The 72,089-nt window shown below is 33.0% G+C and overlaps 3 long non-coding RNA genes across 15 annotated transcripts; all 3 read right to left on the reverse strand.

The window, feature by feature from the left end:
- Window positions 1–8,219: 8,219 nt before the first annotated feature.
- Window positions 8,220–10,275, reverse strand: LOC141724593 (uncharacterized). 6 transcript variants are annotated; one of them, XR_012576774.1, is made up of 4 exons: window positions 9,850–10,275; window positions 9,078–9,198; window positions 8,868–8,990; window positions 8,220–8,729 (listed from the first exon to the last, which is right to left on the reverse strand). It is a non-coding gene; the product is annotated as an uncharacterized LOC141724593 (long non-coding RNA). The 6 variants fall into 6 exon arrangements; XR_012576782.1 differs by having other exon boundaries at window positions 9,126–9,247; XR_012576780.1 differs by having other exon boundaries at window positions 9,107–9,247.
- A 25,588-nt stretch (window positions 10,276–35,863) lies between these two features.
- Window positions 35,864–37,438, reverse strand: LOC141724606 (uncharacterized). Of its 5 annotated transcripts, XR_012576793.1 has the most exons (4): window positions 37,302–37,432; window positions 37,077–37,123; window positions 36,322–36,444; window positions 35,864–36,183 (listed from the first exon to the last, which is right to left on the reverse strand). It is a non-coding gene; the product is annotated as an uncharacterized LOC141724606 (long non-coding RNA). The 5 variants fall into 5 exon arrangements; XR_012576785.1 differs by lacking the exon at window positions 37,077–37,123 and having other exon boundaries at window positions 35,865–36,183; window positions 37,302–37,438; XR_012576790.1 differs by lacking the exons at window positions 37,077–37,123; window positions 37,302–37,432 and adding an exon at window positions 36,561–36,646 and having other exon boundaries at window positions 35,865–36,183.
- A 25,675-nt stretch (window positions 37,439–63,113) lies between these two features.
- Window positions 63,114–65,179, reverse strand: LOC141724617 (uncharacterized). Of its 4 annotated transcripts, XR_012576810.1 has the most exons (5): window positions 64,744–65,179; window positions 64,518–64,564; window positions 63,972–64,219; window positions 63,762–63,884; window positions 63,114–63,623 (listed from the first exon to the last, which is right to left on the reverse strand). It is a non-coding gene; the product is annotated as an uncharacterized LOC141724617 (long non-coding RNA). The 4 variants fall into 4 exon arrangements; XR_012576817.1 differs by lacking the exon at window positions 64,518–64,564 and having other exon boundaries at window positions 64,020–64,219; XR_012576805.1 differs by lacking the exon at window positions 64,518–64,564 and having other exon boundaries at window positions 64,001–64,219.
- Window positions 65,180–72,089: the final 6,910 nt, after the last annotated feature.

Below are 72,089 nucleotides of genomic sequence, written 5' to 3' on the forward strand. Positions count from 1 at the left end.
CTGTAGGGGGTGCAATTTGTTGTGTGCCTTGCCATCTTTTCATTAAGAGCCTCACAAATTGAACGATCATGGGTAAAACTTTGACGCCTGCTATAAGTAATTATTTAATCTTTAAATAACATTCTTTGTATAAGTAAATATTAATTAAGATACATACTTGAAAAAAAAAACTTTTTGTAGGTATAAATACATGAAGAAAACTATATTTAAAACAAGCTCTTTATGGTCAAATGTGCACTGTTTCTAATTCTCTTTAATTCCAAGTCTTAGAGTACGAAATTATAATTAATATGTTGTAAAGAAGAAAAGAAATGGAGTGTAAGATAAAAGGAATAATAATAGAAAAATGTTTGGTGCATAAAATTGTATACAAAATTGTGTACAAAATGATATGTGTTTGGTTTTAACTGGAATGGTACATGTATTCACAAATCAATTTTCATGTCATTTTGTGCAAATTTTTGTACACAATTTTGTGCAAGTAGCACTACTCATAATAATATCGAGAATATAATAGCCTCGCTAAGATAATAATTTTTTGCATGGCTTATTTCAACTCATAAGAAATAAAAATAAGGACTTATTTCAACTCATAAGAAATAAAAATAAAATCGCTAAAGCAAATTTTTTTTGGTCTAAAATAGCCTGCCATTTTGGCAAGACTAAATTCGACCGCTAGCGGTGGAATTTAGGAGCGCTAAATAATTCAGTTGGCAGGAAAATTCAAACCATTTTTTGATGGAGTCAAATTCAACCGCACAAAAAATCCGGTATATTACTAAATTCAACTGCAGGCGGTTGTATTTAGCCTTGCCCAATGAAACAAGCGAAATCGGTCGAATTTAAATCAGTTGAATTTAGGCTTACTTTTTTATAGTGTATTTTAAGAGAATTTTTCAAACTCTTTTCGTATTCAATTTTCAAACACATATTATATTGAGAAAGAGATTCCATAAAATAATTCTAGATCAATTCACAATTTCAAGCACAAACTCGGTTAATTACACCTAGAGCACAACTAAAAGATAAACCAAATATACTCAATCACCTCGAGAAGGTAGTTCCACATTCACAAATATACTCCTTTGTAGCACAGATCTTATTATGAGCCTTCCAGTCACCGTGCACAGCAAACTTCTTCTTACATTTATCAGAGCCGGATTTTTTTTTGCCACTATGTTTTCGAGAGAAATGCTTCTTGATAGCAGTCAGATCTCCTAGTGCTCTTGAGGGATCATGATGAACACAACTTCAGGGAAAATGTAAACCCTTTTCTTGACTTCATCGTTTGTCTTTTGCTTCAGCTTCCCTGGCAAATTATGTCCTCTTCTGTGGAGCTGCAAGTTCTGCTCCCTTTGAAAACTTCTATTGCACACCTCATACCAAAATCGATTTGTTTCCATTAGACTCTGCGGGGAAAGTGCTACAAACTCTGCATCAGGACGTGTCATTTACATATATACACATATCCCAACATCAAATGAACAAATTAAACCATCGAAAAACAATTCAAAAACCATATATGTCTGACTCATCCCCTTTAAATTTCCAAGTAACGGTAAAAGAAAAAATTATATAAACTGACAGTTAATACATACACACACATGCACCCACAATATATACAGCAGATCTTACTTGGATTTCCCCAAAGATACCTCCCTCTTCTTTTAGACGTAGCTGATGGAGAAGAAGCCATGGCAGGACTAGATTTTTTGGAAACTCAAATTGATTTTTATTTTTTTACTAGAAAAACATACAAAAGCTCAAATCTGTAGGTACATACTCTCATATTTATAACAATTTTTCAACCATGAAACCCCCACATTAGATAATTATTTCTTATATATTTGTTTTTTTCTTATATATTTGTTTTGCAAATTATTGAAGGTTGGAGGTACACATGAATTTACAAACCATTTATTTTATAAGTAAATATATTTAGAAAATATCTCAAAAAAGTCACATTTAATGAAAATTTAGGTGCAAGGAAGCGATAAAGAGGAAGGTACTGTGAATGTTGGATGTTACACTTACCTTTTGGCCATATATGCATGGTGAGGGACTGGTCTCCTTGTCTTTGTATATTGTATTTTTTTATTTCATGACATTTATTATATAAGTAGATTATATATATATATCATGATAACTCCAACTAAAAGAAACAGGCTAAACGCCAAATCTGTCATTCTAGATTAAAAACATGAGTCGAGTAACACATGTCCTTATACGTCAATTAAATCCAACTGAACTATCGATCAATAATTGGGTCATTTTATATCCATAACAATTGAATATTACAAGAAAAATGCCTATGAGCTCTTGAATTGGTTGATATCGTGTCAACATTTTTTTAGTGTTAAACTCAAAAACGACCAACTTATACCTACCGTTCATAAGGAGACGGTCATTTTTTGTATGAATCCACTCATTATGTTATTAATTCGGTCGGTTTTTCATGCCCACAAATGATTAATTTTGATTGTTATTTCTGCAGATAAGCCGGTATTAGCTCTAGAATAACTTTTTTGGGTTCTACAATTGACATTCCTCCTACGCAAACACGTACAATATCAACTCCAAACACACCACAATTATAACCAACTAACATTAATGTCAACAACCAAAAATAATAAAAACGATATACATTAACCAACCAATTGTTAAAGTAACTACATTTGCTTATTGTACTGCATTAAGCAAGCAATCAAATTAATAGACAAATGTTCGAAGCACACAGAAAACTAAATGTATACATGAAAATTCAAATAATAGCTCAAAGCATTGTTAAACCAAAAACTAAATAAAATTGAATAGCGCTCTTCGCACCACGGTTTCTTTTCGCGCCACTCTCTTCGTCTTCGCCAAGCTCGACATCCTCTTCATCTCCGTCCTCGTTGCTGCTCATGGTGGTGTCATCCATAGTCGACCTAGAGATATTTAAAGCTCCAAGCCATTTTTTTGGTGGGATAATAAATTGAAAGAATGATAAAAAGTAAGATATCAATAATATTTATGTCGGTTCAACTAAGTACTAAAAATATCTTATTTTTTAAGTGATCTTTTCAAAAAAAATTAAAAATTAGGCCCCTAACATTTATTTTATGCCTATATTTTTTAATATTTTTCTTTTGATCATTCATGTATATAACAAAAAATTCGTCCCTCAAAGTTCAATTTTTTCGATACCCACATTCGTTAGCACAAAGAGTTTGGTCCCAGGGTTGGCTTTGATGTCTTCATCGCCACTTTCTTGAACCTTTCTTATAGCCTAATATATATATGATGTTAAAACGCTTTAAAATAACACTACTAAATCTAAATTGAGAACTTTTAAGATTTTACCTCTTGACAAATTAATATTATATTGTGAATTTTTTGACTTTGGTAAAGTAAATGGTTGTACATTATATTCTAAAAAAGTCTGAATTTTCTGACATAATACATTGTATTGTTACGATAAATTTACAAACTAATTTTAGATAAAAAAATACTTAAATGTCATTTGGGTATGAGTTAAAAGATAAAAAAAAAAATATTATCACTATTTATAATTTTATACTTAAAACATAGAAAGCAATTAATTAAAGTGACATAATATTATATATGTGAAGCCAAAAAAAGGTTGCTAGGGTATGGAATATTTTTATGCCGGGTCATAATTTGATTTTTCATATCAACCCTATTTAACAAGCGTTATCCATTTTATCAAATATGTTGTGGATTGTACGTTAACTACCCACCTAAACAAGTTGTCTATTTCATATATTATTAATATCAATTGTACCCTTGTATTACAAACATGAACAAGTTGTCTATTTCATGAGCACTATCCTAAAATTGTCTTACAAACTTAAAGAGATGATGTGAAATATTACTTATGAAGTTCAAATATGCGATTAAACAATTTAGATATGGAATATTAAGAATTTAATATACAACCAAAATTTTATATGTAAAAAATAACTTTTTTAATGAAACTTTATTCAAGTTAAGTGTGTACATGAGTTTAATTTTACAAGTGTTTAGTGTAAATTCAATAACGAAAGTGGCTTAATTCTAAATTTCAAACCAAAAATGTAACTTTCAAAACAATATATATATAGGGTCTTACTCCAATGAGAACTCTAGTATTGTGAGATAAGAGATCTAATCATATCCACTCATTCAAATACAACATATTCATATCTCGCCGTTAATTTAATATTTAATATTTATAAATTTTAATATTCTTCCATCTTCTATCAAATTCTACCACCCATCAACCACCACCACCTCCGGTGACAACCATTCAAATGACGAAGGAATAAATTTTGACTAAATCATCGTAAAACGAGGACACTCCGGTCGGTACGGAGAGGCACGATTGTTTGGCCGAAAAAGCGATTAAGGTTGACCATGCAGATGGATGGATGGAGGGAGGGAGAGGGAGAGAGAGAGGGAGGGAGGGAATCTGATATGCGGGGACCGAATGATGGGGTCGGAGCAGCGGCTGGTACGTGGTAGTGATGGGTAGTGATTGTGGGTGGTTGGTGGGTGTAGTGGGCAGAGAGGTGGATGAAAGAGATGAAGTGTAAAATTAAAATGTATGGTTGTAATTATATTTAGGGATAAAAATGTATGGGTGAGATTTATAAAATTATAAAACAAAGCAAAATTTATAAAATTAGCCTTTGACTTTCGAAGCATGAATGCAAATTTCAAAACAAAATTATAAAATTATAAAATTAGCCTTTGATTTATAACGAACAGCTTTTTATTTCAAAGCATAGCATAATAAAAAAACAAAAATATCTCAAAACACCTTTATTTGATAGAAGATTAATGATTAGTTTGATTACTTCTTGGATGTTCTGGTTCTAATTAAGGTCATGGAAATCAACTCCATACACCTGCCTTGATCACCAACTAGCTAAGATCTCGTGCACAAAAAGCTAATAGTTAGCCACTTTAAACAAATATAGAGCAAATATTTGTACAAAATATTAAGTATATTTGCTTGCACATGAAAAATAAATACTAATGCAATTATTTTTTGTTCTATAAAATTGTGCATTCTCCTAACCTTAGAATAGCTACTTACAATGTATACAAATAATTTTTTAGTATGATAAAAAGTAATTCAAAAGGAGAGGTGATTATTTCATAATCTACCCCCTTGGCCCTAATGTACATCAAATCTGTTAGTGGATATATATTTAAACATGAAAATAACAACACTAAGCACCTTTTTATATGTGAAAGTTGGTATATGTATGGTAAAATAATCTGCCATATTTTTTGGCTATTGGCTACATAGACCTTACCTTATACAAAATTATACAGTCATGCAAACACATATCATACATATTGCTAAAAAAAACAACACAGAGTGTATAAACATTGAGATAGAGAGGGACACAGGGGCCTGAAGCATGGGTGGCTTGAAAAGCCAGGGCTACAGTGGTGAATGAAAGGCCTGGCCTCAGCTGATATGGTAGCTTCCCTGTCCCATGAGTTGGTCGTCTTATTACCACTGTGATCATCATCCCCCCTCCACCTCCACTCACGCTGTTCATCCCAGTTCCCAAGCCAAGAAAATCCATGGTAAGCCTATTAGGATACTCACTCTCAACATTCATCTGTGGATCCCCCAAAACGTTGTTATTTACTTCATGACCAACCAACATTCTACCAGCATTTTGTTAAAATTTGCAATTGATAACAAAGTATAGCCGTAAATTGTGAAATCTACCAAAACAAACTCACATAGTTATCGTAAATGAAGCTTACCGTATAAACTTTCATTAGAGAGATGAACCCATGTTTTGATACAATACTGTGATGAATTAGAGAGAGAGAGAGAGTTTACTGATTGAGAGAGTGAGAGAGAGATCAATCTACATTCCTAAAACTCATTTCTGCAAAACTTAGTTACTAAGCAACTAGCACTGGTCTTTGTTTATACATGAAAGAAGTTTGTTATTTTGCTGAGCTGTCATAATTAACTCCATGCTGAGTTGTTTATGTGCTGATGTCATGGGATGATTTGTCGAGCAGCTGCTTCTCTTTATCATACTGGAATGGCATTAGAACATTACTAGTTTGGAGAGTAACTCTTGAAAATATCCGGAATAAAGAACTTTAGGGAAAAACTCTGCAAGTTGTGAAGCGGTAGGAACATAAGATAGCTGCACCAATCCTTCTAACACCTTATCCCTTGTAAAATGCACATCAATTTCTATATTCTTTGTGGGCTCATGATGCACTGGATTTTTAGCAATGTGTATGGCACTCTGGTTGTTGCAATGCACAGTAACTGGCTTAAGATTTGTAACACCTAGTTCTTCCAATAATCTGACCAACCAAGTGATCTCTGAAGTCGCAGATGATATTGAACGATATTCAGCTTCATAGGAACTTCAAGAGAAAACACTTTATTCCTTTAATTTCCAACTTACTGGTGAGTTTCCTAACAACAGCACATAGCCAGAAATTGACCTCCTAGAATCCTGACAAGCTCCCCAGTATGAATCAAAGTATGCTTTTAGTGTTAACTGCTCACCTCCTTTCAAGGGAATCCCTAGTACTCCAGATGTGGAATCCACATATTCAACACATGCATAAGTGCATCAAAATGTGGGACTTTAGGGGACTACAGATATTGACTTAAATGTTGGACAGTGTAGGCAAGATATGGCCTTGTGTGAGTAAGAAAATTAAGTTTTCCTACTAAGCACCTGTAAGACCTAGGATCAGTATATAATTCTCCTTTATCAGCTGAAAGCTTTAAGTTCAAAGGCAGTGGAGTAGCTTTAGTCTTGAAATCTGTTATATTAGCTTCCTTCAGCAATTCTTGTGTAAACTTTCTTTGGGTTAATGTGAGACCTGAAGCAGTATAAGCAATTTCTATACCCAGAAAAAAAAACCTAGTTCCCCTAAATCTTTGATGTTGAATGTCTTGTATAAATGTACCTTGAGATCAAGAATACCTTGTGCGTCATTACTAGTGAGAATTATGTTATCAACATATACTGCAACAATGATAATGCTATCATTGGTTTTTCTAGATGAACAATGAATAATCATTCTTAGATTGCAGAAAATCTTTATTGCATGAATTAGATAATCCCTCCGGAACCAGCATATATACCACTTCAAGTAAATCTCCATGCAGATATGCATTGTTAACATCTAATTGATGTAACTTCCAACCTTTATGAGATGCTAATACAATGATACACGTGACTGTGGTCATCTTCACCACGGTAGAAAATGGTTCTTCTAAATCTATTCCCCGTTTCTGATTATAACCCTTAGAAACCAAACGTTCTTTGAAACCTATCAACAGTGCCATCAGCTTTTATGTAGTTGGTTCTGTTAAAGAACTTGTTTGGCTAATCAAAGGATGAAAAGGTGATGGTAAAGCAGAATATGTTTCTAGGTTACACCAAAGCATGAAAAGGTGATGGTAAAGCAGAATATGTTTCCAGGTTACATCAATCACTACAAGGAAAACCGACTCACACAACGGTTTTTGCCCGTTATCTGATACCCTGAAAAACGGTTGACTATTGAGCCGCCGTCTCTTACATGGATCAGACAACGGGAAAAAACTGTTGTGTGAATGAGCACAGACAACGACCAGAGTAGTAAACCTGTTGTGTTACATCCAGAATAGACAACGCATTCTTGTAACTTATATTGTAAACATCTGTATTAGTCAAGTGTTCTGGAAACGGTTGTGTAGTGTGTCCATAATAATATAAGAACAAAACAAGTAATACAACTCTTATTGTCCTCAAATGGTTGTTCTACAGATCAACACACAACACAAATGAATTAAATAGCTCTTGTAGTAAAATTCTACAGACAACACTTGCATTTTGTTTTGTGTTGTAGGAACTCTTCTCATACAAGATTTGTCCTGTTTCTTGTGTTGTGTGATTTAGTTTCACACTTGTCTTTTAGTTTACAATGTGTTGAGTTAGTGTTTAAGACATGATTCTTTTTATAACAAATGGTGTTGTCTGAACATAATTAGTTTTATAGAGAAGGGTTTTTTATTGAGTTTGGTATTGTGCGGAAATCAATATAACAAGCTTTTAGTTTTTGAAATTATTGTGCGAAACAAACTATAAGAATGTTTTAACTGGATAACTTACGGGTTAAAATCCCCTCAGACAATGGTTTCCAAATGCAAAGCAAATAAAGCAACATTGTAAAATTAATATGCCATCAAATTTAAAATCCAAAGAAAAACCATCGAGATTACAACTAAGTCATCACCATTACACTAGCAAACAACCAACCCTCCATTACTCCAGCAATCAACCAACCATCCATTACACCATTTCAACTAAAAACCAACTAAGTATAACCAAGTTCTATCTTAAGAAAAATAAGACCATTCGAGTACATGTACTTCGGGACTCTATATTGCTTGTTAAAACATATAAAAATGAAAAATCTGAATTAACTTTCTTTAGAAATTCAGGTGACATTTACATGTGCAAACACACATGACGCTTTCTCTAGTATACGCACTAATATGCCAACTATAAATACCTTTTTTGCTCAACTATATCCAACTATATTTTCCAATGAATTTTTAGCTTTTGAATCCCCTGTAATAGGTTCATATCATCCATAAATTTAGATTCCCAGGGCTTGAAGATTAATAATTGATTTTCCTGTGGTTGGCAGTTGTCCAAGACATTCTCGTGGTCTTTGCTCTCGGGTCTTGTTTTGTCCTGCAAATTCCAATAGAGAAACAAAAATATTAAGCTCCTCGTGACTAAAACTTCCTCTCTTCATAAATTCAATTCCATGTATCAATTTATGCAAATAATAAAATACTTCAGGTTTAATTTAAAACAAAAAGTTCAAACCTAATGATCACTTTTACAAACTCCATTTTCTTCTAGCAGTTATCTTTGTACAGTTCACACAAGAATCTTCAATACACTCTTCAACGATACCAACTTGGCAATCTTTGGTTAGTCAAGTTCAACCTGCAAAAAAAGTATATGTTGTTGATACACGAGAGTTGTGTAAGCTTCTATTTTATTTTGTATTCACACAAGACAATTAATAAAGACCTCCACCAAATCACAAGATTCGACCACACCTTCTAACCCATCACTCACATCTTGTCTTCTATGTTCCTGGTGTGGATGTTGGCTTCCAACAAGTATCGTCCTTTCTATTGAGAAAATACCCCTACAACAGTTGCAACTCTAGATAACTTCTTTCCTCCTCTAGAAACAATCTATACATGGGCTTGGTTAAACATATCATAAAGTTTATATAATCTCTCCGCATCCCATTCAAACTTGTTTACCAGGTACTACAAACAACCAATAGTTTGATAAAAATAGAACAAAGTTAAGATACATGCATTCTTGAATCATAGTACTTGCAAAACCAATAATTTCTTAAATCAATCATATAACTTTGTTTAGAATAGACAGCATGAAAATTTATTTAATCTGAAGCAAAAAATATTAATTAAAAGCAATAAAATCAAGATAAGAACAAATCATATATTAAAAGCATCCAAAAATCAAGAATCTATTGAAACAAAATATGTGAATTGAGCAATCATATAACTAAAATTTATCCAGCAGCTAAGAAAACATACATACACTGATAAGAGTGAGCAATCAAAAATTAATTAATATCATAGGACCACCTGCAAAATGGATGAAATAAAATTGCAGTATAAAATTACATGACATAACAAATTAGTAGGTTTTTAATACTAATACATTAATTGAACATATGAGCTCCTTTAATAATATATGAAAAGAATATAAAACCCAAGGCAATGAAAATAAAATCATTTAAAAAAGAAATAAGACAAGTTTATACCTTTAACCCAAAAATCGAACTAGGGTTTGCCTTTGAAATCGAGCTTTTGAATAACTCGAGTTAGGGGTTAGTTTCTAAGATTTGAATTGGGGTTTGGGTTTGGATTTAGAGAGGTGAGAGGTTAGAGTAAATTGAGGTGTTAAAAATTAGGTTTTAATTACACAGATGGTGTGATGGAAAGAGAGGCCGCATAGGAAGTTCAAAGAGAGAGAACATGAGAGAAAGGGAGTTACAGCTTAGAGAGGGAGATGGACTACCATGTAAAGGGGAAATGAGTGAACAAAATATGGGGAGATAGAGAGAGAGAGATCCATGAGATGGGGGAGTTGGGACAGAAAGAATGGGGAGATGGAGAGAGAGAGTCAGTGATGAGAAGGGAGAGTTGGGAGAGAGAGAACAGGGAAAATAGAGGGGTGAGAGCAGAGACCGATGAGAAGGAGATATAAACGCGGTTAACAAAATGGGGGGAGATATAAGGGGAAAATAAAATTTTCACTTGGGGGCAAACTAAAAATAGAGGAGTTGGAATGAAAAAATGGCCTAAAAAGTGAAATTTGGGTGAAGGGGGAAATGAAAATTTAAACAAGGGGAAAATGAAAAAGTGGGGTTTAAGGTGAAATAGGGGTAAATAGATATTTTTTTATTTATATGTATTATTTTATAATTTTTATAATTTTACTTTATTTTATAAGAAGATAATCAAAATTAATATATCTTAACATCCGTATGGTTGGATCGTCGAAAAATTTATTTAAATAATCATTTTGTTAATGAGGAACGTGTCTAGTTTGAGAAAGTAGTACTTCAACTAGAATCTTCTTGTAAAGTTATGCAAGATATTTTTTTGAATTTATAAATTATTACATAAAATTTTAGATTACATATTAATATAATAAAATTCAATCTAACATTTTCATTAATTTATAATTCACTTAAACAAATATATATTAATATCCATATGGTTGGATATTAGAAAAAAATCATTTCAAAAAATTATTTTGTTAAGCAGGAACGAAATCCATTTTAGGAACTACCACTTTCACTACATTTTCATTATAATTTCAAGCAAGATATATTTGAAAATTTTAAAATATTTTTTAAGTGAATAAAATCAATATATATCAACATCAACAGTTTAAGGAATATATATTAACAAAGTAGATAAAATATATGGCATTAAAAATAATTGTCTGAAATTTAAAATGTGTTGTCTTAACAAAAGTCATACAACAGTTTTTAATATAAAACAATTGTGGGATGTAATATCAACCAAATAAATAGTGCCAAATTCATACAACGGTTTATAACAAAAAAAGGTTATTTAAAAACAATGTCAATAACGGTTTCCAAGAAAAAAACCGTTGTTGAATCACACAACGATATTTTTAAAAAGCCTGTTGTACATAGTTTATACGACAACGTCTGAGAAAAATCATTTTAAAAAATTAATCCTGTAAATCGGGAACGAGTCTCGTTGTCGGGAGGGGTACTTTTACCAAATATTTCTAATCATGGCATGCAAAATGAATTTCAAATTTTTTAATAATTTGTTCTTATGACTAAAATCTATATATCTTAACATCCGTACGGTTGGATCGTCGAAAAAATCATTTTAAAAAATTAATCCTGTAAATCGGGAACGAGTCTCGTTGTCGGGAGGGGTACTTTTACCAGATTTTTCTAATCCTGGCATGCAAATGAATTTCAAATTTTTTAATAATTTTTTCTTATGACTAAAATCGATATATCCTAACATCCGTACGGTTGGATCGTCGAAAAAATCCTTTTAAAAAATTAATCCTGTAAATCGGGAACGAGTCTCGTTATCGGGAGGGGTACTTTTACCAGATATTTCTAATCCTGACATTCGAGATGAATTTCAAATTTTTTAATACTTTTTTCATGTGACTAAAATGAGTATTTCTTAACATCCGTACGGTTGGATCGTCGAAAAATCATTTTAAAAAATTAATCCTGTAAATCGGGAATGAGTCTCGTTGTCGAGAGGGGTACTTTTACCAAATTTTTCTAATCCTGGCATGCAAAATGAATTTCAAATTTTTTAATAATTTGTTCTTATCACTAAAATCGATATATCTTAACATCCGTACGGTTGGATCGTCGAAAAATCATTTTAAAAAATTAATCCTGTAAATCGGGAACGAGTCTCGTTGTCGGGAGGGGTACTTTTACAAGATTTTTCTAATCCTGACATGCAAAATGAATTTCAAATTTTTTAATAATTTTTTCTTATGACTAAAATCGATATATCCTAACATCCGTACGGTTGGATCGTCGAAAAATCATTTTAAAAAATTAATCCTGTAAATCGGGAACGAGTCTCGTTGTCGGGAGGGGTACTTTTACCAGATTTTTCTAATCCTGATATACAAAATGAATTTCAAATTTTTTAATAATTTTTTCTTATGACTAAAATCGATATATCCTAACATCCGTATGGTTGGATCATCGAAAAATCATTTTAAAAAATTAATTCTGTAAATCGGGAATGAGTCTCGTTGTCGGGAGGGGTACTTTTACCAGATTTTTCTAATCCTGACATGCAAAATGAATTTCAAATTTTTTAATAATTTTTTCTTATGACTAAAATCGATATATCCTAACATCCGTACGGTTGGATCGTCGAAAAATCATTTTAAAAAATTAATCCTGTAAATCGGGAACGAGTCTCGTTGTCGGGACGGGTACTTTTACCAAATTTTTCTAATCCTGCCATGCAAAATGAATTTCAATTTTTTTAATAATTTATTCTTATAACTAAAATCGATATATCTTAACATTCGTACGGTTGGATCGTCGAAAAATCATTTTAAAAAATTAATCCTGTAAATCGGGAACGAGTCTCGTTGTTGGGAGGGGTACTTTTACCAAATTTTTCTAATCCTGGCATGCAAAATGAATTTCAAATTTTTTAATAATTTGTTCTTATGACTAAAATCGATATATCTTAACATCCGTACGGTTGGATCGTCGAAAAATTATTTTAAAATATTAATCCTGTAAATTGGGAACGAGTCTCGTTGTTGGGAGCGGTACTTTTACCAGATTTTTCTAATCCTGACATTCGAGATGAATTTCAAATTTTTTAATACTTTTTTCATGAAACTAAAATGAGTATTTCTTAACATCCGTACGGTTGGATCCTCTAAAAAATCATTAAAAAAATTTATCTTTTTCATTAGGTATGAAAAAAATCTAGTACGAGGCAACACCCAACGGTTTTTTATGAAAAATTCTTGTCTGAAATAAATTATGACAACAGTTTTTTTGAAAAAAACCGTTGTCTTAAATGATCAACTTTTTTAAATCTTACGGCTGATATTAAATCTACTTTTAATCAACGGCTCTAATTACACCAACTCAACAATCCAAGTGAATGTTTTTTCCCCAATCACATGGTGCCACCTCATCACAAGCAACACTTCAGAAATTTCAAGAATCAGACTTACAGACAACGGTTTTTTATGAAAAAAGGTTGTCTTAGATGAACATTGACAACATTTATTTGAACAAAAGTTGTTGTGTAAGCGTAGCAGCGTTTTTTAATCTAATGGCTGATAATAAATATACATTCAATCAACTGCTCTTATTACACCAACTCAGCAATCCAAGTGAATGTTTTTTCACCAATCACATGGTGCCACCTCATCACAAACAAGTGTGAAAAAATATTTTAAAAAATTTATCTTGTTCATCGGGAACGAATCCCGTGTTGGGAAGAAGTGCTTTTACCAGATTTTTCTAATCCTGACATTCGAGATGAATTTGAAATTTTTTAATACTTTTTTCATGTGACTAAAATAAGTATATCTTAACATCCATACGGTTGGATCGTTGAAAAAATCATTTAAAAAAATTATCTTGTTCATCGGGAACGAATTTCATGTTGGGAAGTAGTGCTTTTACCAGATTTTTCTAAACCTGACATTCGAGATGAATTTGAAATTTTTTAATACTTTTTTCATGTGACTAAAATAAGTATATCTTCACATCCGTACGGTTGGATCGTCAAAAAAATCATTTAAAAAATGTATCTTGTTCATCGGGAACGAATCCCGTGTTGGGAAGTAGTGCTTTTACCAGATTTTTCTAATCTTGACATTCGAGATGAATTTGAAATTTTTTAATACTTTTTTCATGTGACTAAAATAAGTATTTCTTAACATCCGTACGGTTGGATCATCTAAAAAATCATTTTAAAAATTTATCTCTTTAATCGGGTATGGAAAAAAATCTAGTACGAGGCAACATCCAACGGTTTTCTATGAAAAAGTCTTGTCTGAAATAAATAGTGACAACAGTTTTTTTGAAAAAAAAACCGTTGTTTTAGATGATCAACTTTTTTAAATCCTACGGCTGATATTAAATCTACTAAAAATCAACGGCTCTAATTACACCAACTCAACAATCCAAGTGAATGTTTTTTCACCAATCACATGGTGCCACCTCATCACAAGCAATGCTTCAGAAATTTTAAGAATCAGACTTACAGACAATGATTTTCTATGAAAAAAGGTTGTCTTAGATGAACATTGACAACATTTATTTGAACAAAAGCTGTTGTGTAAGTGTAACAGCGTTTTTTAATCTAATGGCTGATATTAAATATACTTTCAATCAACTGCTCTTATTGCACCAACTCAGCAATCCAAGTGAATGTTTTTTCACCATTCACATGGTGCCACCTCATCTCCTCTTAATGAACGTCTCTCATTATACCAGCTCACCAATACAAGTGACAATGGTTTTATGAGCAAAACGCTTGTGTGATGTCATGACATACAACAGAATAAAAACACTTGTATGTCAAGTGATATTTAGACAACACAATGGAAGTACGTTGTTTGATTCCAGCTTAACTAATCCATTGAGAAAACACTTGTCTCATTCCAACAACGGTGTTTCACAATGTTGTCTCCATTACTTTCAGACAATGCAAAATTAAACTGTTGTACAAACTACCTCATTTGCATAACATATCTTTAGAAAGGTTTGTCTGTGTCGATTACCTAGACAATAGTTTTTAAAGCATTGTAGGAATGATGAAATCTTTTTATTTAAACAACACCTTATCTCATAAAACGGTTGTCTGATACGATATGCTAGACAACAGTTTTAAACCTATTGTAGTAAAGGGATTCACACAACACCTGTTTTCTGGTTTTTAAAAAACTGTTGTGTAAAATTTCTGGGCAACACTTTTTTAGTCAAGCGTTGTCTGATGGGTGTTGTCTGATGACATTTTTCTTGTAGTGAATGAGTAGACAATCTTTGTTATTTTGGTGAATTTACAGGATCTTATATTATAACACTCCCCCTCACTTGAAAGCCCATTTGTGGGTCGAATAGTGGATGACGGGCGCTCATCTTTGGGGCTTAAATTTTCCTTTCATATCCCTCATAAATTGTGAGAAATGTTGGGGGTGGCAGGGATCGAACCTGAGTCCTCTGCCATCCTGAGCTCTGATACCATGTCAAGGAACGAGTTACTCTAAAAACCTTTAGAGAATGGCCCTTTACAGGATCTTATATTATTCTCACAAGACATAAGTTAACTTCACATTTCTAGTACTCCTTCTTAGATTCAAATTATCAATTGAAGATGCATTGTGTGTACAATGATCATTAGATGAATTGTCTTGATGAAAATTTGTTGAAGTGTCAGGTGAAGAATCATCCAAAGAACCCATAGGTATGGTGACTTCAGGAGTGTCAAAAAACTGAAAGATATCTGGAAATTCTGTATCATGAAGAGATTTGTGATCAGTAGATACTGGTAATAAGAAATAAGGTGCATTCCCAGAAATTTGCTTGTGATGGAGAGGAAAATGGTGCTTATGAAATATTAGATCTCTGGAAATAAATATATGTCATGTCTACATATTAAGAACTTTATATCCTTTATGACCAGCAGGATATCCAAGAAAAACACATTAATTTGCTCTATAAAATAAGGCTCTCGCAATTAATACTTAAAAATCATCAACAGAATTCATCCTCTCAACTCATCTAATTGATGATGTGTACAATAATCAATCAACAAAGAACATATGAAGAAAAATCGCTCAAAAAGCTTGAAAAAGGGATGAAATACCTCAAATTTATGTACGAAAGAAAGTCAAAATACTTACTTGAAATCTTCATCAAAAAAATGCTCATAATCGATTCTGGTTGCTTTGATACCATGTTACAATTTGCAATTGATAACATGTTAGTTATATGATTAAATACTGAGAAAGTTACACTACTTTGATTGCAGAAAAATAAAGAAACTTGGTACTGTTGGGATTACATTCTGGAAAGGAAAGATTACATAATAAAGACTACAGCTAACTGAGATCCTAAAGAACAGGAGTACAAACAGGAGTACATGACCATAATAATCTCCAGCTTATTAAACTAGACTCCTAAAACACTGCAACTACCTGAGACCAAGTCTGCTGCACTATCAAAACTACAGACACGTAGATTTATTCAAGGACCAAAACAAAATAGACAAACCAAATAAGTTTAGATTAAATATAATTCCAACATACTCCCCCTTAATCTAAACATCCTCGAGATTTTTAACTCCCAACAAGTTCCTCATCTTTTCGAACTTTGCTGTTGCCAGTGCTTTAGTAAGAATGTCTGCGCGCTGTTCACTGGTGTTAATATGTTTTATAACAATCAGACCCTGCTCAATACAGTCTCTAATAAAATGATACCTCAAGTCGATATGTTTACTTCTCCTATGGAAAACCGGATTGCGTGCTAAATCGATTGCCGACCTGTTAACAATATACAATATGACTGGTCCTGGTTTGACATACATAACACAGCTGAGAACACGCTGAAGCCAAATAGCTTGACACGCAGCAGCTGTTGCTGCCATAAACACTGTTTCGCATGAAGACAAGGCTACACACCGCTGTTTCTGAGATAACCAGGTAATCAAGTTCTCGTCAAGATAAAAGGCCATTCCTCCAGTGCTCTTCCTATCATCTGTGCTACCTGCTAGATCGCTGTCCGAGAATTCAGATAAAATGTAGTTTCCTTGTCCACGTTTGTAGACCAAACCGTAGTGCAGGGTTCCTTTCACGTAACGACATATCCTTTTTACGACATTTAGATGAAGTTCAGTAGGCCATTCCATATAGCGGCTTACTATGCCCACAGTGTAAGCAATATCAGGTCACGTGTGCACCAGGTATCTCAGCCCACCAACCATGCTTTTATAGAGAGTAGAGTCTACAGGTTTTCCCAGATGATAAGCATGGAGAGTCAGCTTGTGCTCCATTAGAAATCTGGCAGAATTGCAGTCTGCCAGACCTGCCTTTTCCAAGTCTTTCTGAGCATATGATGACTGACACACCTCAATGTATCCTGTGTGTTGTGTTACTTCCAAACCCAGATAGTAAGTCAGTCTTCCAAGATCAGACATGTCAAATTCACCATTCATCTCCCCCTTGAATTTGGCAATGGCTGATAAACTAGTACCTGTGACAAGCAGATCATCAACATAAACGCCTATAATTAAACTTTCTGTACCATCTCTCTTAGTATAAATAACATACTCGTAGGGGCATTTTGTAAAACCAAGTTTTAGTAAGTGCTGATTAAGACGAGAATATCAGGCCCTCGGGGCTTGACGAAGGCCATACAAAGCTTTTAGTAAATTATAAACTTTGTGTTCTTGACCCTTTTTAACATAGCCCTTTGGTTGAGAGACGTACACTTCCTCTTGAATGAATCCATTGAGAAACGCAGATTTGTCGTCTAGGTGATGAACCTCCCAATCGTTTTTAGCTGCTAGAGCCAAAAGTAAACGCACGGTTTCCAACCTCGTTACTGGAGTAAATACTTCTTCGTAGTCTATACCATGACATTATACATATCCTTTTGTAACTAGACGGGCCTTGTGTTTTGTTACTTCTTCATGTTGATCCTTCTTCAACTTAAAAATCCATTTTAAGTCGATTGCTTTATGACCCTGAGGCAAATTCACCAGTTCCCAAGTGTGGTTTTTCTCTATTTGCTCGATTTCTTTGTTCATTGCAGCTGTCCAGACCTCATCTTTGACTGCTTGATCGAAACAGACAGGCTTATCGATGCCCATAAGCAATAACTCATCTGCGAGTTCAATCTCAGTCGTGTTATTATAAATGTCTGCAAGAGATCGAAAATACCTGGGCTGTTCACTGTTGTCACCAGAAATGCTGAAGTTTTTCGTGTCTGCGTTTCCAGTTTGAACACTACTCTGTGTGTGAGTTTGTGGTATAGACGAACCAGATTGGGATGGGCTTGACATTAAGGTTGTAGACTCAGACTGTGTTGATGATACTGGCGTGTTTGGAGACGCTGGTGTGGCTGGTATATGAACATCTCGTGCAGCTGTAAACACTTCGTCCAAATAAAATTGTCCAGGAGTACCAGACTCAAGGTTGTTTTCTGTTCCCCACTGCCAACCTTTAGCTTCATCGAAAGTTACATCCCTACTAACGTGTATTCTTCCAGAAAGAGGGTCATATAATCTATACGCTTTTGTCCCTGGTTCTCGGCCAAAATGCACAACTAATTTACTTCTGTCATCTAACTCTTTCTTGTGTACAGCTGGTATCTTCATGTATGCAGTACAGCCAAAGATTTTCAGAGAGTGAACACTTGGTTTCTGGCCAAGCTTCATGGGGACTGATATTTGACATTATTCGAGTGGGCATTTTATTCAGAATGTAGACATCATATTGAACAGCTTCCCCCCAGTACTTTGATAGAACGTTTCTCTCCTTTAACAGACTCCTTGCCATGGCAACTAAAGTAATGTTGCGGCGCTCTATGACACCATTTTGTTGAGGTGTGTAGGGTGCCATATAATGTCTTGTTATGCCATGTTCCTCACAAAAGGATTGAAATTCTTTGGAGCAAAATTCACCATCCCGATCCGTCCTCAAAGTCGGAATTTTATGATTTTTACCATTCTGGACTAACAATTTAAATTTCTTAAAAACAGGCAAGGCTTCATCTTTGGTTTTAAGCATATATACCCACATCATGCGTGTATGATCATCTATCAACAACATAAAATAACGATTTCTAGCTGGTGTATGGGGAGTTATTGGTCCACAGAGGTCTAAATGTATCAGTTCTAAACTATTATGAGCAAAGTAATTTGTCTGAGATGGGAAAGACTTACGGTTTTGTTTTGTCAAGAGACAGCCATTGCACAATTCTTTCGGTTGATTGATGTAAGGCATTCCACGAGCCATGTTCTTTGTTGACATTAGATGCATAGCTTTGAAGTTTACATGCCCGAGACGCTGGTGCCACAACCATGCTTGTTCCTCGCCTTTTGACAGCAAGCACCGTTCTTGTGTATCTTCAATTTGAATTTTATAAAGTCGGTTACTTGACCTCTTGACTTGAATAAGCAGTCTTCCACAACTATCGTATACCCATAAGCTTTCTCCATTCATCACGACTCTATTTTCCTCCTCGGATAGTTGTCCTAAGCTGATTATGGTGCTTCGAAGTGTGGGAATAAAATACACTCCATTTAGGATTTTGGTGTATCCATTTTTACAAAAAATTCTGATCGACCCCTTTCCCTCGATTTTTACTAGTGACCCATCACCAAACTTTACCTCACCTTTTACTGTTCTGTCCAGTTTTTCAAATTTATCTCGACGCCCTATCATGTGGTTACTCGCTCCATTATCGAGGTACCACGTATTTTCTTTAATTCCTTTGGCACTACTTACACTGTTGCCCTCAGTAAAAAGAATTAAATCATCTGCATTACTATCACATATAACCATCAACAATGCAGGCTCATCGTCATTCGCTTGTGTCAGATTCACTTCACCTTTCTGCTGTCTAAATTTTCTTGGCCTTCGACACTCGGCTGCGAAATGGCCATAGCCACCACAGTTAAAGCATTTAACCTGGCTTCTGTCACGAACAATGCAGTTGTCTTTAGTACGATAATCTCCTCCACTAGACGTGCCCATTTTACCAGATTTCTTCAACCATTCTTGTCTTGTAAGAAGCAGCTTCCCGTCGCCATTCTCTCTTTTGTGCCACTCTTCTCCAGTCAGCAAAAGTTGTTGTCCCTCGTTGTATTCAGTTGGTCCCTGTAAGCGTTCTTCGTGTGCTTTCAGAGACCCGATGACTTCTTCTACAGTCATGACTTCCAAGTTTCCAAATTGCTCGATTGCAGAGGCAATCTGCAGAAACTTGCTTGGGACAGAACGTAACAGTTTTTTTACCACATATTCTTCTGTGATTTTCTCCCCCAGTGACCTGATCTTTGTAACCAAACCATTTAATTTCATACAGAAGTCGTCCAGCTGTTCCGAGTCCTTCATTTTTAGTGACTCAAACTCTGATTTAAGAGTTTGCGCCTTCGCCTTCTTCACTTTATCTACACCCAGGCACAGTGTTTCGATTGCCCCCACGCCTCCTTGGACGTCTTTCTCTCAGCAATTGTCAGCAACATATCATCTGGTAGTCCTTGGTAAATAACGGCCAAAGCACGCTTGTCTATCTTGTCCTCTACAGCATCTTTAGGATCCTTTGGCTCTATTGCATCCCACACCCCATGTGCCTGCATAAACACCTTCATTTTCATGGCCCAAGTAGTGTAGTTGGTCTTTGTAAGCATTGGATAACTCAGCCCAAAAGAACCCTTCTTGCTCTTGCTTAACTCCATCTGAGTGTCAACTCGAGTGTGTCTCCCAGGTGTGTGTTTGAAGCTCTGATACCAGATGTTAGTTATATGATTAAATACTGAGAAAGTTATACTACTTTGATTGCAGAAAAATAAAGAAACTTGGTACTGTTGGGATTACATTCTGGAAAGGAAGATTACATAATAAAGACTACAGCTAACTGAGATCCTAAAGAACAGGAGTACAAACAGGAGTACGTGACCATGATAATCTCCAGCTTATTAAACTAGACTCCTAAAATACTGCAACTACCTGAGACCAAGTCTGTAGCACTATCAAAACTACAGACACGTAGATTTATTCAAGGACCAAAACAAAATAGACAAACCAAATAAGTTTAGATTAAAAATAATTCCAATATAACAAAGTATAAAACTCATTATATTCAAATATGCAATTAAATATTCACAAAATCAACAAATTAACTAACTCATATTTTTACTTCAACTTCTCATACCCTCGTACTCTCTCCAATGAGAGTAGGCGGCTCGCTCTTTCCCATTCTATCATTCATTCAGTATATCTACAATACTCTATCGCCGTTTAATCATTTTCACTCTTCCATATTCTCTTTTATTTTATTGTTTTTCAAAATTTAGAATAAACATCTTTTATGGGTGTGAGCTAATTCTTTTTGGTGAGATCTTTCATGTACCTTATTAACAAGTTTGTTCCAAATCTTTTTTGGGTGTGAGTATGTTTTGTTTAAAGTATTTGTGTCTTTTGCAGTGGTTCCGTTAGAAACAATTTATATGGTTTTTAGGATCTGGATTTCTTGCATCTAAACTGAGACGGTGAATATCTCAACTGCTTAATTTTTCACAACTAAAGATTATTAATAGTTTGGGGTATTTTTTCCTCCGATTTTAGTTGATGTAACTAAAAATTCTGAATATTGGGCCATTAATGTGAAGGTTATCTTAAGGGTTGTGATCGCTGAATTGGTGGGAAAGTTATTATAATCTTTTTATTTCAAAAAATATTATTTTATTTGTTAAGCAATGTGAAAATAAGACGACTATTTATTTAGTTAGTTTATTTATTTCCCATTATTATCAATTGGAGGTTTGTTCGGACTATGTTCCCGTATTTTAATGAATACATTCTATTTTGTTTGTCAAAAAAAAATATTAGACTTGGGTATTTTAAAAAAACACTTGTAACATTTATTTTCAAATATATATTACTGTTTTTATTCTATAATTGTAGAAATTAAATTAAATTATACAAATTACAATTCACATCCCCTACTTTGAATTATACAAATCCGATTCAACATGCACCATTTTTACCAAATCATTTGGTCATAATTGTTGTTTCCTAGAATATATCTCATATTTCCTTTTCAAGAATAGATTAACTATGTTATTGAAGACAAGAATTTGGGCTAAAAATTTGACAAAATTTGGCAAAAAGGGTGCAATTTGAATCGGATTTCAAAGAAAGGGATGAAAACTGCAATATTTGAAAGTAGGTATACAAAATTGATTTTTGGACAAATTTAAGGGGTGCAAAATGCAATATATATTAAGTTAAATTAACTGTTATATTAAAATTGATATAGTAAATATTTTGTTTGTTTACTTCACTTTTACACTTTATTAAACCTTAACGGTTGATAGTTTATTTATGTAATATCCGTATTTTTATTTTAATTATTATCTATTTAATATTTGTATTAGTTAGAAATAGATTAGAATTAGTAATAATAGTAATTTTTAATACAATTTGATTTGGAATAGAATTAGTAATTATATTATTAATTAGATTAGGGATAGGATTCTATTAATTGTGGGCTTGTGGGCCTATAAATATATATATATACAAGTTATGTCCTATTCTATGTCTTTTTAATTGGAGCCGCTCTTAGAGGCTAGGGTTTGAGAAGACAAGAAGATCTTAGAAGTTTATTCTTGTGTTATTCGATTGATCAAGGTACGGGAATCGATCTTTTCTTCTTCATAATCATATCATGTTCATCTTCTTATTTGTTTGTGCTGAAATTCGTATGTGATAAAATCAGCATCTCGTATCTGTTGTAAAATCCATAACTTATTCGTTTGTACACGGAATTCATTGATTCTTGATTTTCTGGAAAGCTTGTTTCGATACCTACAACTTCCATGTTTACATATTTTGTGGAATCAGCCTCTAACTATGTGCAAATATCCATTCTTTGTGACCCTTCAGATTTATGACGTGAACAGTTTTTCATACCTTCTAAAATTCGTTATAAATCGATCTTATGTCGGAAAATTACTCATGATATCAATCTGGAAAGCTTATGAAATTCTCTTTCATTATATGGTATACCCATTATATATTTAAATCTTTTAAATTGCCTAAATTGCCTCACAAATATTCTGGTCTGTTTATACTTATCAGCATAGTTGTTTCATGTTCAAAAATTCATATCTTCTTCATTATTCGTCATAAAATTATGATCTTTATAAATTATGAAACCTCTGAGAATTCTCTTTCATTGTCTAGTTATAGTCGAAGTGAGATCAGATTGTCTTTATTGTCTAAATTTGCCTTCTTTGTAATCTGTTCCTGAATAATTTCTGCTGTGATACCTGAACTTCAAAAATTCATAACTAATTCGTTATCAGTGCGTTTTTGATGAATCTTATCATTTTGGAATCCTTGTTAAATCTACTTTATTTCTCCAGTTGACCATTATTTCAAATCCTTAACTTATCTGCTGTTAAAATTCGAATTAGTATAAGTTGTTCACTTTCAATCGTATTTCAACAATCCGATTTAATGGTCCATCAGATGAGGTACGGATTTCATCCCCTTTCTTTCAGTGCTACTCCTTTTATTATTAAATATATCTGATTCTTTCCCTTCATATTTTTATTCATTCCGTTCTTATTCGTTTGATCTCTGAAAATTATTTTAAATCTGTTCTGGAAGTTTTAAATATTTAATCTTGCGAGCTTTAAAATTATGTTTGTTAAATATCTGTTTAGAATATTTGAAATATCTGCTGCAAGTGATTCTTAAAATTGTGAAAATTATTTTATTTGAACCCTTAGAGTGAAATAGGGTATACCGAGTTAACCAGCTGTAGGGGTACTACAGCCATGTCATTGCGGCACCATTGGCATGACACTTCCATGGCAGTGTGATTGGTCATGGCGTATCCTTTTGATAGCTCAGGAGGAGAGCTTTGGCCATTGTGATATTTGTTTCAGGATACGTGGGTGCACCCAGAGTTTGATTTGTGATTTGATTCGACAGTGACGTTGTATATGCCGTACTCGTTAACTGGTTTGTTGCACACATTAGGTACCCTATGATGTGTGTATTTGTTATTTGTTTTGCTCTCGGTATGAAATATCTTAGCCCTCGTTGCTTCAGCCTTACTTATTTTAAAATTTTTGTTTTATTATAAATGGCTGATTATTTTTTTTTTTTTTTTGATCTCTTGTTTTATAAATTGTATTCCAAATCCGTACTGGGCTTTTGGCTCATGCCGTATTCTTCTTCTGGCAGGTACTTAGGGGGACTTTTGGGGCTGTGTGATGGAGCGATACCTTTGTGACAATTTCTTAGGATCTTTGGACTTCTAGCATTTATTTTAGACATTTATTATTAGAGTATTTAATTTTCTTCGCATTTATTGACTTGGATAATTTTGGAGACTTTATAATATTATATGTTGGATTTTAGTGCTCTGTTTTTTTTAGGTTTAGATTTAATAAGTAACCCCTCGTCTCATTTTGGGAAGGGGGTGTTACAATTTACCAACAATATAGGGTTGTGGGTTTGTGTAATATACTCCCTCATCTCATATTATGTGTCACATTTCCTTTTATAGAAGTCAAATTTACCAACTTTTGACTAACGATTAAATATTACTCGTATATTATTTCAAAAAACTAAAAATTATATATGAAAGTAGATTAAATCTACTTTCCCTTCATGTAATTTTTTTATTTTGTTCACTTATAAATTATTAATAAATTTCAGTCAAACTTAAGTGAATTTGACCGGCACAAATCCAAAGAAGAGGCATAATATGAGATGGAGGGAGTACTTTTTATACTTTGATTAGCCTAAAGTTTGATATTTTGTTTAATCATAATATTTGAGTTAGGGTTGTAGATTTAAAGGTGTAGGTGTTTAACTATTAGGAATTAAATTTTAGTTAAAGTGGTAACATTTGAGTAACAAATGTATATATTTTGAGTTAGAGTTATAATATTTGAGTTAAGGTTGTATATTTGAGTTAAATGAATATATGATCACCCGCCAAAGAAAAGGTTGTTAGGGCAGCCGAATGCTTATGCGGTGATTTGGTTATCAATGTTAACCCTACTTTAATGAGCCTTGTCCATATACCCTACCTTATGTAAAAACAAATTAACTATTTCATGAGCCCGGCAGGTAAAATAGTATATGTAACAAATTACCAAATTTAAATAGATGTAAAATTTTACACTAATTATAAATTTCAAAGCACAAATGAAACTACCAAATCAAAATAAAATATATACTATATAAGTTAAAAACTATAAAGATTCTAAATGAGCATATTATAAAACTGGCCACTGACTCAAAATTAACTGTCAAAAATTAAGAGTCATTCATTTCAAAGTAGAACATAATTTAAATTAAAACAAAAATATACCAAACACAATTATTATTATTTTCCCCGGCATATATTTGTTACAATACACTTGATTGCAGATGAAAAATAAATGTTATACACTAAACCAAATTATCTATTAAATCATTTTATTTAAATACAAAAATTGTAAAAAAAAAAGCAACTAAATTAAATCAGTAATTATCAAGCCAAGTTGGTGTATTTTGCATAACTAAAAAAATTGAGGAGAAAAATGTTTATATTTTCCATGGATGTTGCATTTCTAAATATAGGAAAGTTAAAAAGTGATATATAAGTTGGTGATGAAAAGAATATTCTTATATGCTATGATATTTTTAACTTTTGATTGTTATAAAATGTCACATTAAACTTGAATTTGTGCTACTATTGTATATTTAGATTGGAAAAATAAGGAGAGTGCAAAATCAAATTTAAACTTTGGACCCGCTTAATTTAAGTCAATTATTAATCATTCTGTATAATTTACTTTTGTTATTAATTTGATGAAAGTCTTTTTGTTCATTTTATACAATTATTAGTTATATGAAATCACAATTGGAACCATGTTTCTTGTAATTAATTATGTTGTTGAAATTAACATAGGAATTTTTTACTAAGTCTCTACTTCTAACAAAAATATTAACTTAATTTTCAAAAAAATGACTAAATTTTTCTATCATATTTGAACGGGTTTGTAACCACTTTAGCATAAAAATATCATGTGAATAAGGTTTGTTGCAGAGAGATAACATTAAAACAAATTTGAAATTCAAAAAGATGGTAAAAAAGTTAAAAGAGAAATGACAAAATTTAAGTACTATATCTTTAAATTAACAAGAGATGCATGCAAATGAGCATTTAAAATATTAAATTACTATACAAAACAAAAGTTGTCCTCTATCCTAATTTTATTTATATCATTTAAAATATTTAAATTACTACACAAAACAAAGGTTGTCCTCTATCCTAATTTCTTCATATGAAAATAAGTAGTTTAATTCATTTCATATAGTTTCTATAAACATAGAAAAACAATTAATTAAAGTGATATATAATTATATATGACAAGTCAAAGAAAAGGTTGTTACGACACAAAATACTTTTATGGAGGGTGATAATTTGGTTCTACACATGGCTTCTATCTAACATTTTATCAACTGTACCCTAGAATGATGTATGTAAATAAGTTGTCTGATATTAATGGTACTCTAGAATTTACAAATTTTAACAAGTTGTCTATTGAATAACAAATTTACAAACTTAAAGAGACATGAAATATTTAAAGAGACCTGAAATATTACTTACTATGTTCAAATATTTAATTAAACAATTTAGACATTGGAATATTAGGAATTTATTATATAATCAAAATTTCATATGTAAAAATTAAATTTTTTAATTAAATTTTATTCAAGTTAAGTGTGTATATGTTCTCAATTGTACAAGTATTTAGTATAAATCTAATAAGAAAAGTGACTTAATTCTAAATGTCAAAGCATAAATTCAACTTTTAAAACAAAATGTATATATAAAGTTGAGAACTAATAAAGATCTAAATCACTTTCAAAACAAAATCAAAAAAATATAAAACTAACCTTTCATTTAAACAGCGGTTTTTCACTTCAAAGTAGAGCATAAAAAAAAAAACAAAAATATCCCAAACACCATTATTTGATAGAAAATTAATGATTAGTTTGATTATTTATTGGATATTCAAGTTTCTAAGGTCATGGAAATTAACTCCATATAGTAATTATATTAACGTCCTAAATGGCAAGCAAGTAAAATACAATTAGAATGAGATAGGGAAGGGAAGAGAGTCCTGAGGACCTAAAGCATTCCATTACCACCATTCTGATCTTCACCTCCACTCAAGCTGTTCATCCCATTTCCCATGCCAAGAAAATCCCTGCTAAGAATATCACCATACTCACTCTGAACTTTCATCTGCTGCTCCACCAAAACATTGTTATTCACCTCACCAATCAACATCCATCAGCGCATTGTTCACATCGTACATCATTTCTCCATATGCAACATTCATCTGATCACTTAAAGGCTCCATGCCACCTCCATACTGTTGTAAGATACTTCCACCCCCTCTCCCACCACCACCACTCGTTCCATCTCCCAAAGCTCCCCCATAGCTACTAAAAGCTGATCGAACCCATGGGCTTGATAGCGAACTCGTAAACGAATAAGGGCTTGAGGCCCCTTGTCCAAGCAGGGGAGTTAAGGGTTGCTTATGGCTCCATGGGATTAGTAAACCTCCAGCAGGGCCCAGGCTCGTGGAGCTAGTGTTACTAGCATTGGCGACAATGCCAGATGCCATGCAGCTGTAGGGGGTGCAATTTGTTGTGTGCCTTGCCATCTTTTCATTAAGAGCCTCACAAATTGAACGATCATGGGTAAAACTTTGACGCCTGCTATAAGTAATTATTTAATCTTTAAATAACATTCTTTGTATAAGTAAATATTAATTAAGATACATACTTGAAAAAAAAAACTTTTGTAGGTATAAATACATGAAGAAACTATATTTAAAACAAGCTCTTTATGGTCAAATGTGCACTGTTTCTAATTCTCTTTAATTCCAAGTCTTAGAGTACGAAATTATAATTAATATGTTGTAAAGAAGAAAAGAAATGGAGTGTAAGATAAAGGAATAATAATAGAAAAATGTTTGGTGCATAAAATTGTATACAAAATTGTGTACAAAATGATATGGTTTGGTTTTAACTGGAATGGTACATGTATTCACAAAATCAATTTTCATGTCATTTTGTGCAATTTTTGTACACAATTTTGTGCAAGTAGCACTACTCATAATAATATCGAGAATATAATAGCCTCGCTAAGATAATAATTTTTTGCATGGCTTATTTCAACTCATAAGAAATAAAAATAAGGGCTTATTTCAACTCATAAGAAATAAAAATAAAATCGCTAAAGCAAATTTTTTTTGGTCTAAAATAGCCTGCCATTTTGGTAAGACTAAATTCGACCGCTAGCGGTGGAATTTAGGAGCGCTAAATAATTCAGTTGGCAGGAAAATTCAGACCATTTTTTGATGGAGTCAAATTCAACGCACAAAAAATCCGGTATATTACTAAATTCAACTGCAGGCGGTTGTATTTAGCCTTGCCCAATGAAACAAGCGAAATCGGTCGAATTTAAATCAGTTGAATTTAGGCTTACTTTTTTGTAGTGTATTTTAAGAGAATTTTTCAAACTCTTTTCGTATTCAATTTTCAAACACATATTATATTGAGAAAGAGATTCCATAAAATAATTCTAGATCAATTCACAATTTCAAGCACAAACTCGGTTAATTACACCTAGAGCACAACTAAAAGATAAACCAAATATACTCAATCACCTCGAGAAGGTAGTTCCACATTCACAAATATACTCCTTTGTAGCACAGATCTTATTATGAGCCTTCCAGTCACCGTGCACAGCAAACTTCTTCTTACATTTATCAGAGCCGGATTTTTTTTTGCCACTATGTTTTCAAGAGAAATGCTTCTTGATAGCAGTCAGATCTCCTAGTGCTCTTGAGGGATCATGATGAACACAACCAACTTCAGGGAAAATGTAAACCCTTTTCTTGACTTCATCGTTTGTCTTTTGCTTCAGCCCAGGCAAATTATGTCCTCTTCTGTGGAGCTGCAAGTTCTGCTCCCTTTGAAAACTTCTATTGCACACCTCATACCAAAATCGATTTGTTGCCATTAGACTCTGCGGGGAAAGTGCTACAAACTCTGCATCAGGACGTGTCATTTACATATATACACATATCCCAACATCAAATGAACAAATTAAACAATCGAAAAACAATTCAAAAACCATATATGTCTGACTCATCCCCTTTAAATTTCCAAGTAACGGTAAAAGAAAAAATTATATAAACTGACAGTTAATACATACACACACATGCACCCACAATATATACAGCAGATCTTACTTGGATTTCCCCAAAGATACCTCCCTCTTCTTTTAGACGTAGCTGATGGAGAAGAAGCCATGGCAGGACTAGATTTTATGGAAACTCAAATTGATTTTTATTTTTTTACTAGAAAAACATACAAAAGCTCAAATCTGTAGGTACATACTCTCATATTTATAACAATTTTTCAATCATGAAACCCCCACATTAGATAATTATTTCTTATATATATTTGTTTTGCAAATTATTGAAGGTTGGAGGTACACATGAATTTACAAACCATTTCTTTTATAAGTAAATATATTTAGAAAATATCTCAAAAAAGTCACATTTAATGAAAATTTAGGTGCAAGGAAGCGATAAAGAGGAATGTAGTGATGTTGGATGTTACACTTACCTTTTGGCCATATATGCATGGTGAGGGACGTCTCCTTGTCTTTGTATATTGTATTTTTTTATTTCATGACATTGATTAAATAAGTAGATTATATATATATCATGATAACTCCAACTTAAAGAAACAGGCTAAACGCCAAATCCGTCATTCTAGATTAAAAACATGAGTCCAGTAACACATGTCCTTATACGTCAATTAAATCCAACTGAATTATCGATCAATAATTGGGTCGTTTTATATCCATAACAATTGAATATTACAAGAAAAATGCCTATGAGCTCTGAATTGGTTGATATCGTGTCAACATTTTTTAGTGTTAAACTCAAAAACGACCAACTTATACCTACCGTTCATAAGGAGACGGTTTTTTTGTATGAATCCACTTATGTTATTAATTCGGTCGGTTTTTCATGCCCACAAATGATTAATTTTGATTGTTATTTCTGCAGATAAGCCGTATTGGCTCTAGAATAACTTTTTTGGGTTCTACAATTGACATTCCTCCTACGCAAACACGTGCAATATCAACTCCAACCACACCACAATTATAACCAACTAACATTAATGTCAACAACAAAAATAATAAAAATGATTACATTAACCAACCAATCGTTAAAGTAACTACATTTGCTTATTGTACTACATTAAGCAAGCAATCAAATTAATAGACAAATGTTCGAAGCACACAAAACTAAATATACATGAAAATTCAAATAATAGCTCAAAGCATTGTTAAACCAAAAACTAAATAAAATTGAATAGCGCTCTTCGCACCACTGTTTCTTTTCGTGCCACTCTCCTCGTCTTCGCCAAGCTCGATCCTCTTCATCTCCGTCCTCGTTGCCGCTGATGGTGGTGTCATCCATAGTCGACCTAGAGATATTTAAAGCTCCAAGCGATTTTTTTGGTGGGATAATAAATTGAAAGAATGATAAAAAGTAAGATATCAATAATATTTATGTCGGTTCAACTAAGTACTAAAAATATCTTATTTTTTAAGTGATCTTTTCAAAAAAAATTAAAAATTAGGCCCCTAACATTTATTTTATGCCTATATTTTTTAATATTTTTCTTTTGATCATTCATGTATATAACAAAAAATTTGTCCCTCAAAGTTCAATTTTTTCGATACCCTCATTCGTTAGCACAAAGAGTTTGGTCCCAGGGTTGGCTTTGATGTCTTCATCGCCACTTTCTTGAACCTTTCTTATAGCCTAATATATATATAATGTTAAAACGCTTTAAAATAACACTACTAAATCTAAATTGAGAACTTTTAAGATTTTACCTCTTGACAAATTAATATTATATTGTGAATTTTGTGACTTTGGTAAAGTAAATGGTTGTACATTATATTCTAAAAAAGTCTGAATTTTCTCACATAATACATTGTATTGTTACGATAAATTACAAACTAATTTTAGATAAAAAAATACTTAAATGTCATTTGGGTATGAGTTAAAAGATAAAAAAAAAAAAATTATCACTATTTATAATTTTATACTTAAAACATAGAAAGCAATTAATTAAAGTGACATAATATTATATATGTGAAGCCAAAAAAAGGTTGCTAGGGTATGGAATATTTTTATGCGGGTCATAATTTGATTTTTCATATCAACCCTATTTAACAAGCGTTATCCATTTTATCAAATATGTTCTCGATTGTACGTTAACTCCACTAAACAAGTTGTCTATTTCATATTATTAATATCAATTGTACCCTTGTATTACAAACATGAACAAGTTGTCTATTTCAAGCACTATCCTAAAATTGTCTTACAAACTTAAAGAGATGATGTGAAATATTATAGAAGTTCAAATATGCAATTAAACAATTTAGATATGGAATATTAAGAATTTAATATACAACCAAAATTTTATATGTAAAAAATAACTTTTTAATGAAACTTTATTCAAGTTAAGTGTGTACATGAGTTTAATTTTACAAGTGTTTAGTGTAAATTCAATAACGAAAGTGGCTTAATTCTAAATTTCAAAGCAAAAATGTAACTTTCAAAACAATATATATATAGGGTCTTACTCCAATGAGAACTCTAGTATTGTGAGATAAGAGATCTAATCATATCCACTCATTCAAATACAACATATTCATATCTCGCCGTTAATTTAATATTTAATATTTATAAATTTTAATATTCTTCCATCTTCTATCAAATTCTACCACCCATCAACCACCACCACCTCCGGTGACAACCATTCAAATGACGAAGGAACAAATTTTGACTAAATCATCGTAAAACGAGGACACTCCGGTCGGTACGGAGAGGCACGATTGTTTGGCCGAAAAAGCGATTAAGGTTGACCATGCAGATGGATGGATGGAGGGAGGGAGAGGGAGAGAGAGAGGGAGGGAGGGAATCTGATATGCGGGGACGGAATGATGGGGTCGGAGCAGCGGCTGGTACGTGGTAGTGATGGGTAGTGATTGTGGGTGGTTGGTGGGTGTAGTGGGCAGAGAGGTGGATGAAAGAGATGAAGTGTAAAATTAAAATGTATGGTTGTAATTATATTTAGGGATAAAAATGTATGGGTGAGATTTATAAAATTATAAAACAAAGCAAATTTATAAAATTAGCCTTTGACTTTCGAAGCATGAATGCAAATTTCAAAACAAAATTATAAAATTATAAAATTAGCCTTTGATTTATAACGAACAGCTTTTTTATTTCAAAGCATAGCATAATAAAAAAACAAAATATTTCAAAACACCTTTATTTGATAGAAGATTAATGATTAGTTTGATTACTTCTTGGATGTTCTGGTTCTAATTAAGGTCATGGACATCAACTCCATACACCTGCCTGATCACCAACTAGCTAAGATCTCGTGCACAAAAAGCTAATAGTTAGCCACTTTAAACAAATATAGAGCAAATATTTGTACAAAATATTAAGTACTATTTGCTTGCACATGAAAAATAAATACTAATGCAATTATTTTTTGTTCTATAAAATTGTGCATTCTCCTAACCTTAGAATAGCTACTTACAATGTATACAAATAATTTTTTAGTATGATAAAAAGTAATTCAAAAGGAGAGGTGATTATTTCATAATCTACCCCCTTGGCCCTAAGTACATCAAATCTGTTAGTGGATATATATTTAAACATGAAAATAACAACACTAAGCACCTTTTTATATGTGAAAGTTGGTATATGTATGGTAAAATAATCTGCCATATTTTTGGGCTATTGGCTACATAGACCTTACCTTATACAAAATTATACAGTCATGCAAACACATATCATACATATTGCTAAAAAAAACAACACAGAGTGTATAAACTTGAGATAGAGAGGGACACAGGGGCCTGAAGCATGGGTGGCTGAAAAGCCAGGGCTACAGTGGTGAATGAAAGGCCTGGCCTCAGCTGATATGGTAGCTTCCCTGTCCCATGAGTTGGTCGTCTTATTACCACTGTGATCATCATCCCCCCTCCACCTCCACTCACGCTGTTCATCCCAGTTCCCAAGCCAAGAAAATCCATGGTAAGCCTATTAGGATACTCACTCTCAACATTCATCTGTGGATCCCCCAAAACGTTGTTATTTACTTCATGACCAACCAACATTCTACCAGCATTTTGTTAAAATTTGCAATTGATAACAAAGTATAGCCGTAAATTGTGAAATCTACCAAAACAAACTCACATAGTTATCGTAAATGAAGCTTACCGTATAAACTTTCATTAGAGAGATGAACCCATGTTTTGATACAATACTGTGATGAATTAGAGAGAGAGAGAGAGTTTACTGATTGAGAGAGTGAGAGAGAGATCAATCTACATTCCTAAAACTCATTTCTGCAAAACTTAGTTACTAAGCAACTAGCACTGGTCTTTGTTTATACATGAAAGAAGTTTGTTATTTTGCTGAGCTGTCATAATTAACTCCATGCTGAGTTGTTTATGTGCTGATGTCATGGGATGATTTGTCGAGCAGCTGCTTCTCTTTATCATACTGGAATGGCATTAGAACATTTCTAGTTTGGAGAGTAACTCTTGAAAATATCCGGAATAAAGAACTTTAGGGAAAAACTCTGCAAGTTGTGAAGCGGTAGGAACATAAGATAGCTGCACCAATCCTTCTAACACCTTATCCCTTGTAAAATGCACATCAATTTCTATATTCTTTGTGGCTCATGATGCACTGGATTTTTAGCAATGTGTATGGCACTCTGGTTGTTGCAATGCACAGTAACTGGCTTAAGATTTGTAACACCTAGTTCTTCCAATCTGACCAACCAAGTGATCTCTGAAGTCGCAGATGATATTGAACGATATTCAGCTTCATAGGAACTTCAAGAGAAACACTTTATTCCTTTAATTTCCAACTTACTGGTGAGTTTCCTAACAACAGCACATAGCCAGAAATTGACCTCCTAGAATCCTGACAAGCTCCCCAGTATGAATCAAAGTATGCTTTTAGTGTTAATTGCTCACCTCCTTTCAAGGGAATCCCTAGTACTCCAGATGTGGAATCCACATATTCAACACATGCATAAGTGCATCAAAATGTGGGACTTTAGGGGACTGCAGATATTGACTTAAATGTTGGAATGTAGGCAAGATATGGCCTTGTGTGAGTAAGAAAATTAAGTTTTCCTACTAAGCACCTGTAAGACCTAGGATCAGTATATAATTCTCCTTTATCAGCTGAAAGCTTTAAGTTCAAAGGCAGTGGAGTAGCTTTAGTCTTGAAATCTGTTATATTAGCTTCCTTCAGCAATTCTTGTGTAAACTTTCTTTGGGTTAATGTGAGACCTGAAGCAGTATAAGCAATTTCTATACCCAGAAAAAAAAACCTAGTTCCCCTAAATCTTTGATGTTGAATGTCTTGTATAAATGTACCTTGAGATCAAGAATACCTTGTGCGTCATTACTAGTGAGAATTATGTTATCAACATATACTGCAACAATGATAATGCTATCATTGGTTTTTCTAGATGAACAATGAATAATCATTCTTAGATTGCAGAAAATCTTTATTGCATGAATTAGATAATCCCTCCGGAACCAGCATATATACCACTTCAAGTAAATCCATGCAGAATGCATTGTTAACATCTAATTGATGTAACTTCCAACCTTTATGAGATGCTAATACAATGATACACTGACTGTGGTCATCTTCACCACGGTAGAAAATGGTTCTTCTAAATCTATTCCCCGTTTCTGATTATAACCCTTAGAAACCAAACGTTCTTTGAAACCTCAACAGTGCCATCAGCTTTTATGTAGTTGGTTCTGTTAAAGAACTTGTTTGGCTAATCAAAGGATGAAAAGGTGATGGTAAAGCAGAATATGTTTCTAGGTTACACCAAAGCATGAAAAGGTGATGGTAAAGCAGAATATGTTTCCAGGTTACATCAATCACTACAAGGAAAACCGACTCACACAACGGTTTTTTGCCCGTTATCTGATACCCTGAAAAACGGTTGACTATTGAGCCGCCGTCTCTTACATGGATCAGACAACGGGAAAAAACTGTTGTGTGAATGAGCACAGACAACGACCAGAGTAGTAAACCTGTTGTGTTACATCCAGAATAGACAACGCATTCTTGTAACTTATATTGTAAACATCTGTATTAGTCAAGTGTTCTGGAAACGGTTGTGTAGTGTGTCCATAATAATATAAGAACAAAACAAGTAATACAACTCTTATTGTCCTCAAATGGTTGTTCTACAGATCAACACACAACACAAATGAATTAAATAGCTCTTGTAGTAAAATTCTACAGACAACACTTGCATTTTTTTTGTGTTGTAGGAACTCTTCTCATACAAGATTTGTCCTGTTTCTTGTGTTGTGTGATTTAGTTTCACACTTGTCTTTTAGTTTACAATGTGTTGAGTTAGTGTTTAAGACATGATTTTTTTATAACAAATGGTGTTGTCTGAACATAATTAGTTTTATAGAGAAGGGTTTTTTATTGAGTTTGGTATTGTGCGAAAGTCAATATAACAAGCTTTTAGTTTTTGAAATTATTGTGCGAAACAAACTATAAGAATGTTTTAACTGGATAACTTACGGGTTAAAATCCCCTCAGACAATGGTTTCCAAATGCAAAGCAAATAAAGCAACATTGTAAAATTAATATGCCATCAAATTTAAAATCCAAAGAAAAACCATCGAGATTACAACTAAGTCATCACCATTACACTAGCAAACAACCAACCCTCCATTACTCCAGCAATCAACCAACCATCCATTACACCATTTCAACTAAAAACCAACTAAGTATAACCAAGTTCTATCTTAAAAAAATAAGACCATTCGAGTACATGTACTTCGGGACTCTATATTGCTTGTTAAAACATATAAAAATGAAAAATCTGAATTAACTTTCTTTAGAAATTCAGGTGACATTTACATGTGCAAACACACATGACGCTTTCTCTAGTATACGCACTAATATGCCAACTATAAATACCTTTTTTGCTCAACTATATCCAACTATATTTTCCAATGAATTTTTAGCTTTTGAATCCCCTGTAATAGGTTCATATCATCCATAAATTTAGATTCCCAGGGCTTGAAGATTAATAATTGATTTTCCTGTGGTTGGCAGTTGTCCAAGACATTCTCGTGGTCTTTGCTCTCGGGTCTTGTTTTGTCCTGCAAATTCCAATAGAGAAACAAAAATATTAAGCTCCTCGTGACTAAAACTTCCTCTCTTCATAAATTCAATTCCATGTATCAATTTATGCAAATAATAAAATACTTCAGGTTTAATTTAAAACAAAAAGTTCAAACCTAATGATCACTTTTACAAACTCCATTTTCTTCTAGCAGTTATCTTTGTACAGTTCACACAAGAATCTTCAATACACTCTTCAACGATACCAACTTGGCAATCTTTGGTTAGTCAAGTTCAACCTGCAAAAAAAGTATATGTTGTTGATACACGAGAGTTGTGTAAGCTTCTATTTTATTTTGTATTCACACAAGACAATTAATAAAGACCTCCACCAAATCACAAGATTCGACCACACCTTCTAACCCATCACTCACATCTTGTCTTCTATGTTCCTGGTGTGGATGTTGGCTTCCAACAAGTATCGTCCTTTCTATTGAGAAATACCCCTACAACAGTTGCAACTCTAGATAACTTCTTTCCTCCTCTAGAAACAATCTATACATGGGCTTGGTTAAACATATCACAAAGTTTATATAATCTCTCCGCATCCCATTCAAACTTGTTTACCAGGTACTACAAACAACCAATAGTTTGATAAAAATAGAACAAAGTTAAGATACATGCATTCTTGAATCATAGTACTTGCAAAACCAATAATTTCTTAAATCAATCATATAACTTTGTTTAGAATAGACAGCATGAAAATTTATTTAATCTGAAGCAAAAAATATTAATTAAAAGCAATAAAATCAAGATAAGAACAAATCATATATTAAAAGCATCCAAAAATCAAGAATCTATTGAAACAAAATATGTGAATTGAGCAATCATATAACTAAAATTTATCCAGCAGCTAAGAAAACATACATACACTGATAAGAGTGAGCAATCAAAAATTAATTAATATCATAGGACCACCTGCAAAATGGATGAAATAAATTGCAGTATAAAATTACATGACATAACAAATTAGTAGGTTTTTAATACTAATACATTAATTGAACATATGAGCTCCTTTAATAATATATGAAAAGAATATAAAACCCAAGGCAATGAAAATAAAATCATTTAAAAAAGAAATAAGACAAGTTTATACCTTTAACCCAAAAATCGAACTAGGGTTTGCCTTTGAAATCGAGCTTTTGAATAACTCGAGTTAGGGGTTAGTTTCTAAGATTTGAATTGGGGTTTGGGTTTGGATTTAGAGAGGTGAGAGGTTAGAGTAAATTGAGGTGTTAAAATTAGGTTTTAATTACACAGATGGTGTGATGGAAAGAGAGGCCGCATAGGAAGTTCAAAGAGAGAGAACATGAGAGAAAGGGAGTTACAGCTTAGAGAGGGAGATGGACTACCATGTAAAGGGGAAATGAGTGAACAAAATATGGGGAGATAGAGAGAGAGAGATCCAGAAGGGGGAGTTGGGACAGAAAGATGGGGAGATGGAGAGAGAGAGTCAGTGATGAGAAGGGAGAGTTGGGAGAGAGAGAACAGGGAAAATAGAGGGGTGAGAGAGAGACCGATGAGAAGGAGATATAAACGCGGTTAACAAAATGGGGGGAGATATAAGGGGAAATAAAATTTTCACTTGGGGGCAAACTAAAAATAGAGGAGTTGGAATGAAAAAATGGCCTAAAAAGTGAAATTTGGGTGAAGGGGAAATGAAAATTTAAACAAGGGGAAAATGAAAAAGTGGGGTTTAAGGTGAAATAGGGGTAAATAGAATTTTTTTTATTATATTTATTTTATAATTTTTTAATTTTATTATTTTATAAGAAGATAATCAAAATTAATATATCTTAACATCCGTGGTTGGATCGTCGAAAAATTTATTTAAATAATTTTGTTAATGAGGAACGTGTCTAGTTTGAGAAAGTAGTACTTCAACTAGAATCTTCTTGTAAAGTTATGCAAGATATTTTTTTGAATTTAAAATTATTACATAAAATTTTAGATTACAATTAATATATAAAATTCATCTAACATTTCAAATTTATAATTCACTTAAACAATATATATTAATATCCATATGGTTGGATATTAGAAAAAAATCATTTCAAAAAATTATTTTGTTAAGCAGGAACGAAATCCATTTTAGGAACTACCACTTTCACTACATTTTCATTATAATTTCAAGCAAGATATTTGAAAATTTAAAATATTTTTTAAGTGAATAAAATCAATATATATCAACATCAACAGTTTAAGGAATATATATTAACAAAGTAGAAAATATATGGCATTAAAATAATTGTCTGAAATTTAAAATGTGTTGTCTTAACAAAGTCATACAACAGTTTTTAATATAAAACAATTGTGGGATGTAATATCAACCAAATAAATAGTGCCAAATTCATACAACGGTTTATAACAAAAAAGGTTATTTAAAAACAATGTCAATAACGGTTCCAAGAAAAAAACCGTTGTTGAATCACACAACGGTTTTTTAAAAAGCCTGTTGTACATAGTTTATACGACAACGCTGAGAAAAATCATTTTAAAAAATTAATCCTGTAAATCGGGAACGAGTCTCGTTGTCGGGAGGGGTACTTTTACCAAATTTTCTAATCATGGCATGCAAATGAATTTCAAATTTTTTAATAATTGTTCTTATGACTAAAATCTATATATCTTAACATCCGTACGGTTGGATCGTCAAAAATCATTTTAAAAATTAATCCTGTAAATCGGGAACGAGTCTCGTTGTCGGGAGGGGACTTTTACCAGATTTTTCTAATCCTGGCATGCAAATGAATTTCAAATTTTTTAATAATTTTTTCTTAGACTAAAATCGATATATCCTAACATCCGTCGTACGGTTGGATCGTCGAAAAATCCTTTTAAAAAATTAATCCTGTAAATCGGGAACGAGTCTCGTTGCGGGAGGGGTACTTTACCAGATATTTCTAATCCTGACATCGAGATGAATTTCAAATTTTTTAATACTTTTTTCATGTGACTAAAATGAGTATTTCTTAACCATCCGTACGGTTGGATCGTCGAAAAATCATTTAAAAAATAATCCTGTAAATCGGGAATGAGTCTCGTTGTCGGAGGGGTACTTTACCAAATTTTCTAATCCTGGCATGCAAAATGAATTTCAAATTTTTTATAATTTGTTCTTATCACTAAAATCGATATATCTTAACATCCGTACGGTTGGATCGTCGAAAAATCATTTTAAAAAATTAATCCTGTAAATCGGGAACGAGTCTCGTTGTCGGGAGGGGTACTTTTACAAGATTTTTCTAATCCTGACATGCAAAATGAATTTCAAATTTTTTAATAATTTTTTCTTATGACTAAAATCGATATATCCTAACATCCGTACGGTTGGATCGTCGAAAAATCATTTTAAAAAATTAATCCTGTAAATCGGGAACGAGTCTCGTTGTCGGGAGGGGTACTTTTACCAGATTTTTCTAATCCTGATATACAAAATGAATTTCAAATTTTTTAATAATTTTTTTTATGACTAAAATCGATATATCCTAACATCCGTATGGTTGGATCATCGAAAAATCATTTTAAAAAATTAATTCTGTAAATCGGGAATGAGTCTCGTTGTCGGGAGGGGTACTTTTACCAGATTTTTCTAATCCTGACATGCAAAATGAATTTCAAATTTTTTAATAATTTTTTCTTATGACTAAAATCGATATATCCTAACATCGTACGGTTGGATCGTCGAAAAATCATTTTAAAAAATTAATCCTGTAAATCGGGAACGAGTCTCGTTGTCGGGACGGGTACTTTTACCAAATTTTTCTAATCCTGCCATGCAAAATGAATTTCAATTTTTTTAATAATTTATTCTTATAACTAAAATCGATATATCTTAACATTCGTACGGTTGGATCGTCGAAAAATCATTTTAAAAAATTAATCCTGTAAATCGGGAACGAGTCTCGTTGTTGGGAGGGGTACTTTTACCAAATTTTTCTAATCCTGGCATGCAAAATGAATTTCAAATTTTTAATAATTTGTTCTTATGACTAAAATCGATATATCTTAACATCCGTACGGTTGGATCGTCGAAAAATTATTTTAAAATATTAATCCTGTAAATTGGGAACGAGTCTCGTTGTTGGGAGCGGTACTTTTACCAGATTTTTCTAATCCTGACATTCGAGATGAATTTCAAATTTTTTACTTTTTTCATGAAACTAAAATGAGTATTTCTTAACATCCGTACGGTTGGATCCTCTAAAAAATCATTAAAAAAATTTATCTTTTTCATTAGGTATGAAAAAAATCTAGTACGAGGCAACACCCAACGGTTTTTTATGAAAAATTCTTGTCTGAAATAAATTATGACAACAGTTTTTTTGAAAAAAACCGTTGTCTTAAATGATCAACTTTTTTAAATCTTACGGCTGATATTAAATCTACTTTTAATCAACGGCTCTAATTACACCAACTCAACAATCCAAGTGAATGTTTTTTCCCCAATCACATGGTGCCACCTCATCACAAGCAACACTTCAGAAATTTCAAGAATCAGACTTACAGACAACGGTTTTTTATGAAAAAAGGTTGTCTTAGATGAACATTGACAACATTTATTTGAACAAAAGTTGTTGTGTAAGCGTAGCAGCGTTTTTTAATCTAATGGCTGATAATAAATATACATTCAATCAACTGCTCTTATTACACCAACTCAGCAATCCAAGTGAATGTTTTTTCACCAATCACATGGTGCCACCTCATCACAAACAAGTGTGAAAAAATATTTTAAAAAATTTATCTTGTTCATCGGGAACGAATCCCGTGTTGGGAAGAAGTGCTTTTACCAGATTTTTCTAATCCTGACATTCGAGATGAATTTGAAATTTTTTAATACTTTTTTCATGTGACTAAAATAAGTATATCTTAACATCCATACGGTTGGATCGTTGAAAAAATCATTTAAAAAAATTATCTTGTTCCGGGAACGAATTTCATGTTGGGAAGTAGTGCTTTTACCAGATTTTTCTAAACCTGACATTCGAGATGAATTTGAAATTTTTTAATACTTTTTTCATGTGACTAAAATAAGTATATCTTCACATCCGTACGGTTGGATCGTCAAAAAAATCATTTAAAAAATGTATCTTGTTCATCGGGAACGAATCCCGTGTTGGGAAGTAGTGCTTTTACCAGATTTTTCTAATCTTGACATTCGAGATGAATTTGAAATTTTTTAATACTTTTTTCATGTGACTAAAATAAGTATTTCTTAACATCCGTACGGTTGGATCATCTAAAAAATCATTTTAAAAATTTATCTCTTTAATCGGGTATGGAAAAAAATCTAGTACGAGGCAACATCCAACGGTTTTCTATGAAAAAGTCTTGTCTGAAATAATAGTGACAACAGTTTTTTTGAAAAAAAACCGTTGTTTTAGATGATCAACTTTTTTAAATCCTACGGCTGATATTAAATCTACTAAAAATCAACGGCTCTAATTACACCAACTCAACAATCCAAGTGAATGTTTTTTCACCAATCACATGGTGCCACCTCATCACAAGCAATGCTTCAGAAATTTTAAGAATCAGACTTACAGACAATGATTTTCTATGAAAAAAGGTTGTCTTAGATGAACATTGACAACATTTATTTGAACAAAAGCTGTTGTAAGTGTAACAGCGTTTTTTAATCTAATGGCTGATATTAAATATACTTTCAATCAACTGCTCTTATTGCACCAACTCAGCAATCCAAGTGAATGTTTTTTCACCATTCACATGGTGCCACCTCATCTCCTCTTAATGAACGTCTCTCATTATACCAGCTCACCAATACAAGTGACAATGGTTTTATGAGCAAAACGCTTGTGTGATGTCATGACATACAACAGAATAAAAACACTTGTATGTCAAGTGATATTTAGACAACACAATGGAAGTACGTTGTTTGATTCCAGCTTAACTAATCCATTGAGAAAACACTTGTCTCATTCCAACAACGGTGTTTCACAATGTTGTCTCCATTACTTTCAGACAATGCAAAATTAAACTGTTGTACAAACTACCTCATTTGCATAACATATCTTTAGAAAGGTTTGTCTGTGTCGATTACCTAGACAATAGTTTTTAAAGCATTGTAGGAATGATGAAATCTTTTTATTTAAACAACACCTTATCTCATAAAACGGTTGTCTGATACGATATGCTAGACAACAGTTTTAAACCTATTGTAGTAAAGGGATTCACACAACACCTGTTTTCTGGTTTTTAAAAAACTGTTGTGTAAAATTTCTGGGCAACACTTTTTTAGTCAAGCGTTGTCTGATGGGTGTTGTCTGATGACATTTTTCTTGTAGTGAATGAGTAGACAATCTTTGTTATTTTGGTGAATTTACAGGATCTTATATTAAACACTCCCCCTCACTTGAAAGCCCATTTGTGGGTCGAATAGTGGATGACGGGCGCTCATCTTTGGGGCTTAAATTTTCCTTTCATATCCCTCATAAATTGTGAGAAATGTTGGGGGTGGCAGGGATCGAACCTGAGTCCTCTGCCATCCTGAGCTCTGATACCATGTCAAGGAACGAGTTACTCTAAAAACCTTTAGAGAATGGCCCTTTACAGGATCTTATATTATTCTCACAAGACATAAGTTAACTTCACATTTCTAGTACTCCTTCTTAGATTCAAATTATCAATTGAAGATGCATTGTGTGTACAATGATCATTAGATGAATTGTCTTGATGAAAATTTGTTGAAGTGTCAGGTGAAGAATCATCCAAAGAACCCATAGGTATGGTGACTTCAGGAGTGTCAAAAAACTGAAAGATATCTGGAAATTCTGTATCATGAAGAGATTTGTGATCAGTAGATACTGGTAATAAGAAATAAGGTGCATTCCCAGAAATTTGCTTGTGATGGAGAGGAAAATGGTGCTTATGAAATATTAGATCTCTGGAAATAAATATGTCATGTCTACATATTAAGAACTTTATATCCTTTATGACCAGCAGGATATCCAAGAAAAACACATTAATTTGCTCTATAAAATAAGGCTCTCGCAATTAATACTTAAAAATCATCAACAGAATTCATCCTCTCAACTCATCTAATTGATGATGTGTACAATAATCAATCAACAAAGAACATATGAAGAAAAATCGCTCAAAAAGCTTGAAAAAGGGATGAAATACCTCAAATTTATGTACGAAAGAAAGTCAAAATACTTACTTGAAATCTTCATCAAAAAAAGCTCATAATCGATTCTGGTTGCTTTGATACCATGTTACAATTTGCAATTGATAACATGTTAGTTATATGATTAAATACTGAGAAAGTTACACTACTTTGATTGCAGAAAAATAAAGAAACTTGGTACTGTTGGGATTACATTCTGGAAAGGAAAGATTACATAATAAAGACTACAGCTAACTGAGATCCTAAAGAACAGGAGTACAAACAGGAGTACATGACCATAATAATCTCCAGCTTATTAAACTAGACTCCTAAAACACTGCAACTACCTGAGACCAAGTCTGCTGCACTATCAAAACTACAGACACGTAGATTTATTCAAGGACCAAAACAAAATAGACAAACCAAATAAGTTTAGATTAAATATAATTCCAACATACTCCCCCTTAATCTAAACATCCTCGAGATTTTTAACTCCCAACAAGTTCCTCATCTTTTCGAACTTTGCTGTTGCCAGTGCTTTAGTAAGAATGTCTGCGCGCTGTTCACTGGTGTTAATATGTTTTATAACAATCAGACCCTGCTCAATACAGTCTCTAATAAAATGATACCTCAAGTCGATATGTTTACTTCTCCTATGGAAAACCGGATTGCGTGCTAAATCGATTGCCGACCTGTTAACAATATACAATATGACTGGTCCTGGTTTGACATACATAACAGCTGAGAACACGCTGAAGCCAAATAGCTTGACACGCAGCAGCTGTTGCTGCCATAAACACTGTTTCGCATGAAGACAAGGCTACACACCGCTGTTTCTGAGATAACCAGGTAATCAAGTTCTCGTCAAGATAAAAGGCCATTCCTCCAGTGCTCTTCCTATCATCTGTGCTACCTGCTAGATCGCTGTCCGAGAATTCAGATAAAATGTAGTTTCCTTGTCCACGTTTGTAGACCAAACCGTAGTGCAGGGTTCCTTTCACGTAACGACATATCCTTTTTACGACATTTAGATGAAGTTCAGTAGGCCATTCCATATAGCGGCTTACTATGCCCACAGTGTAAGCAATATCAGGTCACGTGTGCACCAGGTATCTCAGCCCACCAACCATGCTTTTATAGAGAGTAGAGTCTACAGGTTTTCCCAGATGATAAGCATGGAGAGTCAGCTTGTGCTCCATTAGAAATCTGGCAGAATTGCAGTCTGCCAGACCTGCCTTTTCCAAGTCTTTCTGAGCATATGATGACTGACACACCTCAATGTATCCTGTGTGTTGTGTTACTTCCAAACCCAGATAGTAAGTCAGTCTTCCAAGATCAGACATGTCAAATTCACCATTCATCTCCCCCTTGAATTTGGCAATGGCTGATAAACTAGTACCTGTGACAAGCAGATCATCAACATAAACGCCTATAATTAAACTTTCTGTACCATCTCTCTTAGTATAAATAACATACTCGTAGGGGCATTTTGTAAAACCAAGTTTTAGTAAGTGCTGATTAAGACGAGAATATCAGGCCCTCGGGGCTTGACGAAGGCCATACAAAGCTTTTAGTAAATTATAAACTTTGTGTTCTTGACCCTTTTTAACATAGCCCTTTGGTTGAGAGACGTACACTTCCTCTTGAATGAATCCATTGAGAAACGCAGATTTGTCGTCTAGGTGATGAACCTCCCAATCGTTTTTAGCTGCTAGAGCCAAAAGTAAACGCACGGTTTCCAACCTCGTTACTGGAGTAAATACTTCTTCGTAGTCTATACCATGACATTACATATCCTTTTGTAACTAGACGGGCCTTGTGTTTTGTTACTTCTTCATGTTGATCCTTCTTCAACTTAAAAATCCATTTTAAGTCGATTGCTTTATGACCCTGAGGCAAATTCACCAGTTCCCAAGTGTGGTTTTTCTCTATTTGCTCGATTTCTTTGTTCATTGCAGCTGTCCAGACCTCATCTTTGACTGCTTGATCGAAACAGACAGGCTTATCGATGCCCATAAGCAATAACTCATCTGCGAGTTCAATCTCAGTCGTGTTATTATAAATGTCTGCAAGAGATCGAAAATACCTGGGCTGTTCACTGTTGTCACCAGAAATGCTGAAGTTTTTCGTGTCTGCGTTTCCAGTTTGAACACTACTCTTGTGTGAGTTTGTGGTATAGACGAACCAGATTGGGATGGGCTTGACATTAAGGTTGTAGACTCAGACTGTGTTGATGATACTGGCGTGTTTGGAGACGCTGGTGTGGCTGGTATATGAACATCTCGTGCAGCTGTAAACACTTCGTCCAAATAAAATTGTCCAGGAGTACCAGACTCAAGGTTGTTTTCTGTTCCCCACTGCCAACCTTTAGCTTCATCGAAAGTTACATCCCTACTAACGTGTATTCTTCCAGAAAGAGGGTCATATAATCTATACGCTTTTGTCCCTGGTTCTCGGCCAAAATGCACAACTAATTTACTTCTGTCATCTAACTCTTTCTTGTGTACAGCTGGTATCTTCATGTATGCAGTACAGCCAAAGATTTTCAGAGAGTGAACACTTGGTTTCTGGCCAAGCTTCATGGGGACTGATATTTGACATTATTCGAGTGGGCATTTTATTCAGAATGTAGACATCATATTGAACAGCTTCCCCCCAGTACTTTGATAGAACGTTTCTCTCCTTTAACAGACTCCTTGCCATGGCAACTAAAGTAATGTTGCGGCGCTCTATGACACCATTTTGTTGAGGTGTGTAGGGTGCCATATAATGTCTTGTTATGCCATGTTCCTCACAAAAGGATTGAAATTCTTTGGAGCAAAATTCACCATCCCGATCCGTCCTCAAAGTCGGAATTTTATGATTTTTACCATTCTGGACTAACAATTTAAATTTCTTAAAAACAGGCAAGGCTTCATCTTTGGTTTTAAGCATATATACCCACATCATGCGTGTATGATCATCTATCAACAACATAAAATAACGATTTCTAGCTGGTGTATGGGGAGTTATTGGTCCACAGAGGTCTAAATGTATCAGTTCTAAACTATTATGAGCAAAGTAATTTGTCTGAGATGGGAAAGACTTACGGTTTTGTTTTGTCAAGAGACAGCCATTGCACAATTCTTTCGGTTGATTGATGTAAGGCATTCCACGAGCCATGTTCTTTGTTGACATTAGATGCATAGCTTTGAAGTTTACATGCCCGAGACGCTGGTGCCACAACCATGCTTGTTCCTCGCCTTTTGACAGCAAGCACCGTTCTTGTGTATCTTCAATTTGAATTTTATAAAGTCGGTTACTTGACCTCTTGACTTGAATAAGCAGTCTTCCACAACTATCGTATACCCATAAGCTTTCTCCATTCATCACGACTCTATTTTCCTCCTCGGATAGTTGTCCTAAGCTGATTATGGTGCTTCGAAGTGTGGGAATAAAATACACTCCATTTAGGATTTTGGTGTATCCATTTTTACAAAAAATTCTGATCGACCCCTTTCCCTCGATTTTTACTAGTGACCCATCACCAAACTTTACCTCACCTTTTACTGTTCTGTCCAGTTTTTCAAATTTATCTCGACGCCCTATCATGTGGTTACTCGCTCCATTATCGAGGTACCACGTATTTTCTTTAATTCCTTTGGCACTACTTACACTGTTGCCCTCAGTAAAAAGAATTAAATCATCTGCATTACTATCACATATAACCATCAACAATGCAGGCTCATCGTCATTCGCTTGTGTCAGATTCACTTCACCTTTCTGCTGTCTAAATTTTCTTGGCCTTCGACACTCGGCTGCGAAATGGCCATAGCCACCACAGTTAAAGCATTTAACCTGGCTTCTGTCACGAACAATGCAGTTGTCTTTAGTACGATAATCTCCTCCACTAGACGTGCCCATTTTACCAGATTTCTTCAACCATTCTTGTCTTGTAAGAAGCAGCTTCCCGTCGCCATTCTCTCTTTTGTGCCACTCTTCTCCAGTCAGCAAAAGTTGTTGTCCCTCGTTGTATTCAGTTGGTCCCTGTAAGCGTTCTTCGTGTGCTTTCAGAGACCCGATGACTTCTTCTACAGTCATGACTTCCAAGTTTCCAAATTGCTCGATTGCAGAGGCAATCTGCAGAAACTTGCTTGGGACAGAACGTAACAGTTTTTTTACCACATATTCTTCTGTGATTTTCTCCCCCAGTGACCTGATCTTTGTAACCAAACCATTTAATTTCATACAGAAGTCGTCCAGCTGTTCCGAGTCCTTCATTTTTAGTGACTCAAACTCTGATTTAAGAGTTTGCGCCTTCGCCTTCACTTTATCTACACCCAGGCACAGTGTTTCGATTGCCCCCACGCCTCCTTGGACGTCTTTCTCTCAGCAATTGTCAGCAACATATCATCTGGTAGTCCTTGGTAAATAACGGCCAAAGCACGCTTGTCTATCTTGTCCTCTACAGCATCTTTAGGATCCTTTGGCTCTATTGCATCCCACACCCCATGTGCCTGCATAAACACCTTCATTTTCATGGCCCAAGTAGTGTAGTTGGTCTTTGTAAGCATTGGATAACTCAGCCCAAAAGAACCCTTCTTGCTCTTGCTTAACTCCATCTGAGTGTCAACTCGAGTGTGTCTCCCAGGTGTGTGTTTGAAGCTCTGATACCAGATGTTAGTTATATGATTAAATACTGAGAAAGTTATACTACTTTGATTGCAGAAAAATAAAGAAACTTGGTACTGTTGGGATTACATTCTGGAAAGGAAGATTACATAATAAAGACTACAGCTAACTGAGATCCTAAAGAACAGGAGTACAAACAGGAGTACGTGACCATGATAATCTCCAGCTTATTAAACTAGACTCCTAAAATACTGCAACTACCTGAGACCAAGTCTGTAGCACTATCAAAACTACAGACACGTAGATTTATTCAAGGACCAAAACAAAATAGACAAACCAAATAAGTTTAGATTAAAAATAATTCCAATATAACAAAGTATAAAACTCATTATATTCAAATATGCAATTAAATATTCACAAAATCAACAAATTAACTAACTCATATTTTTACTTCAACTTCTCATACCCTCGTACTCTCTCCAATGAGAGTAGGCGGCTCGCTCTTTCCCATTCTATCATTCATTCAGTATATCTACAATACTCTATCGCCGTTTAATCATTTTCACTCTTCCATATTCTCTTTTATTTTATTGTTTTTCAAAATTTAGAATAAACATCTTTTATGGGTGTGAGCTAATTCTTTTTGGTGAGATCTTTCATGTACCTTATTAACAAGTTTGTTCCAAATCTTTTTTGGGTGTGAGTATGTTTTGTTTAAAGTATTTGTGTCTTTTGCAGTGGTTCCGTTAGAAACAATTTATATGGTTTTTAGGATCTGGATTTCTTGCATCTAAACTGAGACGGTGAATATCTCAACTGCTTAATTTTTCACAACTAAAGATTATTAATAGTTTGGGGTATTTTTCCTCCGATTTTAGTTGATGTAACTAAAAATTCTGAATATTGGGCCATTAATGTGAAGGTTATCTTAAGGGTTGTGATCGCTGAATTGGTGGGAAAGTTATTATAATCTTTTTATTTCAAAAAATATTATTTTATTTGTTAAGCAATGTGAAAATAAGACGACTATTTATTTAGTTAGTTTATTTATTTCCCATTATTATCAATTGGAGGTTTGTTCGGACTATGTTCCCGTATTTTAATGAATACATTCTATTTTGTTTGTCAAAAAAAAATATTAGACTTGGGTATTTTAAAAAACACTTGTAACATTTATTTTCAATATATATTACTGTTTTTATTCTATAATTGTAGAAATTAAATTAAATTATACAAATTACAATTCACATCCCCTACTTTGAATTATACAAATCCGATTCAACATGCACCATTTTTACCAAATCATTTGGTCATAATTGTTGTTTCCTAGAATATATCTCATATTTCCTTTTCAAGAATAGATTAACTATGTTATTGAAGACAAGAATTTGGGCTAAAAATTTGACAAAATTTGGCAAAAAGGGTGCAATTTGAATCGGATTTCAAAGAAAGGGATGAAAACTGCAATATTTGAAAGTAGGTATACAAAATTGATTTTTGGACAAATTTAAGGGGTGCAAAATGCAATATATATTAAGTTAAATTAACTGTTATATTAAAATTGATATAGTAAATATTTTGTTTGTTTACTTCACTTTTACACTTTATTAAACCTTAACGGTTGATAGTTTATTTATGTAATATCCGTATTTTTATTTTAATTATTATCTATTTAATATTTGTATTAGTTAGAAATAGATTAGAATTAGTAATAATAGTAATTTTTAATACAATTTGATTTGGAATAGAATTAGTAATTATATTATTAATTAGATTAGGGATAGGATTCTATTAATTGTGGGCTTGTGGGCCTATAAATATATTATATACAAGTTATGTCCTATTCTATGTCTTTTTAATTGGAGCCGCTCTTAGAGGCTAGGGTTTGAGAAGACAAGAAGATCTTAGAAGTTTATTCTTGTGTTATTCGATTGATCAAGGTACGGGAATCGATCTTTTCTTCTTCATAATCATATCATGTTCATCTTCTTATTTGTTTGTGCTGAAATTCGTATGTGATAAAATCAGCATCTCGTATCTGTTGTAAAATCCATAACTTATTCGTTTGTACACGGAATTCATTGATTCTTGATTTTCTGGAAAGCTTGTTTCGATACCTACAACTTCCATGTTTACATATTTTGTGGAATCAGCCTCTAACTATGTGCAAATATCCATTCTTTGTGACCCTTCAGATTTATGACGTGAACAGTTTTTCATACCTTCTAAAATTCGTTATAAATCGATCTTATGTCGGAAAATTACTCATGATATCAATCTGGAAAGCTTATGAAATTCTCTTTCATTATATGGTATACCCATTATATATTTAAATCTTTTAAATTGCCTAAATTGCCTCACAAATATTCTGGTCTGTTTATACTTATCAGCATAGTTGTTTCATGTTCAAAAATTCATATCTTCTTCATTATTCGTCATAAAATTATGATCTTTATAAATTATGAAACCTCTGAGAATTCTCTTTCATTGTCTAGTTATAGTCGAAGTGAGATCAGATTGTCTTTATTGTCTAAATTTGCCTTCTTTGTAATCTGTTCCTGAATAATTTCTGCTGTGATACCTGAACTTCAAAAATTCATAACTAATTCGTTATCAGTGCGTTTTTGATGAATCTTATCATTTTGGAATCCTTGTTAAATCTACTTTATTTCTCCAGTTGACCATTATTTCAAATCCTTAACTTATCTGCTGTTAAAATTCGAATTAGTATAAGTTGTTCACTTTCAATCGTATTTCAACAATCCGATTTAATGGTCCATCAGATGAGGTACGGATTTCATCCCCTTTCTTTCAGTGCTACTCCTTTTATTATTAAATATCTGATTCTTTCCCTTCATATTTTTATTCATTCCGTTCTTATTCGTTTGATCTCTGAAAATTATTTTAAATCTGTTCTGGAAGTTTTAAATATTTAATCTTGCGAGCTTTAAAATTATGTTTGTTAAATATCTGTTTAGAATATTTGAAATATCTGCTGCAAGTGATTCTTAAAATTGTGAAAATTATTTTATTTGAACCCTTAGAGTGAAATAGGGTATACCGAGTTAACCAGCTGTAGGGGTACTACAGCCATGTCATTGCGGCACCATTGGCATGACACTTCCATGGCAGTGTGATTGGTCATGGCGTATCCTTTTGATAGCTCAGGAGGAGAGCTTTGGCCATTGTGATATTTGTTTCAGGATACGTGGGTGCACCCAGAGTTTGATTTGTGATTTGATTCGACAGTGACGTTGTATATGCCGTACTCGTTAACTGGTTTGTTGCACACATTAGGTACCCTATGATGTGTGTATTTGTTATTTGTTTTGCTCTCGGTATGAAATATCTTAGCCCTCGTTGCTTCAGCCTTACTTATTTTTAAAATTTTTGTTTTATTATAAATGGCTGATTATTTTTTTTTTTTTTTGATCTCTTGTTTTATAAATTGTATTCCAAATCCGTACTGGGCTTTTGGCTCATGCCGTATTCTTCTTTGGCAGGTACTTAGGGGGACTTTTGGGGCTGTGTGATGGAGCGATACCTTTGTGACAATTTCTTAGGATCTTTGGACTTCTGAGCATTTATTTTAGACATTTATTATATAGAGTATTTTAATTTTCTTTTCGCATTTATTGACTTGGATATTTTGGAGACTTTATAATATTATATGGTGGATTTTAGTGCTCTGTTTTTTTTAGGTTTAGATTTAATAAGTAACCCCTCGTCTCATGTTTGGAAGGGGGTGTTACAATTACCAACAATATAGGGTTGTGGTTGTGTAATATACTCCCTCATCTCATATTATGTGTCACATTTCCTTTTATAGAAGTCAAATTTACCAACTTTTGACTAAACGATTAAATATTACTCGTATATTATTTCAAAAAACTAAAAATTATATATGAAAGTAGATTAAATCTACTTTCCCTTCATGTAATTTTTTTATTTTGTTCACTTATAAATTATTAATAAATTTCAGTCAAACTTAAGTGAATTTGACCGGCACAAATCCAAAGAAGAGGCATAATATGAGATGGAGGGAGTACTTTTTATACTTTGATTAGCCTAAAGTTTGATATTTTGTTTAATCATAATATTTGAGTTAGGGTTGTAGATTTAAAGGTGTAGGTGTTTAACTATTAGGAATTAAATTTTAGTTAAAGTGGTAACATTTGAGTAACAAATGTATATATTTTGAGTTAGAGTTATAATATTTGAGTTAAGGTTGTATATTTGAGTTAAATGAATATAATGATCACCCGCCAAAGAAAAGGTTGTTAGGGCAGCCGAATGCTTATGCGGTGATTTGGTTATCAATGTTAACCCTACTTTAATGAGCCTTGTCCATATACCCTACCTTATGTAAAAACAAATTAACTATTTCATGAGCCCGGCAGGTAAAATAGTATATGTAACAAATTACCAAATTTAAATAGATGTAAAATTTTACACTAATTATAAATTTCAAAGCACAAATGAAACTACCAAATCAAAATAAAATATATACTATATAAGTTAAAAACTATAAAGATTCTAAATGAGCATATTATAAAACTGGCCACTGACTCAAAATTAACTGTCAAAAATTAAGAGTCATTCATTTCAAAGTAGAACATAATTTAAATTAAAACAAAAAATATACCAAACACAATTATTATTATTTTCCCCGGCATATATTTGTTACAATACACTTGATTGCAGATGAAAAATAAATGTTATACACTAAACCAAATTATCTATTAAATCATTTTATTTAAATACAAAAATTGTAAAAAAAAAAGCAACTAAATTAAATCAGTAATTATCAGCCAAGTTTGGTGTATTTTGCATAACTAAAAAAATTGAGGAGAAAAATGTTTATATTTTCCATGGATGTTGCATTTCTAATATAGGAAAGTTAAAAAGTGATATATAAGTTGGTGATGAAAAGAATATTCTTTATATGCTATGATATTTTTAACTTTTGATTGTTATAAAATGTCACATTAAACTTGAATTTGTGCTACTATTGTATATTTAGATTGGAAAAATAAGGAGAGTGCAAAATCAAATTTAAACTTTGGACCCGCTTAATTTAAGTCAATTATTAATCATTCTGTATAATTTACTTTTGTTATTAATTTGATGAAAGTCTTTTTGTTCATTTATACAATTATTAGTTATATGAATCACAATTGGAACCATGTTTCTTGTAATTAATTATGTTGTTGAAATTAACATAGGAATTTTTTACTAAGTCTCTACTTCTAACAAAAATATTAACTTAATTTTCAAAAAAAATGACTAAATTTTTCTATCATATTTGAACGGGTTTGTAACCACTTTAGCATAAAAATATCATGTGAATAAGGTTTGTTTGCAGAGAGATAACATTAAACAAATTTGAAATTCAAAAAGATGGTAAAAAAGTTAAAAGAGAAATGACAAAATTTAAGTACTATATCTTTAAATTAACAAGAGATGCATGCAAATGAGCATTTAAAATATTTAAATTACTATACAAAACAAAAGTTGTCCTCTATCCTAATTTTATTTATATCATTTAAAATATTTAAATTACTACACAAAACAAAGGTTGTCCTCTATCCTAATTTCTTCATATGAAAATAAGTAGTTTAATTCATTTCATATAGTTTCTATAAAACATAGAAAACAATTAATTAAAGTGATATATAATTATATATGACAAGTCAAAGAAAAGGTTGTTACGACACAAAATACTTTTATGGAGGGTGATAATTTGGTTCTACACATGGCTTCTATCTAACATTTTATCAACTGTACCCTAGAATGATGTATGTAAATAAGTTGTCTGATATTAATGGTACTCTAGAATTACAAATTTTAACAAGTTGTCTATTGAATAACAAATTTACAAACTTAAAGAGACATGAAATATTTAAAGAGACCTGAAATATTACTTACTATGTTCAAATATTTAATTAAACAATTTAGACATTGGAATATTAGGAATTTATTATATAATCAAAATTTCATATGTAAAAATTAAATTTTTTAATTAAATTTTATTCAAGTTAAGTGTGTATATGTTCTCAATTGTACAAGTATTTAGTATAAATCTAATAAGAAAAGTGACTTAATTCTAAATGTCAAAGCATAAATTCAACTTTAAAACAAAATGTATATATAAAGTTGAGAACTAATAAAGATCTAAATCAACTTTCAAAACAAAATCAAAAAAATATAAAACTAACCTTTCATTTAAAACAGCGGTTTTTCACTTCAAAGTAGAGCATAAAAAAAAAACAAAATAATCCCAAAACACCATTATTTGATAGAAAATTAATGATTAGTTTGATTATTTATTGGATATTCAAGTTCTAAGGTCATGGAAATTAACTCCATATAGTAATTATATTAACGTCCTAAATGGCAAAGCAAGTAAAATACAATTTAGAATGAGATAGGGAAGGGAAGAGAGTCCTGATGACCTAAAGCATTCCATTACCACCATTCTGATCTTCACCTCCACTCAAGCTGTTCATCCCATTTCCCATGCCAAGAAAATCCCTGCTAAGAATATCACCATACTCACTCTGAACTTTCATCTGCTGCTCCACCAAAACATTGTTATTCACCTCACCAATCAACATTCCATCAGCGCATTGTTCACATCGTACATCATTTCTCCATATGCAACATTCATCTGATCACTTAAAGGCTCCATGCCACCTCCATACTGTTGTAAGATACTTCCACCCCCTCTCCCACCACCACCACTCGTTCCATCTCCCAAAGCTCCCCATAGCTACTAAAAGCTGATCGAACCCATGGGCTTGATAGCGAACTCGTAAACGAATAAGGGCTTGAGGCCCCTTGTCCAAGCAGGGGAGTTAAGGGTTGCTTATGGCTCCATGGGATTAGTAAACCTCCAGCAGGGCCCAGGCTCGTGGAGCTAGTGTTACTAGCATTGGCGACAATGCCAGATGCCATGCAGCTGTAGGGGGTGCAATTTGTTGTGTGCCTTGCCATCTTTTCATTAAGAGCCTCACAAATTGAACGATCATGGGTAAAACTTTGACGCCTGCTATAAGTAATTATTTAATCTTTAAATAACATTCTTTGTATAAGTAAATATTAATTAAGATACATACTTGAAAAAAAAAACTTTTTGTAGGTATAAATACATGAAGAAAACTATATTTAAAACAAGCTCTTTATGGTCAAATGTGCACTGTTTCTAATTCTCTTTAATTCCAAGTCTTAGAGTACGAAATTATAATTAATATGTTGTAAAGAAGAAAAGAAATGGAGTGTAAGATAAAAGGAATAATAATAGAAAAATGTTTGGTGCATAAAATTGTATACAAAATTGTGTACAAAATGATATGTGTTTGGTTTTAACTGGAATGGTACATGTATTCACAAATCAATTTTCATGTCATTTTGTGCAAATTTTTGTACACAATTTTGTGCAAGTAGCACTACTCATAATAATATCGAGAATATAATAGCCTCGCTAAGATAATAATTTTTTGCATGGCTTATTTCAACTCATAAGAAATAAAAATAAGGACTTATTTCAACTCATAAGAAATAAAATAAAATCGCTAAAGCAAATTTTTTTTGGTCTAAAATAGCCTGCCATTTTGGCAAGACTAAATTCGACCGCTAGCGGTGGAATTTAGGAGCGCTAAATAATTCAGTTGGCAGGAAAATTCAAACCATTTTTTGATGGAGTCAAATTCAACCGCACAAAAAATCCGGTATATTACTAAATTCAACTGCAGGCGGTTGTATTTAGCCTTGCCCAATGAAACAAGCGAAATCGGTCGAATTTAAATCAGTTGAATTTAGGCTTACTTTTTTATAGTGTATTTTAAGAGAATTTTTCAAACTCTTTTCGTATTCAATTTTCAAACACATATTATATTGAGAAAGAGATTCCATAAAATAATTCTAGATCAATTCACAATTTCAAGCACAAACTCGGTTAATTACACCTAGAGCACAACTAAAAGATAAACCAAATATACTCAATCACCTCGAGAAGGTAGTTCCACATTCACAAATATACTCCTTTGTAGCACAGATCTTATTATGAGCCTTCCAGTCACCGTGCACAGCAAACTTCTTCTTACATTTATCAGAGCCGGATTTTTTTTTGCCACTATGTTTTCGAGAGAAATGCTTCTTGATAGCAGTCAGATCTCCTAGTGCTCTTGAGGGATCATGATGAACACAACCAACTTCAGGGAAAATGTAAACCCTTTTCTTGACTTCATCGTTTGTCTTTTGCTTCAGCTTCCCTGGCAAATTATGTCCTCTTCTGTGGAGCTGCAAGTTCTGCTCCCTTTGAAAACTTCTATTGCACACCTCATACCAAAATCGATTTGTTTCCATTAGACTCTGCGGGGAAAGTGCTACAAACTCTGCATCAGGACGTGTCATTTACATATATACACATATCCCAACATCAAATGAACAAATTAAACCATCGAAAAACAATTCAAAAACCATATATGTCTGACTCATCCCCTTTAAATTTCCAAGTAACGGTAAAAGAAAAAATTATATAAACTGACAGTTAATACATACACACACATGCACCCACAATATATACAGCAGATCTTACTTGGATTTCCCCAAAGATACCTCCCTCTTCTTTTAGACGTAGCTGATGGAGAAGAAGCCATGGCAGGACTAGATTTTTTGGAAACTCAAATTGATTTTTATTTTTTTACTAGAAAAACATACAAAAGCTCAAATCTGTAGGTACATACTCTCATATTTATAACAATTTTTCAACCATGAAACCCCACATTAGATAATTATTTCTTATATATTTGTTTTTTTCTTATATATTTGTTTTGCAAATTATTGAAGGTTGGAGGTACACATGAATTTACAAACCATTTATTTTATAAGTAAATATATTTAGAAAATATCTCAAAAAGTCACATTTAATGAAAATTTAGGTGCAAGGAAGCGATAAAGAGGAAGGTACTGTGAATGTTGGATGTTACACTTACCTTTTGGCCATATATGCATGGTGAGGGACTGGTCTCCTTGTCTTTGTATATTGTATTTTTTTATTTCATGACATTTATTATATAAGTAGATTATATATATATATCATGATAACTCCAACTAAAAGAAACAGGCTAAACGCCAAATCTGTCATTCTAGATTAAAAACATGAGTCGAGTAACACATGTCCTTATACGTCAATTAAATCCAACTGAACTATCGATCAATAATTGGGTCATTTTATATCCATAACAATTGAATATTACAAGAAAAATGCCTATGAGCTCTTGAATTGGTTGATATCGTGTCAACATTTTTTTAGTGTTAAACTCAAAAACGACCAACTTATACCTACCGTTCATAAGGAGACGGTCATTTTTTGTATGAATCCACTCATTATGTTATTAATTCGGTCGGTTTTTCATGCCCACAAATGATTAATTTTGATTGTTATTTCTGCAGATAAGCCGGTATTAGCTCTAGAATAACTTTTTTGGGTTCTACAATTGACATTCCTCCTACGCAAACACGTACAATATCAACTCCAAACACACCACAATTATAACCAACTAACATTAATGTCAACAACCAAAAATAATAAAAACGATATACATTAACCAACCAATTGTTAAAGTAACTACATTTGCTTATTGTACTGCATTAAGCAAGCAATCAAATTAATAGACAAATGTTCGAAGCACACAGAAAACTAAATGTATACATGAAAATTCAAATAATAGCTCAAAGCATTGTTAAACCAAAAACTAAATAAAATTGAATAGCGCTCTTCGCACCACGGTTTCTTTTCGCGCCACTCTCTTCGTCTTCGCCAAGCTCGACATCCTCTTCATCTCCGTCCTCGTTGCTGCTCATGGTGGTGTCATCCATAGTCGACCTAGAGATATTTAAAGCTCCAAGCCATTTTTTTGGTGGGATAATAAATTGAAAGAATGATAAAAAGTAAGATATCAATAATATTTATGTCGGTTCAACTAAGTACTAAAAATATCTTATTTTTTAAGTGATCTTTTCAAAAAAAATTAAAAATTAGGCCCCTAACATTTATTTTATGCCTATATTTTTAATATTTTTCTTTTGATCATTCATGTATATAACAAAAAATTCGTCCCTCAAAGTTCAATTTTTTCGATACCCACATTCGTTAGCACAAAGAGTTTGGTCCCAGGGTTGGCTTTGATGTCTTCATCGCCACTTTCTTGAACCTTTCTTATAGCCTAATATATATATGATGTTAAAACGCTTTAAAATAACACTACTAAATCTAAATTGAGAACTTTTAAGATTTTACCTCTTGACAAATTAATATTATATTGTGAATTTTTTGACTTTGGTAAAGTAAATGGTTGTACATTATATTCTAAAAAAGTCTGAATTTTCTGACATAATACATTGTATTGTTACGATAAATTTACAAACTAATTTTAGATAAAAAAATACTTAAATGTCATTTGGGTATGAGTTAAAAGATAAAAAAAAATATTATCACTATTTATAATTTTATACTTAAAACATAGAAAGCAATTAATTAAAGTGACATAATATTATATATGTGAAGCCAAAAAAAAGGTTGCTAGGGTATGGAATATTTTTATGCCGGGTCATAATTTGATTTTCATATCAACCCTATTTAACAAGCGTTATCCATTTTATCAAATATGTTGTGGATTGTACGTTAACTACCCACCTAAACAAGTTGTCTATTTCATATATTATTAATATCAATTGTACCCTTGTATTACAAACATGAACAAGTTGTCTATTTCATGAGCACTATCCTAAAATTGTCTTACAAACTTAAAGAGATTATGTGAAATATTACTTATGAAGTTCAAATATGCGATTAAACAATTTAGATATGGAATATTAAGAATTTAATATACAACCAAAATTTTATATGTAAAAAATAACTTTTTTAATGAAACTTTATTCAAGTTAAGTGTGTACATGAGTTTAATTTTACAAGTGTTTTAGTGTAAATTCAATAACGAAAGTGGCTTAATTCTAAATTTCAAACCAAAAATGTAACTTTCAAAACAATATATATATAGGGTCTTACTCCAATGAGAACTCTAGTATTGTGAGATAAGAGATCTAATCATATCCACTCATTCAAATACAACATATTCATATCTCGCCGTTAATTTAATATTTAATATTTATAAATTTTAATATTCTTCCATCTTCTATCAAATTCTACCACCCATCAACCACCACCACCTCCGGTGACAACCATTCAAATGACGAAGGAATAAATTTTGACTAAATCATCGTAAACGAGGACACTCCGGTCGGTACGGAGAGGCACGATTGTTTGGCCGAAAAAGCGATTAAGGTTGACCATGCAGATGGATGGATGGAGGGAGGGAGAGGGAGAGAGAGAGGGAGGGAGGGAATCTGATATGCGGGGACGGAATGATGGGGTCGGAGCAGCGGCTGGTACGTGGTAGTGATGGTAGTGATTGTGGGTGGTTGGTGGGTGTAGTGGGCAGAGAGGTGGATGAAAGAGATGAAGTGTAAAATTAAAATGTATGGTTGTAATTATATTTAGGGATAAAAATGTATGGGTGAGATTTATAAAATTATAAAACAAAGCAAAATTTATAAAATTAGCCTTTGACTTTCGAAGCATGAATGCAAATTTCAAACAAAATTATAAAATTATAAAATTAGCCTTTGATTTATAACGAACAGCTTTTTATTTCAAAGCATAGCATAATAAAAAAACAAAAATATTTCAAACACCTTTATTTGATAGAAGATTAATGATTAGTTTGATTACTTCTTGGATGTTCTGGTTCTAATTAAGGTCATGGAAATCAACTCCATACACCTGCCTTGATCACCAACTAGCTAAGATCTCGTGCACAAAAAGCTAATAGTTAGCCACTTTAAACAAATATAGAGCAAATATTTGTACAAAATATTAAGTATATTGCTTGCACATGAAAAATAAATACTAATGCAATTATTTTTTGTTCTATAAAATTGTGCATTCTCCTAACCTTAGAATAGCTACTTACAATGTATACAAATAATTTTTTAGTATGATAAAAAGTAATTCAAAAGGAGAGGTGATTATTTCATAATCTACCCCCTTGGCCCTAATGTACATCAATCTGTTAGTGGATATATATTTAAACATGAAAATAACAACACTAAGCACCTTTTTATATGTGAAAGTTGGTATATGTATGGTAAAATAATCTGCCATATTTTTTGGCTATTGGCTACATAGACCTTACCTTATACAAATTATACAGTCATGCAAACACATATCATACATATTGCTAAAAAAAACAACACAGAGTGTATAAACATTGAGATAGAGAGGGACACAGGGGCCTGAAGCATGGGTGGCTTGAAAAGCCAGGGCTACAGTGGTGAATGAAAGGCCTGGCCTCAGCTGATATGGTAGCTTCCCTGTCCCATGAGTTGGTCGTCTTATTACCACTGTGATCATCATCCCCCCTCCACCTCCACTCACGCTGTTCATCCCAGTTCCCAAGCAAGAAAATCCATGGTAAGCCTATTAGGATACTCACTCTCAACATTCATCTGTGGATCCCCCAAAACGTTGTTATTTACTTCATGACCAACCAACATTCTACCAGCATTTTGTTAAAATTTGCAATTGATAACAAAGTATAGCCGTAAATTGTGAAATCTACCAAAACAAACTCACATAGTTATCGTAAATGAAGCTTACCGTATAAACTTTCATTAGAGAGATGAACCCATGTTTTGATACAATACTGTGATGAATTAGAGAGAGAGAGAGAGTTTACTGATTGAGAGAGTGAGAGAGAGATCAATCTACATTCCTAAAACTCATTTCTGCAAAACTTAGTTACTAAGCAACTAGCACTGGTCTTTGTTTATACATGAAAGAAGTTTGTTATTTTGCTGAGCTGTCATAATTAACTCCATGCTGAGTTGTTTATGTGCTGATGTCATGGGATGATTTGTCGAGCAGCTGCTTCTCTTTATCATACTGGAATGGCATTAGAACATTACTAGTTTGGAGAGTAACTCTTGAAAATATCCGGAATAAAGAACTTTAGGGAAAAACTCTGCAAGTTGTGAAGCGGTAGGAACATAAGATAGCTGCACCAATCCTTCTAACACCTTATCCCTTGTAAAATGCACATCAATTTCTATATTCTTTGTGGGCTCATGATGCACTGGATTTTTAGCAATGTGTATGGCACTCTGGTTGTTGCAATGCACAGTAACTGGCTTAAGATTTGTAACACCTAGTTCTTCCAATAATCTGACCAACCAAGTGATCTCTGAAGTCGCAGATGATATTGAACGATATTCAGCTTCATAGGAACTTCAAGAGAAAACACTTTATTCCTTTAATTTCCAACTTACTGGTGAGTTTCCTAACAACAGCACATAGCCAGAAATTGACCTCCTAGAATCCTGACAAGCTCCCCAGTATGAATCAAAGTATGCTTTTAGTGTTAACTGCTCACCTCCTTTCAAGGGAATCCCTAGTACTCCAGATGTGGAATCCACATATTCAACACATGCATAAGTGCATCAAAATGTGGGACTTTAGGGGACTGCAGATATTGACTTAAATGTTGGACAGTGTAGGCAAGATATGGCCTTGTGTGAGTAAGAAAATTAAGTTTTCCTACTAAGCACCTGTAAGACCTAGGATCAGTATATAATTCTCCTTTATCAGCTGAAAGCTTTAAGTTCAAAGGCAGTGGAGTAGCTTTAGTCTTGAAATCTGTTATATTAGCTTCCTTCAGCAATTCTTGTGTAAACTTTCTTTGGGTTAATGTGAGACCTGAAGCAGTATAAGCAATTTCTATACCCAGAAAAAAAAACCTAGTTCCCCTAAATCTTTGATGTTGAATGTCTTGTATAAATGTACCTTGAGATCAAGAATACCTTGTGCGTCATTACTAGTGAGAATTATGTTATCAACATATACTGCAACAATGATAATGCTATCATTGGTTTTTCTAGATGAACAATGAATAATCATTCTTAGATTGCAGAAAATCTTTATTGCATGAATTAGATAATCCCTCCGGAACCAGCATATATACCACTTCAAGTAAATCTCCATGCAGATATGCATTGTTAACATCTAATTGATGTAACTTCCAACCTTTATGAGATGCTAATACAATGATACACGTGACTGTGGTCATCTTCACCACGGTAGAAAATGGTTCTTCTAAATCTATTCCCCGTTTCTGATTATAACCCTTAGAAACCAAACGTTCTTTGAAACCTATCAACAGTGCCATCAGCTTTTATGTAGTTGGTTCTGTTAAAGAACTTGTTTGGCTAATCAAAGGATGAAAAGGTGATGGTAAAGCAGAATATGTTTCTAGGTTACACCAAAGCATGAAAAGGTGATGGTAAAGCAGAATATGTTTCCAGGTTACATCAATCACTACAAGGAAAACCGACTCACACAACGGTTTTTGCCCGTTATCTGATACCCTGAAAAACGGTTGACTATTGAGCCGCCGTCTCTTACATGGATCAGACAACGGGAAAAAACTGTTGTGTGAATGAGCACAGACAACGACCAGAGTAGTAAACCTGTTGTGTTACATCCAGAATAGACAACGCATTCTTGTAACTTATATTGTAAACATCTGTATTAGTCAAGTGTTCTGGAAACGGTTGTGTAGTGTGTCCATAATAATATAAGAACAAAACAAGTAATACAACTCTTATTGTCCTCAAATGGTTGTTCTACAGATCAACACACAACACAAATGAATTAAATAGCTCTTGTAGTAAAATTCTACAGACAACACTTGCATTTTGTTTTGTGTTGTAGGAACTCTTCTCATACAAGATTTGTCCTGTTTCTTGTGTTGTGTGATTTAGTTTCACACTTGTCTTTTAGTTTACAATGTGTTGAGTTAGTGTTTAAGACATGATTCTTTTTATAACAAATGGTGTTGTCTGAACATAATTAGTTTTATAGAGAAGGGTTTTTTATTGAGTTTGGTATTGTGCGAAAGTCAATATAACAAGCTTTTAGTTTTTGAAATTATTGTGCGAAACAAACTATAAGAATGTTTTAACTGGATAACTTACGGGTTAAAATCCCCTCAGACAATGGTTTCCAAATGCAAAGCAAATAAAGCAACATTGTAAAATTAATATGCCATCAAATTTAAAATCCAAAGAAAAACCATCGAGATTACAACTAAGTCATCACCATTACACTAGCAAACAACCAACCCTCCATTACTCCAGCAATCAACCAACCATCCATTACACCATTTCAACTAAAAACCAACTAAGTATAACCAAGTTCTATCTTAAGAAAAATAAGACCATTCGAGTACATGTACTTCGGGACTCTATATTGCTTGTTAAAACATATAAAAATGAAAAATCTGAATTAACTTTCTTTAGAAATTCAGGTGACATTTACATGTGCAAACACACATGACGCTTTCTCTAGTATACGCACTAATATGCCAACTATAAATACCTTTTTTGCTCAACTATATCCAACTATATTTTCCAATGAATTTTTAGCTTTTGAATCCCCTGTAATAGGTTCATATCATCCATAAATTTAGATTCCCAGGGCTTGAAGATTAATAATTGATTTTCCTGTGGTTGGCAGTTGTCCAAGACATTCTCGTGGTCTTTGCTCTCGGGTCTTGTTTTGTCCTGCAAATTCCAATAGAGAAACAAAAATATTAAGCTCCTCGTGACTAAAACTTCCTCTCTTCATAAATTCAATTCCATGTATCAATTTATGCAAATAATAAAATACTTCAGGTTTAATTTAAAACAAAAAGTTCAAACCTAATGATCACTTTTACAAACTCCATTTTCTTCTAGCAGTTATCTTTGTACAGTTCACACAAGAATCTTCAATACACTCTTCAACGATACCAACTTGGCAATCTTTGGTTAGTCAAGTTCAACCTGCAAAAAAAGTATATGTTGTTGATACACGAGAGTTGTGTAAGCTTCTATTTTATTTTGTATTCACACAAGACAATTAATAAAGACCTCCACCAAATCACAAGATTCGACCACACCTTCTAACCCATCACTCACATCTTGTCTTCTATGTTCCTGGTGTGGATGTTGGCTTCCAACAAGTATCGTCCTTTCTATTGAGAAAATACCCCTACAACAGTTGCAACTCTAGATAACTTCTTTCCTCCTCTAGAAACAATCTATACATGGGCTTGGTTAAACATATCACAAAGTTTATATAATCTCTCCGCATCCCATTCAAACTTGTTTACCAGGTACTACAAACAACCAATAGTTTGATAAAAATAGAACAAAGTTAAGATACATGCATTCTTGAATCATAGTACTTGCAAAACCAATAATTTCTTAAATCAATCATATAACTTTGTTTAGAATAGACAGCATGAAAATTTATTTAATCTGAAGCAAAAAATATTAATTAAAAGCAATAAAATCAAGATAAGAACAAATCATATATTAAAAGCATCCAAAAATCAAGAATCTATTGAAACAAAATATGTGAATTGAGCAATCATATAACTAAAATTTATCCAGCAGCTAAGAAAACATACATACACTGATAAGAGTGAGCAATCAAAAATTAATTAATATCATAGGACCACCTGCAAAATGGATGAAATTAAATTGCAGTATAAAATTACATGACATAACAAATTAGTAGGTTTTTAATACTAATACATTAATTGAACATATGAGCTCCTTTAATAATATATGAAAAGAATATAAAACCCAAGGCAATGAAAATAAAATCATTTAAAAAAGAAATAAGACAAGTTTATACCTTTAACCCAAAAATCGAACTAGGGTTTGCCTTTGAAATCGAGCTTTTGAATAACTCGAGTTAGGGGTTAGTTTCTAAGATTTGAATTGGGGTTTGGGTTTGGATTTAGAGAGGTGAGAGGTTAGAGTAAATTGAGGTGTTAAAAATTAGGTTTTAATTACACAGATGGTGTGATGGAAAGAGAGGCCGCATAGGAAGTTCAAAGAGAGAGAACATGAGAGAAAGGGAGTTACAGCTTAGAGAGGGAGATGGACTACCATGTAAAGGGGAAATGAGTGAACAAAATATGGGGAGATAGAGAGAGAGAGATCCATGAGAAGGGGGAGTTGGGACAGAAAGAATGGGGAGATGGAGAGAGAGAGTCAGTGATGAGAAGGGAGAGTTGGGAGAGAGAGAACAGGGAAAATAGAGGGGTGAGAGCAGAGACCGATGAGAAGGAGATATAAACGCGGTTAACAAAATGGGGGGAGATATAAGGGGGAAATAAAATTTTCACTTGGGGGCAAACTAAAAATAGAGGAGTTGGAATGAAAAAATGGCCTAAAAAGTGAAATTTGGGTGAAGGGGGAAATGAAAATTTAAACAAGGGGAAAATGAAAAAGTGGGGTTTAAGGTGAAATAGGGGTAAATAGATATTTTTTTATTTATATGTATTATTTTATAATTTTTTTAATTTTACTTTATTTTATAAGAAGATAATCAAAATTAATATATCTTAACATCCGTATGGTTGGATCGTCGAAAAATTTATTTAAATAATCATTTTGTTAATGAGGAACGTGTCTAGTTTGAGAAAGTAGTACTTCAACTAGAATCTTCTTGTAAAGTTATGCAAGATATTTTTTTGAATTTATAAATTATTACATAAAATTTTAGATTACATATTAATATAATAAAATTCAATCTAACATTTTCATTAATTTATAATTCACTTAAACAAATATATATTAATATCCATATGGTTGGATATTAGAAAAAAATCATTTCAAAAAATTATTTTGTTAAGCAGGAACGAAATCCATTTTAGGAACTACCACTTTCACTACATTTTCATTATAATTTCAAGCAAGATATATTTGAAAATTTTAAAATATTTTTTAAGTGAATAAAATCAATATATATCAACATCAACAGTTTAAGGAATATATATTAACAAAGTAGATAAAATATATGGCATTAAAAATAATTGTCTGAAATTTAAAATGTGTTGTCTTAACAAAAGTCATACAACAGTTTTTAATATAAAACAATTGTGGGATGTAATATCAACCAAATAAATAGTGCCAAATTCATACAACGGTTTATAACAAAAAAAGGTTATTTAAAAACAATGTCAATAACGGTTTCCAAGAAAAAAACCGTTGTTGAATCACACAACGGTATTTTTAAAAAGCCTGTTGTACATAGTTTATACGACAACGTCTGAGAAAAATCATTTTAAAAAATTAATCCTGTAAATCGGGAACGAGTCTCGTTGTCGGGAGGGGTACTTTTACCAAATATTTCTAATCATGGCATGCAAAATGAATTTCAAATTTTTTAATAATTTGTTCTTATGACTAAAATCTATATATCTTAACATCCGTACGGTTGGATCGTCAAAAAATCATTTTAAAAAATTAATCCTGTAAATCGGGAACGAGTCTCGTTGTCGGGAGGGGTACTTTTACCAGATTTTTCTAATCCTGGCATGCAAATGAATTTCAAATTTTTTAATAATTTTTTCTTATGACTAAAATCGATATATCCTAACATCCGTACGGTTGGATCGTCGAAAAATCCTTTTAAAAAATTAATCCTGTAAATCGGGAACGAGTCTCGTTGTCGGGAGGGGTACTTTTACCAGATATTTCTAATCCTGACATTCGAGATGAATTTCAAATTTTTTAATACTTTTTTCATGTGACTAAAATGAGTATTTCTTAACATCCGTACGGTTGGATCGTCGAAAAATCATTTTAAAAAATTAATCCTGTAAATCGGGAATGAGTCTCGTTGTCGAGAGGGGTACTTTTACCAAATTTTTCTAATCCTGGCATGCAAAATGAATTTCAAATTTTTTAATAATTTGTTCTTATGACTAAAATCGATATATCTTAACATCCGTACGGTTGGATCGTCGAAAAATCATTTTAAAAAATTAATCCTGTAAATCGGGAACGAGTCTCGTTGTCGGGAGGGGTACTTTTACAAGATTTTTCTAATCCTGACATGCAAAATGAATTTCAAATTTTTTAATAATTTTTTCTTATGACTAAAATCGATATATCCTAACATCCGTACGGTTGGATCGTCGAAAAATCATTTTAAAAAATTAATCCTGTAAATCGGGAACGAGTCTCGTTGTCGGGAGGGGTACTTTTACCAGATTTTTCTAATCCTGATATACAAAATGAATTTCAAATTTTTTAATAATTTTTTCTTATGACTAAAATCGATATATCCTAACATCCGTATGGTTGGATCATCGAAAAATCATTTTAAAAAATTAATTCTGTAAATCGGGAATGAGTCTCGTTGTCGGGAGGGGTACTTTTACCAGATTTTTCTAATCCTGACATGCAAAATGAATTTCAAATTTTTTAATAATTTTTTCTTATGACTAAAATCGATATATCCTAACATTCGTACGGTTGGATCGTCGAAAAAATCATTTTAAAAAATTAATCCTGTAAATCGGGAACGAGTCTCGTTGTCGGGACGGGTACTTTTACCAAATTTTTCTAATCCTGCCATGCAAAATGAATTTCAATTTTTTTAATAATTTATTCTTATAACTAAAATCGATATATCTTAACATTCGTACGGTTGGATCGTCGAAAAATCATTTTAAAAAATTAATCCTGTAAATCGGGAACGAGTCTCGTTGTTGGGAGGGGTACTTTTACCAAATTTTTCTAATCCTGGCATGCAAAATGAATTTCAAATTTTTTAATAATTTGTTCTTATGACTAAAATCGATATATCTTAACATCCGTACGGTTGGATCGTCGAAAAATTATTTTAAAATATTAATCCTGTAAATTGGGAACGAGTCTCGTTGTTGGGAGCGGTACTTTTACCAGATTTTTCTAATCCTGACATTCGAGATGAATTTCAAATTTTTTAATACTTTTTTCATGAAACTAAAATGAGTATTTCTTAACATCCGTACGGTTGGATCCTCTAAAAAATCATTAAAAAAATTTATCTTTTTCATTAGGTATGAAAAAAATCTAGTACGAGGCAACACCCAACGGTTTTTTATGAAAAATTCTTGTCTGAAATAAATTATGACAACAGTTTTTTTGAAAAAAACCGTTGTCTTAAATGATCAACTTTTTTAAATCTTACGGCTGATATTAAATCTACTTTTAATCAACGGCTCTAATTACACCAACTCAACAATCCAAGTGAATGTTTTTTCCCCAATCACATGGTGCCACCTCATCACAAGCAACACTTCAGAAATTTCAAGAATCAGACTTACAGACAACGGTTTTTTATGAAAAAAGGTTGTCTTAGATGAACATTGACAACATTTATTTGAACAAAAGTTGTTGTGTAAGCGTAGCAGCGTTTTTTAATCTAATGGCTGATAATAAATATACATTCAATCAACTGCTCTTATTACACCAACTCAGCAATCCAAGTGAATGTTTTTTCACCAATCACATGGTGCCACCTCATCACAAACAAGTGTGAAAAAATATTTTAAAAAATTTATCTTGTTCATCGGGAACGAATCCCGTGTTGGGAAGAAGTGCTTTTACCAGATTTTTCTAATCCTGACATTCGAGATGAATTTGAAATTTTTTAATACTTTTTTCATGTGACTAAAATAAGTATATCTTAACATCCATACGGTTGGATCGTTGAAAAAATCATTTAAAAAAATTATCTTGTTGATCGGGAACGAATTTCATGTTGGGAAGTAGTGCTTTTACCAGATTTTTCTAAACCTGACATTCGAGATGAATTTGAAATTTTTTAATACTTTTTTCATGTGACTAAAATAAGTATATCTTCACATCCGTACGGTTGGATCGTCAAAAAAATCATTTAAAAAATGTATCTTGTTCATCGGGAACGAATCCCGTGTTGGGAAGTAGTGCTTTTACCAGATTTTTCTAATCTTGACATTCGAGATGAATTTGAAATTTTTTAATACTTTTTTCATGTGACTAAAATAAGTATTTCTTAACATCCGTACGGTTGGATCATCTAAAAAATCATTTTAAAAATTTATCTCTTTAATCGGGTATGGAAAAAAATCTAGTACGAGGCAACATCCAACGGTTTTCTATGAAAAAGTCTTGTCTGAAATAAATAGTGACAACAGTTTTTTTGAAAAAAAACCGTTGTTTTAGATGATCAACTTTTTTAAATCCTACGGCTGATATTAAATCTACTAAAAATCAACGGCTCTAATTACACCAACTCAACAATCCAAGTGAATGTTTTTTCACCAATCACATGGTGCCACCTCATCACAAGCAATGCTTCAGAAATTTTAAGAATCAGACTTACAGACAACGATTTTCTATGAAAAAAGGTTGTCTTAGATGAACATTGACAACATTTATTTGAACAAAAGCTGTGGTGTAAGTGTAACAGCGTTTTTTAATCTAATGGCTGATATTAAATATACTTTCAATCAACTGCTCTTATTGCACCAACTCAGCAATCCAAGTGAATGTTTTTTCACCATTCACATGGTGCCACCGCATCTCCTCTTAATGAACGTCTCTCATTATACCAGCTCACCAATACAAGTGACAATGGTTTTATGAGCAAAACGCTTGTGTGATGTCATGACATACAACAGAATAAAAACACTTGTATGTCAAGTGATATTTAGACAACACAATGGAAGTACGTTGTTTGATTCCAGCTTAACTAATCCATTGAGAAAACACTTGTCTCATTCCAACAACGGTGTTTCACAATGTTGTCTCCATTACTTTCAGACAATGCAAAATTAAACTGTTGTACAAACTACCTCATTTGCATAACATATCTTTAGAAAGGTTTGTCTGTGTCGATTACCTAGACAATAGTTTTTAAAGCATTGTAGGAATGATGAAATCTTTTTATTTAAACAACACCTTATCTCATAAAACGGTTGTCTGATACGATATGCTAGACAACAGTTTTAAACCTATTGTAGTAAAGGGATTCACACAACACCTGTTTTCTGGTTTTTAAAAAACTGTTGTGTAAAATTTCTGGGCAACACTTTTTTAGTCAAGCGTTGTCTGATGGGTGTTGTCTGATGACATTTTTCTTGTAGTGAATGAGTAGACAATCTTTGTTATTTTGGTGAATTTACAGGATCTTATATTATAACACTCCCCCTCACTTGAAAGCCCATTTGTGGGTCGAATAGTGGATGACGGGCGCTCATCTTTGGGGCTTAAATTTTCCTTTCATATCCCTCATAAATTGTGAGAAATGTTGGGGGTGGCAGGGATCGAACCTGAGTCCTCTGCCATCCTGAGCTCTGATACCATGTCAAGGAACGAGTTACTCTAAAAACCTTTAGAGAATGGCCCTTTACAGGATCTTATATTATTCTCACAAGACATAAGTTAACTTCACATTTCTAGTACTCCTTCTTAGATTCAAATTATCAATTGAAGATGCATTGTGTGTACAATGATCATTAGATGAATTGTCTTGATGAAAATTTGTTGAAGTGTCAGGTGAAGAATCATCCAAAGAACCCATAGGTATGGTGACTTCAGGAGTGTCAAAAAACTGAAAGATATCTGGAAATTCTGTATCATGAAGAGATTTGTGATCAGTAGATACTGGTAATAAGAAATAAGGTGCATTCCCAGAAATTTGCTTGTGATGGAGAGGAAAATGGTGCTTATGAAATATTAGATCTCTGGAAATAAATATATGTCATGTCTACATATTAAGAACTTTATATCCTTTATGACCAGCAGGATATCCAAGAAAAACACATTAATTTGCTCTATAAAATAAGGCTCTCGCAATTAATACTTAAAAATCATCAACAGAATTCATCCTCTCAACTCATCTAATTGATGATGTGTACAATAATCAATCAACAAAGAACATATGAAGAAAAATCGCTCAAAAAGCTTGAAAAAGGGATGAAATACCTCAAATTTATGTACGAAAGAAAGTCAAAATACTTACTTGAAATCTTCATCAAAAAAATGCTCATAATCGATTCTGGTTGCTTTGATACCATGTTACAATTTGCAATTGATAACATGTTAGTTATATGATTAAATACTGAGAAAGTTACACTACTTTGATTGCAGAAAAATAAAGAAACTTGGTACTGTTGGGATTACATTCTGGAAAGGAAAGATTACATAATAAAGACTACAGCTAACTGAGATCCTAAAGAACAGGAGTACAAACAGGAGTACATGACCATAATAATCTCCAGCTTATTAAACTAGACTCCTAAAACACTGCAACTACCTGAGACCAAGTCTGCTGCACTATCAAAACTACAGACACGTAGATTTATTCAAGGACCAAAACAAAATAGACAAACCAAATAAGTTTAGATTAAATATAATTCCAACATACTCCCCCTTAATCTAAACATCCTCGAGATTTTTAACTCCCAACAAGTTCCTCATCTTTTCGAACTTTGCTGTTGCCAGTGCTTTAGTAAGAATGTCTGCGCGCTGTTCACTGGTGTTAATATGTTTTATAACAATCAGACCCTGCTCAATACAGTCTCTAATAAAATGATACCTCAAGTCGATATGTTTACTTCTCCTATGGAAAACCGGATTGCGTGCTAAATCGATTGCCGACCTGTTAACAATATACAATATGACTGGTCCTGGTTTGACATACATAACATAGCTGAGAACACGCTGAAGCCAAATAGCTTGACACGCAGCAGCTGTTGCTGCCATAAACACTGTTTCGCATGAAGACAAGGCTACACACCGCTGTTTCTGAGATAACCAGGTAATCAAGTTCTCGTCAAGATAAAAGGCCATTCCTCCAGTGCTCTTCCTATCATCTGTGCTACCTGCTAGATCGCTGTCCGAGAATTCAGATAAAATGTAGTTTCCTTGTCCACGTTTGTAGACCAAACCGTAGTGCAGGGTTCCTTTCACGTAACGACATATCCTTTTTACGACATTTAGATGAAGTTCAGTAGGCCATTCCATATAGCGGCTTACTATGCCCACAGTGTAAGCAATATCAGGTCACGTGTGCACCAGGTATCTCAGCCCACCAACCATGCTTTTATAGAGAGTAGAGTCTACAGGTTTTCCCAGATGATAAGCATGGAGAGTCAGCTTGTGCTCCATTAGAAATCTGGCAGAATTGCAGTCTGCCAGACCTGCCTTTTCCAAGTC

The sequence above is a fragment of the Apium graveolens genome, chromosome 1, assembly GCF_009905375.1.
Source record: "Apium graveolens cultivar Ventura chromosome 1, ASM990537v1, whole genome shotgun sequence".
NCBI classification, from domain to species: Eukaryota; Viridiplantae; Streptophyta; class Magnoliopsida; order Apiales; family Apiaceae; genus Apium; species Apium graveolens.